The following is a 60,948-nucleotide window of genomic DNA, read 5'->3' on the forward strand; positions in this document are numbered from 1 at the left end:
TTGCTATATGTAAGGGTTTTCTTCCATTGATTCTCTTTTGCTATATGTAAGGGTTTTCTTCCATTGATTCTTTTTTTGCTATATGTAAGTGTTTTCTTCCATTGATTCTCTTTTGCTATATGTAAGGGTTTTCTTCCATTGATTCTCTTTTGCTATATGTAAGAGTTTTCTCCATTGATTCTCTTTTGATATACTGGATGTGAATATTTCATATTCTTTGATTCTCTTTATACGCAATTGCTATAAGAGTTTCTATCCTTCTAAGATCCACAACTGATGAGAATCTAAGGGGGATCCTTTCTTTCTGACCCCATTCATTTCAGATAAATGATTTTACTGATAAAGCTATAATTCTATTTTGTATCCTCGAAACTTGTTTCCGTGAGATATGTTTATGTTTAGAGTTTATCTTGTGATACCCTAATTCTGAATATGGACTGAGTTATGATATGATGACGGGTGGACGCGTTATAGTCCTCTATGTGCACGTGGGTAAAGACGACTCTAGAGAGTGTAAATCTAGAGGATTATGAGCCGAGGTATGGCTATGAATGGGCCGAGATATGGCTATGAATGAAAGCATCTATGCTTAATGAAGTCTATATATATAATTCTATATATAATTCTTGATATCAAGTTCTGTAAGTTTTCTCTATACGTTTGGAAAATATGTTGTGCTTATTCTTTCTTTCCATGTTTATAATGTGAGATGTCCTATCTACAAAATATCATGTTCTTATGAGCTTGACAATTCTACATCACTTGTTGTTTATACCCTACTGGGCTATTTGAGCTCATCCCTTTTTTTTTCCTTGTTTTATTGTTCCAACCCCCAGGTGAAGTATAGATGAAAGATGAGGAATGCTAGTGTTGAATCCAGAACTGTTCTAAAGGACAAATATGTTTTAAATATGTATCAACTATGTCTTGAATTAAGATGTAATAAGTTAGACCTAATTTCTGTAAACCCTCTAAACGTAGTTGTTGTATTTGAGATCTTGGGAATAATGAAAGTTTTTGAGAAAGATGATGTAATATTCTTCTACGCACTGAGTTGGTATTTCCAAAAAATCCGGGGCATTACATCAAATCCCTCCTTAAGCTCTTTCCGATCTAAGTTCTTAGTTCATCCTATTTGGTGCTCCATTCTGGCTTGAGTGTCGGAGGATCCCACCGGAGTCCAAACTGCAGGCCCTCTAATGAGCTCTCCGTGCTCACAGGTCATTCTAAGTAGCGAAGCTCATCCACCGTGTTTTCTTGGGGCTCGAGTCCGAATTTCAGCATCAACATGGGCCCACCACCCCCACACACTCCATATCAATCAAACATGGGACCCGTCTTATACAAGTGCACCTCATACCGTGCTGCTAGACCTGGCAAACGGGCGGGCCGGGCCGGATTTGACCCGGCCCGTACGGGTCCGGGTCAAAGTGACCCGGAAAATTCTACGGGTCATTGACATTGGACCCGCACCCGGCCCGTACGGGCCGGGTCGACTCGCGGGTCACCCGGATTTTTGACGTATTTTTTAAGAGTTTTTTTTTATTTAGGGATTTGCTAGCCACCTTCTCCTGGGCTATTTTTCGGCTTGTAGCCCCTCCTTTGCTGCAAAGATTGGGTGAAGTACGGTCTGGGGCAAAGGTGGCTAGCAATAAAGAGAATAAAGAGAAGTAATCATTAGGGATTTTTGAAAGATTCTCAGAATTTGTAAGTTTGAAATGAAAAGTTACCGCAAAAAGGTCAAAAGTAAAAAAATTACATATAAAATATGACAATTACCGAGAAAACTACGGAAAAAAGTATGACAATATGACAATTATAAGAAAAAAACCGTCTTTTGCACTTTTCTACGGGCACCCGCGGGTCCACCCGACCCGGCCCACTTTTGACAGGCCGGGTGGACCCGCGGGTCAATTTCTAACGGATCACCAATAGGTGACCCGGACCCGTAAATTTACGGGCGGGCCGGGTGGACCCGCGAGTCCGGGTCACTTTTTGCCAGGTCTACGTGCTGCTAGGTTTACAGAAAATCCACGATAGTTATTCTTGGATCCCATTTATCCACTGTTTACCAAATTATTCAAAACCAGGATCTCGGGACATGTTCTGCATATTAGCAAAGTTCCAAGGCCTTCACAGTAATTTACTAGAATAATACGAAAGATATTTCACTATGATTTCCCACACCCACAACCGATATCCTAACTGAAAACTACTTCCTAATCACCTAAAACCGACCTACAGCCACATTTTATTTTACTAAAACTTTTAAGATTCCTAAAATGCCCAGTGAAATATTTAAATACCGATAAGATCCTAACGAATCCCACTCTCTATAAATACCAACGAATCTCTTTTTCCTTCTTTTTACTCTTTCTAGAAGGGCTCTCTTTACGAGAGGCGATCTGTTTCGAAGTCTCTCGTTTTGCCTCGTCTCGTCCCTCATTTCAAACCCTAGAAAAATCTCAACGGTACGTTCCATGCTCGATCCTCAATTTCAGATAGTTGTACTATTTTTTCTTCTCGTTCTTCTTCGGATTTCATTATTTTATCTGCAATTCATTCAATAATCTACGTTCTATTCTTATTTTTTTGCCTTTTTCAGTCCTAGTGAGAAAGCTTCCCTTGATTTGATTTTCTAGGGTAGGTTGATTGGTCTCTGTGTAACATTTGATGAATTTCAAAATCTATTTATGCCTTTTGGTTTCGATCCCTGCATGCATCTGGTCTCTCGGTTTAATGATTTTTTGGTTGCTATTTTTATCCCCTTGTGTTTGTAAGCTCTTTTGGAATCACAGAGATGATATTGTGAGGTTATATTTTATGCTATTTTTTTGCATTCTAGTGATTATTTTTCCCCTCTTGAGGTTTCTGAAGGGATTCTCAATTTAAAATATGAATTTTTGGTGGAGACGATGTTTCTACCTTATGGCTCCAGTAATTATATATATTTTTTTCTTTTAAGATTTGGACTTTCAATTTAAAATTAGAAAATTTGGTGGGGCCACTGTTTTGAGTTTCTATGTTTGCGCTGCCCCCTTGCATCTGTTGTAGTAACACCTTTGGATTTTCTGAGGATTGGTGTTATTTTTTCACTTGTGGTTTTCTTTCACAGTTTCAGTCCTTGACGAAACTGACCTAGGTTTTTTTTTTTTTTCAAATTGGATAACCCATCTTTATTTCTCTCCTGAGCCTATTTTTTTTCCTCTATATTGTTTGTTAAGTGCATTTATGTTCTGAATGTTAGTGATTCTTTAGGAAGCACTTATTTTGCATTATCTCTCTGTTTACCTCTCTTTCTTGGGCTTTTCCGATTCATTTTATATCATGTAACTTTTGCATTTGTACGCCCGCCACGCCCCCGATGACGTAGAACACTGACCAACTACACTAATGATAGCGAAATTCGCACAAAGAAAAGCTAGGATGTTTGTGGAGGTTGACAAACACTCTACACGGCTTTGGAGGAAACTCCAATGTTTGGACGCAAAACACTCTTCGTGAAAACACACTTTTCAATTTTGTAAACTCAAAAAATTCAGTCTTCCATCCCCCTCCTTACAATGCATGATGGTAATAGGATTCTATTCTAGCAAAACATCAAAACAAGAAAGAATCCTTCACAATAAGGAAAGACAAAAACAATACAGAAACTAGCTAGCCTATAAAACTAAAGCTCAAAATCGTTTCGTGTAGTTGCCTTTGCCATCTTTTACATAACAGCAACATGCCTCTTCATGTGCACTTCCATAACAGCAGCTTTTCCAACATAAGAGGGATTTCAACTACTTGTTGCCAAATCTTGGTTCTAGTATTAGCAAGCACACTGTCATCCATGCGACATACTAATAATGAAAAAAGACTAATGAAGATGGAAGGCCATGTGAACATGTGGGAGCCATTAAATTGGAATTACTTGAGGGTCCTCTTTGGGTGATCTATCCACTACATATAATGGTCGATCAAATGACCATATGCTCCAACATCATTCGTCCCCTCCTGAAGGAAACTCGACCTCCAGTTTTCCTTCTCTTCGTTTGATGAATCGCCTTTCTATGCGTTAAGATCCTTGATATTGAAAACATTTGAAGTATTCAAGTGACCTGGCAATCTCAGGCAATAGGCTTTGTCATTGATTTTTTTTCAATAATCTCGCAAGGACCCATCTTTCTGGGGCTAAACTTGCTATGTTCTTTTGCCGGGTAGTGCTTCTTGGGAAAGAAGTGTGCCGACGTAATCACTGACATCAAATACCATCTCTTGTCGATGTAAATCAGCTGAACTTTTATATTTTGCATTGCTCTTTTCGATCTGAAGTTGTTCCTGCTCGCGTATTGATTTGATATGGTTAGCCATTTTCTCCGCTTTAGCATATCTTCCGCGGATTAGGGATAGGAGCAAGATCAAGCGCAATAGTCAGATTGATTCTATACACTACCTCGACTGGGGTACGGTGACTCGTGCGATTAAGCGGGCTATTATATGCAAACTCTGCCTAAGAAAGCACTAAATCCCAATGTTTTGGCTTGTCTCCTACTAAGCAACGTAGCAAGTTACTTAGACTTTGATTGACTATCTCGGTTTATTCATTTGTTTGGGGGTGATATGCACTACTGAAACACACCTTGGTACCCATGAGTTTACAAAGGGTCCTCCAAAAGTGTCATAAACTTGGGATCTCGATCTGAAGTGATAGATTTGGGTACAACATGGAGATGAACCACCTCTTTGAAACATAAATTCGTCATGTTGGATGCATCCACAGCCTTGTGGCACCCAATGAAATGTGCCATCTTAGGGAATCTATCAACCACGACCATGACAGAATCAACTCCCTTTGTGTATGAGGAAGTCCAAGAACGAAATCCATGATCACGTTTAACCATGGAGCAGTAGGCAGTGGGAGAGGAGTGTACAAAACTGCATTTGTGGTTCAACCTTTTAACTTTTGGCAAATATAACACCATTCAATGTATCCGGTGACATCCCGAAGCAGCATCGACCAAAAGAAATGTGAGAAAATCATAACATAGCTCTTATCGCGTCCAGAACAATCAAGGATAATAATCTTTTCACATTTCTACGTGAAAAATCATAGCATAGCTCTCATCAGGTCGAGGAATCGGGTACCGATATTTCACCACTATCTTATTAATGGCATGGGCCGTCTTTTTTTGGGCGTGAGCAATGCCAACATGACACAAGGACTCATAGTGTTTTGTGGGTTCTTGCAGTATGCAGGTTTGTTCGGCAAACTCGCACTCGTCGTATGGTCATTTTGGTGTTGTATATCACGCATAGGAGGCAGGCATGATGGAAGCTCTTCTGGCATAATATTAAAGAGCTAATAGCAGCTTCACCGCATCAGGAGGTGGCTGAGGCAAGGGCTCCTCCCTACCAATCAATGCACACACCACTCCTCTCTCCTCTATTTCCTCCATGAAGTTATTAGTGGAGAGCAAGTTGCTTATGTCCCCCATTGTGGGTCTGGTTGAGTTGCTCTCTAATGGGAACTAAAGTGATTTGCGCATTATCTTTAACAAAGGTATATGTATTTTTCGTCCCATCATAGGTAATACTACGATCAAATTGCCATGGTTTACCCAATAAAAGATGACAAGCATCCACGGCAACCACATCACACCAAATGTTTTCGGAATACCATTTTTCAATTTAAAAAGAAACCAAGCAACAAGTTGATATGGCTACCTCTTTACCTTTATTAAACCAAGAAAGCTTGTACGGCATGGGTTGTTCTGGCTTAAACTCTAACTTTGTCACCACTGCGCTTGAGATCATATTCTCACTGCTTCTATTGATGATAAACTTGAACATCTTTCTGTTGATAGTAGAAGTTGTGTGAAATATGTTGTTATGTAGCCAATCTTCATCAACATCTTGTTTGGGCACTGAGAGGGTCTTTCAAATCATCGAGGCCTCTCCTTTATCCCCATAGACAAGCTGATCCCTATTGGGCTCATCTTCTTCCTCATCATAAGTTGCATCACCAACGTCGTCGGAATTGGCATCTCTTATGTCCTCGTTCATCAATTGTCTGCCTTTCTCTGAATGTCAGATGGCATGAGATTCTGATGAGCGATGACCCTGTTCATTACATTGAAAACAACAAAGACCTGTTCTTACTGTTTGATCTCAATTTTTCGGGTCAATAATTGTTAAACTTGCCTATAGAATTAGTCATAGTACCTTGGGAAGGGCGTAGAGTTTGTTGTCCCCTCTCATTGTTCGTTGGCCGGGTTGTAGTCTTGTAGACCGAACGAGATCACCTCTCGGGGATGGTCGCAGCCTACCGTTCCACGATCCTCAAACTCTTGTTCCTCTCCTGGATAGTTGTTATTCAGCTGCAATGGCTTGTGGATAGGCTTCTGCCACCGTCCACATTGAATGCAGGGCAAGCATGTCTTGGATATTGTCGCAACCCGTCAATGTAGCGTGCAAGCTGTTGTTTATTGGTCTGCATCAAATCAGCCCATTGTAATGAGTTGATAAAATTTGTTAGTGTAATCCACCACAAAATGATTACCTTGTTTCAAATTTTAGAGGCCATGGTAGATCGTTTGCATGTAGTTTGAAAGGAGGAAAGTCTCCAGCATTTTTTTTTTTATCTTCTCCCTTTTGACAATTTTGGGTTTCCCCCTTGTTCACAGTTCACTTTGAGTTGTTCCCACTAGGAAGATGCTTGGCCTCATAATCTGATTGCAACTAATTTCACCTTCTGATAGTCGGGAACATCATTGAAAGCAAAGATCCTCTCCACGGTTTTCAACCAATTGATGAAATCTTCAGGTTGAACGCCGCTATAGAATTCAGGCAATTCAATCTTGAAGCCCATGTCCCATTGTTGATCATCTATGCACTCGTCTCCTTCTTGTGTCTGTAGTATTCTTCGCAGCACTTAACCGTGAAGTGGATTCTTGAAGACACCCTCTGATGCAGGGCAACTGATGCTGGGCCGTTGAGCAATAACACAAAATGGAAATCACACAAGGAGCAACTAAATCAACTTGTGGAGGTTTGAAAAACCCATAACATAATTTTGGAGAAGATACTCCAATATGACATGTGAAGAGCCAAGGATGTTCCAAAAATTTTCTTTATTCAAATCTTTTTCGTTCTTCGTGCCATTACATTATATAGATGATCAAAATCCAAAAAAAAAAAAAAAAAACCCTAAAAGCTAAAATAAATTTCTTGTAATAGGCAAGAAATGTTAAAAAGCTTGACAAAAATAACCCTAGCATAAAATTCCCGTAATAGATATACACCATGTCTGTAAATCGTCCATAGCTTTGTCAAATCATTGAAATCGCGTGATCTTGGGCTCGTTAGACAGGTAATCGAAAAACCTTTCTAATGGTATCAAAAAAAGCCAAACGAACTAGATTTGATGCTTAAAAGGAGGCTAAATAGGATGGCATGTCCTGAAGAAAACTCGACCTCGAGTTTAGCCATTGTCTTCCAAATCTAATCGTTTATCAAAGAAGACATCATAACAATGCCGTTGTGTAAACCTTCTCTTCTTCCTTCTGTTTCTCATCTTTTTGTGATCCATTACATGACGTTTAGCCATGAAAAGAGCTCTCGAAGGCCCCCTCAGATCCATAGGTATCTTCCTCATGGATGCGGGCTTCGTGTAGTGCTAATTGTGTGTGAAAGTCTTCCCTTGTTGTTGGAGGTGCTCGTTCCCCACGGCTAGATTAGGATGAGCGATTTTCGGTGCAAGACCCAATACAACTAGTTCTTCTCATTGATTTCCCATGGGAATAGCCAACAAACACTTCATGTTGATTTTACAACAGAAATAGTTGGGAACTATGGCTAATTTTGGTTGACAAAAAACTAATCACTCAGGTTGCAATACTACTGATGAAATCCTCCGTAGAAGGATCTGCATTTGACCAAACTTTGCAAGCTTAGCTTTGATACCAACTGATGCATTTGAGCAACAATGCAAATTGGAAATCACACAAGGAGCAACTAAATGAATTCCTTGGGGTTTGAACAACCCATACCACGGTTTTGGAGAAAAATGCTAATATGACACGTGAAGGAGCCAAGCTCCTTCAACCACATGAAAGAGTCAAAGGCTCTCTTCACAAGGGATGTTCCAAAAATTTACTTTATTCAAGTCTATTTTTTTCCTTCCTCGTGTCATTACCATATATAGATGACCTGAACTCAACTAAGCCTTTGTCCCAAACTAGTTGGGGTCGGCTAATGAATCCTTTAGAAATTTTTCATGAAGAAGATGAAAGTATCTACCCGGCTCAAATTGACTAAGTCTAATCCTGACACTAGTTGGGTAGTTGGGTTCGTCTACATGGATCATTTTCTTCAATTCTCTCCTATCCAAGGTCATGTTCTCTGTTATGTTCCTAGCCTTCAAGTCTTTCCTCACTGTTAACATCCACTTCAATCTCCCCTTCTTTATGTAGGATTGAACCAAGATAGTGAAAGATATCCCTCTTAGGTACCCTTCTTTATGTAGGTTTTGGTCACTTCAATCTCCCCTTGTCTACACATGTGTGTAGAAACCGTTTTTTCTCTCTCTCTCTCTCTCTCTCTCTATATATATATATATATATATATATAGAGAGAGAGAGAGAGAGAGAGAGAGAGAGAGAGAGATGACCAAAACCCCAAAAAAAGGAAACCCTAAAAGCTATAATAAAATTCTTGCAGTAGGAAAAAAAAGTTAGAAGCTAGACAAAAATGACCCTAGCATAAAATTCCTGTAATAGATATGTACTACATCCGTCAATCTTCCATAACTTCGTCAGATCACGTCCAAATCGCGTGATCTTGGGCTCGGTAGGTAGGTAATTGAAAAAACTCTTGCAGTAGGGAAAAAAAGTTAGAAGCTAGACAAAAATGACCCTAGCATAAAGTCCTTGTAATAGATATGTAGTGCATTCGTAAATCTTCCATAACTTTGTCAGATCACGTCCAAATCATGTGATCTTGGGCTCGGTAGGTAGGTTATTGAAAAGCCTCTTGCAGTAGGAAAAAAGTTAGAAACTAGACAAAAATGATCCTAGCATAAACTTCTCGTAATTCATATGTACTGCATTCATAAATCTTCCATTAACTTCATTAGATCACGTCCAAATTGTGTGATCTTGGGCTCGGTCAAAAAACTTTTCTAGTGGTACAAAAAAAATTAGGCTATAAATAAGATGACGAGAATAGAAGTTGAAGAATAAGGATTTCTTCCACACCACACACGCTTGGTAGTTTTGTTTGCACCACCCACCCACGTCCTCTTCTTTCATTGTCTGCCCAATTGCCTAGTCCCCACTGTTCTTTCCATTGATTTCAATGTGGGGGTTAGACTTCCAGTAACTTGTGGCATCCTCCTTGTGCAACAGAACAATAAATATTTGTCTGGTATGTTATTTGCAGTTTTATAGTCCACTGTGTTTCATAAGTTTTTTGTTCATCTTCTATTGTGTAATTATGATACTTTCCTTTCCTCGTTCTCTGATCTTCAACATTTTCATGTCGATGAATTATATCAAACAACATAGTTTTAGGGCTTCATTTTTAGCTGATGTAGTTGCTTTTATTCCTTGGTTGTATCCTTTTGTAGGAATTAATGATGTACACGAGGCTTCAAATGATGTATATGAGGCTTCAAATATGAATGACATGGAGGGAGACCCCAAAGACACGCAAGAAGCAGACAGTGATTCTAGCCATTCATTTATTGATGATTCAGAAGATGAACCATCGATATCCGAAAATGATGAAGAACCCGGCTTTGAGGTAAGCTACAGTTTGTTGGAATTACCTGTACTAATTACAATAAGATATTATCAGAATTTTATAAATTATTGGTTTCTTCTGCATTTCTTCTACCAAGTCCACCTTGACCCAGAATCACCATTCTTTCTCCTAGGTTAAGCGTTTTCTATGCATTATCGAAGAAATTTCAGGTTTCGATGCTGATTGGGTATGCAATGCTGATGGTATAATGCCTTCTTATGATTGCATGCCTAGTGTCACGTGGCCATTTCGTCTAGCGCTGTTCGCATGGCCTATGGCCCGTGACTTGGTCTATCAATGTAATATGTAAGACTCATGCCTATGTACATGTTGTAGTGAGGACGTAGTTGGTATTAAAATCCATCTCGTCTCGTCTCGTTGCGTCTTCAAAAGTTGTTGTTTATAGCACCTTTGGTCGCCACTGGTGGTTAAGGGGGTTGGTAGCTAAAGCTCTTTACCCTAAGATCTTGGTTGGCCATCGAGTGGTGCATTGCTAGTGCATATCCTAGCAGGGATTCCATTCTAGTCAACGGGTGATCGGGGACCCTTAGGAGTTGTAGACCTTTTGGCATGATCCTATTGTAACTTGTTTTGGAATCATCAATAAAGCTTAACATTTGCCTGCTGCTCGTGTGCCCTATTGCTTTGTGTGTGTTTGGAAACTTAGCACTCAATTTGTGTTTGTTTTGTAGGTTTGATTCTCATAACCTTGCTAGGCTTACTTGCTTGTTGTGAGGCAACGCAAGTGCCGCACGGACCTCAATCCCAAACCAAAGGTCCGTGACAGTTGGTATCAGAGCAGAAGTTCCTACCTACATTCAGAAATGGCGAAGAAGAATGCTACCCAAACACTTCCTCCGGAGTCTAGTTAGGTCCATGATGAGCAAGACCCAATACCGGTGCGAAGTACAAGAGAACGGATTGCTGGTGTTGAGGAAAGGGTGACAGCGGTAGAGCAACAACAGTTCAATCTTGCCGAATTGACAGAAGGCCTTGGTGTGGAGACCAAGGGCATGATAGAAGAGGTAGAAGAGCGAGTCCATGCTCTTGCTGAGTTATTGAATCAGGCCGCGATGGAGGATCTTCGAAAGCAAGTTGAGACCCTCACTGGCCAGGTGAATTCACTCATGAGGACCATCGGTAATGGCATAGGTGGTCACGGAGATGGACAGGGTAGCAGGGTTCGAGTGCCTGAACCACGATGCTACGCCGGTGCCCGTGATGCTAAGGAGTTACAAAACTTCTTGTTCGATATAGAACAATTTTTCCGTGCAACACATCTTGATGAGGAGGCCAAAGTCACTACGGCCAGCATGTACCTCAGTGATGATGCCAAATTGTGGTGGCGAACCCGTTATGAAGAGATTGAAGCGGGACGATGTATTATTGACAGTTGGGAAGACATGAAGCGAGAACTTAAGGCACAATTCATGCCTGAGAATGTGGAGTTTATTGCTCGAAAGAACTTACGACGCCTTCAACAAACCGGGTCGATTCGAGAATATGTAAAGAAATTTTCGACTCTCATGCTTGATTTAAAGAGCATGTCAGAGGAGGACAAGCTATTTCAATTTATGGAGGGACTAAAGCCTTGGTCTCAGACAGAGCTCCGAAGAAGAGGAGTTCAGAACCTTGCCACGGCAATGATCGAAGCAGAAAAGTTATTTGATCATGTGGGGGATGACGCAACAAACAGGAAGAAAGACTTCAACAACAAGCCATCTAGCAGCTTCAACAGGCCTCCCAGCAACATGAATACCTCTAGTCGGTCTTTTAGTAGCACAAGAGGAAGAATCCAGGGTTCAGGGGGCGATAGGAGAACCTATCACAGAGAGGGGTCCAGACAATACAATGAGGCGCCAACTTCTGCGTCACAGGGGCCGTGCTTCATATGCACCGGTCCACATTATACTCGGTTTTGCCCGAAAAAGGGGACTGTCAATGCTTTGCTAGGTTCAGCTTCCTCACCCCACGCTCAGAGCGAAGAGGAAGAAGATGAGGAGGAACCAAAGATGACAGCTCTAAGCCTGTGCAGTGCTATCAAGGGACAAGGTGCCAAGAAAATTCTTTCTAAAGGAGTCCCATCCAAAGGCTTGATGTACATTGAAGCATGCATCAATGGAAAGATGACTCGGGCTATGATCGATACAGGTGCTACACACAACTTTGTCTCAGAACAAGAGGCAAAACGTTTGGCGTTGAAGCTCGAAAAAGATGACTGGAAAATGAAGGCAGTAAACTCAGAGGCCCGCCCCGTCACTGGGAAAGCAAGGAGTGTACCAATCAAGATTGGGGCATGGTCTGGAACAACCAATCTCATGGCAGTACCCTTAGATGATTTTCATATCATCTTGGGGATAGAATTCTTGAACCAGGCCAAAGCAGTCCCAATGCCCTACTTAAACTCCTTATGTATGTTTGGAGAAAAAGCACCTTGTATGATTCCTGCCACTAGACAAGAGAGGAAAGACGTCGAACACTTAACGGCCCTTTCAGCTGAAGAAGGGTTTAAAGAAAGGGGAACCCACCTTCGTGGCAACCTTAAAAATGGGAGAGGCACTGTTGGGGGAGATCCTCATTCCCCCGAGCATCAAAGATGTTATAGAAGAATTTAAAGATGTCATGCCTGAGAAGCTACCCAAGAAGCTGCCGCCAAGGAGGGCAGTGGACCATAAAATTGAGCTAGAGCCTGGCAGCATACCCCTAGCCCGTGCCCCCTACAGAATGGCCCCTCCGGAGTTAGCAGAGCTTAGGAGACAACTCAACGAGCTACTAGAAGCAGGGTTTCTTAGGCCTTCAAAGGCCCCCTTTGGTGCCCCAGTTCTATTCCAAAAGAAGCATGATGGGAGCCTACGATTGTGTATTGACTACAGGGCCCTCAACAAGCTGACTGTGAAGAATAAGTATCCTATCCCCCTAATTGCTGACTTGTTTGACCAACTGGGAGGAGCCAGATACTTCTCCAAGCTGGATTTGCGATCAGGCTATTACCAAGTGCGAATTGCAGAAGGAGATGAGGTCAAGACAACCTGTGTAACAAGGTATGGTGCCTTTGAATTCTTGGTGATGCCATTTGGCCTTACTAATGCCCCTGCAACCTTTTGTACTTTGATGAATGGGTTGTTTCATGAGTTTCTAGATAAGTTTGTAGTGGTCTACCTCGATGACATTGTAGTATATAGCAACACTCTCGAAGAACACGGCGATCATTTAAAGAAGGTCCTTGGGGTACTCAGAAACAACCAACTCTATGTGAAGCTAGAGAAGTGCTCTTTTGCTCAGGAGCGTATTATGTTCTTGGGTCACGAAGTGGGTGGAGGAGAAATTCGCATGGACAATGAGAAGGTCCGTGCCATCCAAGAGTGGCAAATTCCAACCAAGGTGGGAGAACTTCAGTCATTCCTCGGGCTTGTTAACTACTATCGGCGGTTCATATCAGGATACTCAAATCGAGCGGCTCCCTTGACAGACTTGTTGAAGAAAGATCGCCCGTGGTCATGGTCCGAAAAATGTAATACTGCCTTTCAGAATCTCAAGGATGTTGTTATGGTGGAGCCAGTGCTACAGCTGCCAAACCATTCACTGCCATTTAAAGTTCAGACTGATGTCTCAGACTATGCTATTGGTGGTGTGCTTATGCAAGAAGGCCACCCGATTGCTTATGAGAGCCGCAAACTCAATGACAGTGAACGAAAGTACACCGTGCAAGAAAAGGAGATGACCGCAATAGTACACTGCTTGCGAGTTTGGAGACATTACCTTCTTGGCTCCAGGTTTGTTGTCAAGACCGATAATGTAGCCACAAGCTATTTCCAAACCCAGAGGAAGTTGTCACCAAAACAAGCTCTATGGCAAGATTTCCTTGCAGAATTTGACATGGTTCTAGAATACAAGCCGGGCCGATCGAACCATGTAGCCGATGCACTTAGTCGAAAGGCTGAGTTGGCCACCTTGAAATTGGATGAACATGCCTCCATGTGTCAAATAAAGAGCAACCTACAAGACCGTATCCGTGAAGGGCTTGAGAAAGATCCATTTGCCCAAACTATCATGCAGCTTGTGAAGGCGGGGAAATCACGGCGTTTTTGGGCCCAAAACGGTCTCCTATTGACCAAGCGGAGTCGAATATACATTCCGCGATCAGGTGACCTAAGGAAGGAACTTTTGAGAGAATGCCATGATACTCTGTGGGCAGGGCACCCTGGGATTCATCGCACTCTCGCCCTGGTCGAACGTAATTACTACTGGCCTCGAATGAGCGATGATGTGGAAGAGTATGTTCGGACGTGCCTCACTTGCCAACAAGATAAGGTGGAAAGGGACAAGCCCTTGGGACTCTTAGACCCGTTAGCAGTGCCGAAAGGACCTTGGGAGAGTATCTCCCTAGACTTTATTGTGAGCTTACCCAAAGTTGGGGAGTTTGGCTCCATCATAGTGGTCGTGGACAAGTTTTCAAAGTATGCAACCTTCATACCAGCGCCATTATATTGCAGTGCAGAGGAGGCAGCTAGACTATTCTTCCGCCATGTTGTGAAGTATTGGGGCGTTCCTCAGAATATTGTCAGTGACAGGGACCCAAGATTCACAGGCCGCCTGTGGACCGAAGTGTTTAAGTTGTTGGGCACAAAGTTAAACTTCTCCTCCAGCCTACACCCCCAAGCCGACGGACAGACAGAAAGGGTCAATGCCCTACTTGAAGAATACTTGAGGCACTTTGTCAGCGCCAACCAACGAAATTGGGTTCACCTGCTCGATGTAGCGCAGTTTTGCTACAACTTACAAAAGAGCTCTGCATCTAATCAAAGCCCCTTCGAGCTAGCGACTGGCCGGCAACCTTCCACCTCCCATTCCATCGCTGCTGGTTATATCGGCAATAGCCCCCCTGCTTATCATATGACAAAAGAGTGGCACACAAATGTAGACATCGCCAGAGCGTATTTGGAGAAAGCTTCAAGGAGGATGAAGAAGTGGGCGGATCAGGATATAAGACCAGATGACTTCAAAGTTGGTGACTTGGTGTTAGTCAAATTGAACTCAAGCCAGCTCAAGTTTACCCGCAAAGTGCATAAAGGCTTGGTTCGAAAATATGAAGGACCCCTTCCCATCCTTGAGCGTGTTGGTAACGTCTCCTTCCGGGTCCAACTCCCTTCATGGCTCAGAATCCATCCTGTCTTTCATGCCAGTTGTTTGAAGCCCTATCGAGCCGATAAGGAAGACAACACCAGAAACACATCAGTTCGAGAGGAACCGCACGCAACTTCCTTCACACCTGAAGTTGAGGGTATCATGGCTGAACGCACCAAGCCGCGAGGAACTTCTCGAAGACCGACACTAGAATACCTCATCAAGTGGAAAGGCCTACCAGACTCAGAAGCTCGCTGGGAACCAAGGGAAAAGCTCCACCTCACTGAAGATGAAATACGTACCTACACGGACGCAATGCCGACGAGGGCGTCGACATGATTAGGTGGGGGAGTGTCACGTGGCCATTTCGTCCAGCGCTGTTCGCATGGCCTATGGCCCGTGACTTGGTCTATCAATGTAATATGTAAGACTCATGCCTATGTACATGTTGTAGTGAGGACGTAGTTGGTATTAAAATCCATCTCGTCTCGTCTCGTTGCGTCTTCAAAAGTCGTTGTTTATAGCACCTTTGGTCGCCACTGGTGGTTAAGGGGGTTGGTAGCTAAAGCTCTTTACCCTGAGATCTTGGTTGGCCATCGAGTGGTGCATTGCTAGTGCATATCCTAGCAGGGATTCCATTCTAGTCAACGGGTGATCGGGGACCCTTAGGAGTTGTAGACCTTTTGGCATGATCCTATTGTAACTTGTTTTGGAATCATCAATAAAGCTTAACATTTGCCTACTCGTGTGCCCTATTGCTTTGTGTGTGTTTGGAAACTTAGCACTCCATTTGTGTTTGTTTTGTAGGTTTGATTCTCATAACCTTGCTAGGCTTACTTGCTTGTTGTGAGGCAATGAAAGTGCCGCACGGACCTCAATCCCAAACCAAAGGTCCGTGACACTAGTCTCGTGGAGCAGTAAGCAAAAACGGTGGCTAGATCAACTGCAGAAGCAGAATATAGATTAATGGTGGCTAGATCAACTGCAGAAGCAGAATATAGATTAATGGATTCTAGAATTATATGACTTTCATGGCTGTGACACTTGATGCGAGTGCCGGGGTTATAATCAAGATCATATATTCTTCGTTGTGATGGCCAACATGGAATCAAACTATCCCAAAATCCAGTTTTTACTTCCTCTGTTGAATTATATTGACGTTGATCCATCATTTTTTTATCATTTTATTTGTGAAAAAGTTGAAGATGGGGACTTGGGACTTTGGATTACATCCTACTAAAGATCAGGTTGCTGTCATTTTACAAAACAAAGTTTTAATTGACAATATATCTATGTTTCAAGAATATATATTAGTTTGAGGATTCATGGTTAGAGCTTTGGTTATTTATGTTTATGAGCCACTAAAGGTATATCTGTCTTCTCGTGTTGTCCCACTTACGACTTATTTTAAACAGGGCCTTCAACATATTATTTCGAATGTGGCTGCACGACTGAAATTTCTCCCTCTTCACATGCTTTTCTTTTTTCTTTTATTCTTCTTTTCTTTTTCTTACTATTTGTTGGGGAGTTGAATTGGATTACATAAAAGTACGAATTGACAGTACATTTTGAAAATGATTTGTTAAATTGGTATCAATGATCACGAAATCCTGCAACAGTCGCATACTATAGACATTTGAATGACCCTTCTAAACTATGCAATACTTCCTCATCCTAAGGAAATTGTTCGATGAACATATGCACTGGCTACACAAGTCTGGTTTACGATTTTGTTGTTCTTTGTGCAAACGTAGTCCATGTATGAGTGTTTCTGGTCAGAGTACTTTCAAGCATACTCACATTTGGATAATGCTTGATCATTTCCTGCTAGCATTTTGTTGGAATTTAATTTATGGGTGGGCTTTCTTTGTGCAGGCTCCTTTGACTGATGCAGAAATTGAAGAAATAATTGCTGAGTTTTTTGAAGTCGAGAGTAAGGTATTATTCTCCCTTTCCCTTTTGTAGTTATTCCTTTGATCTGTTGAGCAGTGAGTTTTTGTGTCTTTCCTTTTTCTACTGCCTCATTCTAATTTTTAGGCAGCAGAGGCTCAAGAAACACTCGAAAAGGAGTCACTTGCCCAAGTGGAGAGTGAAGTCAGAGCAGAGTTGGCACAAACCCTTCATGGAGATGATGTCAGTTTCTGTGTACCTCTTATTCCTCATGCTGGTGGTTCTGATTTATGCCTATATAAAAGCCATGTTACTTATGTTTTTTTTTTTAAAATTTTTTGTACAGCTGGAAATGGCAGTTTCAACTGAAATGAAAACATTCGTAGAAGAATGGGAAACAACACTTGATGATTTAGAGGCTGAGAGTGCCCTCTTGTTGGTGCGTTTGTTTCTCATGTTTCGAGATTTTTTTTTGTTTTATTTGAATTATATATATCACTTGCTGTAACTTTTTGACATCATTTTGTTTTATATTTGGATATGGATGTAGCTGATGTATCTTTTGGGCATTTCTGTGTTCCGAATGTTTCTTATACAAGTTGATGATTATATTTCTAGACAAGTACCCAAAGGTTCTGTAGCTAAGGCTTCCTTACATTTATTTTATGAGTGGTGAAATGATGTTATTTAGGAACCAATGACTAGGCTTTTATGTCATTGTTACGATGGACATGGCTTTTTTTATTGAAGTTTTATTGTAATAATTATTCACATTTTGGTATTCTAGATGTAGGGATGTCCACATCAATTTATGGCCCATTTCCTATGACACATTACCCAAGCCTATTACCCATCACTTATCCCTTTACACTTTATTATATCCTATTCATCACGACCCACTGTTTATTTTCATTTACCTCTCTTAAATACCCTTTCTTTTACCCTATTGGCGAGCCTTTGAGCCCACCACATAACCTAAATGAATCCCCTTATAAAACTTTAACACCTCCCCAAACCAAGAAGTTTTCATGAAATCAAAAAGGGAAGCCCCCTTCTTGTTGCAAGGCACACTTCTCTCTCTCCTCTCTTTTCACCCTTCAATTTCCTCACGTCTGTCCCCATCCTTCTCTCTTTTCACATCCTCTTCACTTCTCCTCTCCTCTCTGATCCCACCCTCTCTCCCATTGTTGGGTTCATAAGCTGCCTCTTTTTACCCCGCACCCCAAAGTTGGGTTCATAAGCCACCCCCTTCTACTCCTCTCACCCCTTCCCCTCGTACGGTCGTGTTCATAAGCTGCCCCCTTCTACTCCTCTCCTTTAACCTCCCCACGGTTGGGTTCATAGCTGCCCCCTTTTGCTACTATTCTCTCTCTCTCTCTCTCTCCCCTCACATTTTTATCCCCCCCCCGCAAATCCCTTACCCTCTCCTAACTTCTGGTCACCTACCCCTTCTCTTAAACCTCTTTGCCGCAAGCCCTACCCCTCCTGGCTTTAGCTGCAAACCAATCTCCCCTTTCCCTTTGCCGCAAACCTCTTCTACCCCTTCTCCCATCGCAAACCCAGCTTCTCATCCACCTCTCCACTAGCACCTTTACGCTCCTCTCTCAACTGCACCACGCCGGCCCTCTCCCACTCGTTCCCTTAGCAAAACCCCTTCCACCCTTCCCCTCTTTCTAGCCCCACCCCCTCCCTCCCCCCCACCACGACAATACCCACCCCCACTCTTAACCTTCCTCATCACCTCAGTTTCCTTCAACCGTTCTTTCCCTGAACTGCGGTCTCTAAACTGCCATAAAGCTCCACCCGATTGTCATCACCCCACAAGCCATTTCAAACCTGGGTTTTCCCCTACCCCAGCACCCTTAACTCACTCCTCTACTCTTTAGTCTCTCTAAACCAGTCCTAACAGTCTCTCAATGTCCTAGACCGGTCGTGAACGTTTTTTACCACCCAAGCCAGCACCTAAACCTTAATATAACAAACCTGTTCCCTATTCATCTCATACTTTCCAGAGCACTACTTCCGTGGTCGTCTTGCATCAACATGGTATTGGAACTGCATGCATAATGATCTCTCCATACCCGTCATGCATCATGGTGTTGGTGTCCTAAGGGGCACGATTGGGAGGTCAGATAGGTATTCTCAAGGCCGATTGAGGTGAAGGATTCAGGATTACATTGCTTGTTTTGTTGTTTTCTTTGTTGTTAGCCTATGACAATCTCAGTTGTGGCCTTGTTTCAAAAGGATTAAGGATTCATGATTATGTTGCTTGTTTTGTTGTTTTTCTTTGTTTTTGCGTCATTAAAAAAACTTGATCACGACTTGGCCTTGTCAACAAGTTGTATTGTTTTTCGCTGTTGATATGATGACATTAGTTCATTTCTTACTGTGAAAATTGCGAAAGTACTAAAATATTGAACAGGATAAATATTCTGTCATTTTCCGAAAGTCTAATTATTTCAAGTATAAAGTAATTATATGGCTGAGGAGTCACGTCCTTCTTTAAAATATTAACTATTGGTATCTATGTCACAAATATCGGCTTGAAATTGAAAATCATCATGAGGTTTTGATTAAACGATAAAAATACGGTTTCTCGAGATTTTAAATTTCCCATGAGAAATTGACTTCTCTCGCAATTTTCTCACGGATTATCATGATAAATTGAGGACTTGACTTTAGAAAAAAATATCTCGATCTTCTCATTCTCTCTAAAATCTATCGAAAATCCTAAAACCTTCTACCTAACCCTAATTTTGGGTTAAAAAAGTGTACATATTTTATATTTTATTGTAGATAGTGTATCATCCAAGACTCAACATATTATATATATATATATATATATATATATATTTTTTTTTTTTTTAAATTGACAAATATATTACAAGGGGACCAGTAGTCCTACTAGATTTACATAGTATGAATTGCCCAGGAGCATTCTCCTTGGCCCAAAAGAAAAACCCATTACCCCTTACATTTACACTACCCAATAGCCTCAAATGAATCGAATCCAGCAAAAAGTGCCATATTTGTGGGACCCCCATGTCAAGATCGTGACCTGCGACGTCACACCGATTTCTCCACTACAATTCGCTGGTAAATTCGATTTTCAAAAATCCTGCTCGAAGGCCCAGAGCTATTGTGCGCTCCTAACCGTGCATGATAACCAACCACTCAACATCATCATCCAATCTCCGGCGGCCTCCGCCTCGAACCACCACCCAACCCCGACGGTTCCCTATTAAAAATTTATCAAATCCTTCCACCATCCGTTCCAAAACCTACTTCCACTAACCCAAAAATCATCCCATCCAAAAGTATACTCCAAGCCCAAACCTTAATCCGTAACCCTAAAGACTATAATACTCCCCACCTCCTTCCCTAATCAACCTTGACCGGCTGGCCCTAACAACCCTAAAACTCCCCTCCTCCTCCTCCTTCAAACCTTAACCCTACAAGGTTCATTGCTCCTGTCCACAACCTCCCTCACCTCCTCCTTTTCCCCTGAATCCGAACACCCTTTTCCTTACATCCGGCCCCTTTCACAGCCTCCGACGACTCCTCCACTCACTTTCTCCATCATCCTTAACTAGATCCGGTCCTTTCACCATTAAATCCGGCCTTCTCGAGCCCAACTCCGGCCATTCCGCCCCTCCAGCCATCATTGGCTCCAGGTCTGGCACCCTACAGCCTTTCACGGCCACCGACAACTTTCACGGTTTTCCTCGGCTCCAGATCCAGACACGGCCTCCATTGCTTCAGATCCGGCCTCCACGGCTCCCAATCCAGTCTCCACGGCTCCAGATCCTGCCTCCACAGCCCTAGATCTAGCCACCGCGGAAAAGCCATGTTCCAGATCTGGCCTCCACGGATCTCGATTCGGCCTCCGCCGCTCATCTTTTGCCAACAATGTGAGAGACGGTAAAAAGATGGTCAGCAATAGGGAAAGAGAGGGAAACGAACGAGATAGAGGAAGAGAGAGAGGGAGAACGAGCGAGAGAGGAAGGGAGAGAGGGAGATGAGAAAGAGGAAGATGTGGGAGAGAGAGGGGATGAGAGAGAGGACGACGAGAGGAGAAACCGCCTCTCTCCCTAGGTCGACGCCCTAGGGAGGGAGCTTTTTTTTTTTTCGCCCTTTTTTTCGCCTCGCCTTTTTTTATCGCCCTTTTGGGCTTTTGATTATGTCTTTAAATAATTTTATTTTTACTCTTTTTCCCCATATAAACCTTAAAAAATAAAATAAAATTTAAAATATCCCGATATTTTCCCTTGCTGAGAAATTCCTGAGAACGATATTTGTGACATAGATTGATATCAAGGAAGGTGCATTATGGAACAATTCATATATTTCAATATAAGTTGTAAATTCCGTTCTTCGTCAGATTCAGACGAAACGATTCGTTCCAGTAAGAAAGTGAAACAAAACACTAACCGAAGCAGTGTCAGAATTTCGTTCCAACCCGGTGCATTGATGTCATTGTCGCCCGTTTCACCCTATTTTGGCCAAAACAAAGCGAAACACCCTGTTGTTTCATCTGAAAATGACTTTTTTTTTCAAAGTACACCCATGCTAGTTTTATTATTTTATTGCCATTTGAAGGGTATTTTTCGTCATTTTGCCTCCTAAACAAAAAAAAAATGTTTGTAAACCCATCTAATTCCCATTTTCTACACTTCTGCACTCTATCCTTTTCAATTCCTTATCTCATTTCTATTGTCATTGTAGTTGGTATATTAGCGATATTTTTGTATTTGTTCCACTTCCAAATAATGATTCTCAATATCCAAAAGGTACTAATTCTGATTCTACACAACTTGACGAAGGGAGGCTTGGAAGTGGAGGCCTCTCCTTCTCTTCAAAACAATATATATATACATACATACATATTTGAAAGTGGTACCTTGTATACAGTCGGTATATTAGCGATATTTTTGTATTTGTTCTACTTCCAAATAATAATTTTCAATATCCAAAAGCTTGTAATTCTGATTCTACACAACTTTACGAAGGGAGGCTTGGAAGTGAAGGCCTCTCCTTCTCTTCAAAACAATATATAATTCATACATACATATTTGAAAGAGGTACCTTGTATACCTTGGTAGCAATGATGAGAGGTACCGCCCCACTGAGTCTGATGAACTGGTTTATGACAATGCCTAGAAGAAAATGATTTGAGCGATGAGATGTAATTTGTAACATTCTTAGCATTTTGTATGATTAATTTTTCTTACAATCATTGATCTATTGCAATAAATTCAATATTCTAAGTAATAAAATATGTCTTTTTGTTAAGTTTGGTTGGTATAATGTCTTCTTATATTTTTCTAATAATCTTCCATTTTTTGAGTTTTTTTTTTTTTTAATTTTGAAAAATTTAAAAAAATTCTCTGCTTCTAGTGTCTTTTCCGAAATGAAACACTGAAATGACCGAAACACTAAACGCCCCTTTTCATTTACCAGAAGGAAGCATAAAATAAAACGATATTGACAACTTTGATTTCGATAGGCTAGCCCATTATTTAAGCATACTAAGCTGCTGACCTATTTTTCTCTTGAGGTTTGACTTTCCGTGGAGGGCCGGTGCACGCGATTGATAATGCCATTGATCTCTTTGCACACAGTCAATTCTAGTCTACCCAATAGGAAGAGATCCCAATCCAGAAGCATATTCATTGTTTAGGAGGGGTTGATTAGAGGTTCCTTGTTGGTTAGCAATGATTTTCCAATTGTTCTGGTGTTTGATTTTCCCTCTCGCATGACCATCTTGGCGTTGAGTTGTATTCTTCTTACTCTCGATAAATTTTGTCTTTACTGTTCAGTAAAAAATTATTCTTTCACTTGATTGAAATATCGCAGGATTGCTATTTAGTTTATGAATGTTGAGAATTTAGAAATCAAGTTCACATGTTTGAAATGATAGTGTGCATATCTAACATGCTTCTGCATACAGGAACAACTTGATGGGGCTGGTATTGAGCTCCCAAGTCTCTACAAATGGATTGAAAGTCAGGCACCTAACGGTTGCTGCACGGACGCATGGAGAAAAAGGGCTCACTGGGTAGGGTCTCAGATCACTACTGAAGTTACTGAATCAATTACAAATGCAGAAAAGTTTCTGCAATCTTGTCGGCCTGTGAGGAGGTATAGATGAGTTATTTCATTATGTATCTTCTAGAAATTTCTTATTAGTGTGTCATCCTTGTTGATATGTTTATTTGTTATGGGACCAGACAACATGGTAGGTTGTTGGAAGAAGGCGCTAGTGGGTTTCTTGGAAGAAAACTTTCCATTGAGGAAAATAAAGAGACCCTTGCAGAAAATTCAGAGAAGGATTGGAACTCATTCAATGAGCTTATTCAATCTAATAGAGCATCTGAGGATAATGCTTCATTTGGCAGCAAGCATTGGGCTTCTGTCTATTTGGCCAGTACGCCGCAACAAGCTGCAAACCTGGGGCTTAAGTTGCCTGGAGTAGACGAGGTAGCAAAACTCATTTAAAATGATATTTTATTACCTTTCCAAATTCTATTTCAGATTTTTTTTTGGTTCTAGAATGGCTACATTTTTTTGGTGATTGTAGCCCCAACTCTCTATTTGGGGCTTATTGTTTGTTTAAAAGACAATATTTCTGATTTTGGGTATGCTTGTAGTCATTTGTCTGCTGGTTTTCTTTTCGCTTCGCGGTTTTGATTATATTCCTAAAAGTATAATCTTTTCTCTTTTCTCCTCTACAAATTTCCGGCCACTTGTATCAGTTGCTTTGTTGTTAGGCCTGGCTGGTATTTCTTACATATATATAGCTTGTATCAATTTGGGTTGGCCATTAATTTGATTTTACTGCTAGTGGAAGTTCACAGTATGAGACATTTTTTGTCAGGTTGAGGAGATAAATGACACCGAGAGCAACTATGGAGATCCATTTTATGCAGATGCAATTGCAAATGAAAAAGAAATTGATCTCTCCGAAGAGCAAAAGAAAAACTTCAGGAAGGTATTTCAATGGCTAGTTGCATTAAACCCAATGGTTTAGTAATTCTCATTACTTCTTAAATTTTTCTTACAACATAGAGAAGTAATGGACGTATAGGACATAGAGAAGTAATGGACGTCTTGTTTTCATAACTGATGAGTGTATCATGGTCAAAGAGCTCTCATGTGAGTTAGCTTGAAGAAGGGCTTCTGATAATTTAATTTAGTGTCATGCATAATTTTAAACAATGTGACTTTTGGTTCTAGCATGGTCTGGCTGAAGACTTTTGTTGGTATGTGGTTGAAATGCCAGAATATCACTCTATTGTATTTGTCATAAAGTTTATGAACACAAGATTTTCCATTCCAACTTCCTGAGAAAACAAGGAATGATGGAAGTTACAGTCAATTTCTGGGATCTACTTCAGTTAATATTTACTTTAGAGATAAAAGACTTCTTCATTTTTCTTATGCGCACACACAAATACATGCATAACCTAAATGATGCGACTCTCATATCTGACACTGGTTTGGGGACTTTAGGCTGCAAATGTTTGACGGGGAAAAATATCCTATATTTATCACAAGATTCTACCCAACCGCAAGGCTCTCCCTTCCATTGCTTAAAAACTAAGATATAATATCAATTATTTATGAGAGGACAGATGACATGAGTACTTGAAATGTATTGGAAAAGCAAAATGAGTGGAACTCTAATCATAAGAATATGGAGCTATTTAATTCTTTGATTCTAAGCTGGTATTATTGTAAGGAAAGATAAAAAAAGTGAAACTTTTGTGGAGATCGGGATTACAATAGAGCGAAACTGCCCCAAATTTATGGAAGCAGCCAGGCTTAGCTATGACAGGCCTACAACATGGTAGAGCAATGGTCTATGTTTAACCATATGACCTGCAAAATAGCTAGTGTCCCTCTGGATATGTTGATCTGTTTCTCAACTTGGGCTTTAGATTGTTAATAAGATAAACTCATAGGCTATAATATGTATCTGGATGTGTGACTTACCTATGTACTGCAGGAAGAGCTCATGAGTTCAAGTATTGTGACACTCAGTAAAAATATGTACATTCTTTGTATGTTTTTTGTTTACTATCCGATAAACAGAATCAAGTAGAGTCCATTTTCAGATCCCGGGTTGCAGAGAGTAGAGATGTTTGTGTTCTGCACTTGAGTTATCAGGCTTTGAACTTTGTCTGTAAAGCAGTGCTAGTAAGCATGTCAAGTGTTCTGTTGATGTTTTTTTATTGATTTCTAGAACTTTTATATTATCTTTCTGTTCGAAGGTCAAAGAAGAGGATGATGCAAATATTGCAGAGAAGCTGCAACTTCAATTGAAGAGGCGAAGACGAAGAAAGAGAAAATCTCAGGTGGGGTACTATATATTTGTTTTTTCTGGGGTCCTATATATTTGTTTTTTCTATTTTTGGCCATCTAAGAATCTGTTGTGCACTTAAGCTCATATGTATTGGCCAATGGTATTTTCCATCATATTACTTTTCATTATTGTTTTGAAGAAAGTGAAAGTGAGTTGATATAACACTACAAATATAGTTAGCAGTGTGAAATCTAAGATAAGTGTTTGCTATAAAAATGAAGGTATGTTTGGATGTCATTTATGTTTTCTAGTTTCTCATGTTGTGTAAAAGATACCATCTGAATCATGTGATGTCCATCTGATGCTTCATGAATCAGGAGACTAATCAAAAAGAGGTTTCCTCAGTCGATCGGATTCGGGAAAGTGGAGTATGTGATTCCATGCCTTTGAATGAGAGTTCCCAGTCTGTTTTTGGCGAGAAAAGTTGTTCTGAAATGGGAGAAGGTGCACTTGTTGAGAATAACAATATTTCTGTTCAACATTTGATGGCTGATACAAATGGCAGCATTGAGACTTCTGATGTGCTCAATAAAGAGAAGAAAATGCTCAATGATACTTGTGCTTCTACTGAATCCTCTGAGCTTAGTGGGTCCAAACGTTCGCATGATGATGAGGATCTACAAAACGAAAATAAAAGGAGTCGGACTGTTATTATAGATAGTGATGATGAGCTGCATGTGGTGGAGGAAAATTCTGCTTCTGAAGTTATTGAGATTGTTGCATCAAGTCCAGCCAGTTCTTGTCTACGTGTGAGTGCAGATTCCAAAGATTTTCATTGTTCTGTTTGTTCTGAAGTATTGAGAGCTTCTGAAGTGCACCGGCATCCACTTTTTGAAGTCATCATCTGTGAAAATTGCAAGTGCCTGATGGAAGAAAAGATGCAACAAAAGGTATGGATCACTGTAGTTTTTTGATGCCTCGTCAATTTCTTAGCAGGCCTTTATAATCATTTAGAAATTATATGTGCATCACTTGATCATTTCATGTTCATATATTTAGGCAATTGATATCTATTTTGATAGTTGCACTCCTTTTTTTTATTGAAAACATATCTGATTGGCTGGTGATAGCTTTTCAGGAATCATAATCTCCTCTAACAGCCAATTAAATATTGTAAAACAAAAAGAGTAGTGCCACTATTAAACCAAGGGAGTGTGGACTGTTAAATAGCATCTCCCTATATCTCAACAGAAAGTAATATTTAGTTGCTTATTGACCTCCCTGAGTTGACTTCTTTGCCTACTGAGTCAATCATAAGCTCGTTTGACTCATAGGGACAATAATTGACTCACCCAATTTGGCCTGTTTTTGCCTTGGCGATTTCTTGACGAGACAGTTTTTTTAGACATTGACAAAAACAATCAGATTAACCCTCTACCAGCCGTTTACAAACATAGATGGTACAAGGGAATATTATAGGACAATGAGAACTTTTTTACATGAATTAGGCATTGAAACTTCTACATTTCATAAAGTTATGGTTATTTTGTTTAGAGAACGTATTGTACTCACTCATTTAGGACATATGGGGTTGATGTAATATTGAATACTTAATCCTACATTGTTTCTTATCTCTAGCATGTGACCTTTATTAATTGTATCATGCATCATGAGTGTATGGTACCCGCCTATTCTAGGACAAATTGCTTTTTACAATTTGTCTTTTGTTTTCTGAATTGGTGACATGGAAAAAAAATTTGAACGGCCTTAAATGCAGTATTATTTGGCAATTAGTCAAGTAACGGATGCATTGAGCTTCTATGGTACAAATTTAAATTGCATTTCCCTCTTTAATGTTTCATGTGATACCATTTATTATATCTGGCACTGCAGGATCCTGATTGCTCGGAATGTTACTGTGGATGGTGTGGACAGTGCAATGACCTAATAAGTTGTAAATCATGTAAGAAGTTGTTCTGTGCCATATGCATAAAGAAGAACTTTGGTGAAGAACTCTTGTCAGAAATTCAAGGCTCTGGTTGGCACTGTTGTTGCTGTTCACCAAATCTATTGCAAAACTTTATTCAGGAATATAATAAAGCTCTCCAAGTCGGAGACAAGGTGGCTTTAAGCTCCGATAGTGATTCAGAGTTTTCTGATGCTGACGTTGATGTTCGAATCAGGTAATCCCATAAACATGGTTGATGCAGGTGTGGGAACTTGGTGGCAATAAATTTCCTACGCACGTGCGCGAGCGCACGCGTTTTCTTTTTTCTATTTGTTGATACTGAAATATAATTCTCATTTACATGGATATTGCAAAATCTATGGCACTAATTTTCTAAAATGAATAGAAACTGATCTGGGCTTTGTATTTTCATTTGAAGCAAACAACTTGATTTTATTTAATTTTGCAAGAATTTATTCCAAGGTTTTTGAACATGTTCAGCTGAACTATGCTTTCTGATTCCAGCAATAAGAAAAGACGGAAAAGGAGAATTAGAAGAATTCTCGATGATGCTGAACTTGGAGAAGAGACAAAGCGGAAAATTGCTATCGAAAAGGTTTCCCTTTTGTAGGAATACATCCTTGAAAAGGTCTATTTTGGACACATTATTGATTATGATTCTGTTTCTGATAGGCACGTCAAGCACATCTCAAGTCGTTGCAAGTACAGTTTGCTGGAAAATCATGGGGTAACAAAACTGCAAGTTATAATGGAAATGCAACAGAAGGTGCCAGTCTTGAAGTGCTGGGAGATGTGGTAAAAGGTTATATAGTGAATGTTGTCAGGGAGGAAGATGAAGAACCAGTGAGGATTCCTCCTAGTATCTCTGCCAAATTGAAACCACATCAGGTATCTTTTTTTCTAATCTTGTGATGCTTTAAATACCAAAAAAATCACGATCCGATGTATCTATTTGGTGATTGCGACTCATTCTATTTGTTTTGTTACACCTTGCTGAAAAACCAATGTGTTTCAGGCAATATTGCATCTGTGTCGGTGATAATTAAATCCTTCTTCATTATGTTGTTTTTCCAATAATTCCATGCCATTTATTCATCTAAATTTGAATTTGCTTCTGATTTATGTTTTAATATGGATTCTTTGAACAGAAATGGATCATATTGGTATTATTTTCAATAGCTTAATGGTTTCTGTGTGGTCACTGCAGATTGCAGGGATACGATTTATGTGGGAAAACATCATACAATCTGTCAGAAAGGTGAAGTCCGGGGATAGAGGTCTTGGATGCATTCTAGCTCACACTATGGGGCTTGGGAAAACTTTTCAGGTTTGCTGTTTTTGAGCTTTCATTCATGTTTCCTTTTCATCTTTTAATGTTATAGATCGTTCTTTCTGCTAAAAAATTGTTTGCTGAATGCATTAAATTTATGCAGCTTTGGATTTTCTTTCAACGTATGATTCCCAGTTCAATTTTACGCTTGTTGTTGTATCTTCCACATTTAACAGCCTGAAACCTCTCTAATTAAAACTAGATGATAGATTGATTGGTTTTACATTTGTTGCAATGCATGTACCTGCTCAAATTTATCGGTCAAGAACTCGTCCAAGACAGACCTGGATTGACTCCAACGAGTCAATGATTGACAATATGTTTTTATTGACTTGAGTGTTGGTTGAATGAGTTTTTTTATTGACTCGGCAGAGGCCCAAAACTGAGTTGATTTGATTGAGTAAGTGAATGTTTAACACGAGCTTCTAAATATTGAACGCTAATTCCTATTTTAAATCAAACACCTATGTTAATTGTATCAACTCCCAAGGGGTATTTGGTAGTGAAGTCCTTTGCATCAATTATGGTTAGGTATGATCATCGTTCCCCACTTGCAAGCTATGATGAGACAGATACTAGCACATATGGTAATGGAGATACAAATCGGCGAACTAATAGTAAATTTATAATGTAATCTATGGTATTATTCATATGTTCAAGGTTATATAATATCATAAAATTGAACTGCATTTTACTTGGGAGATGGAACTGTATTATAATAGTAAATTTATAATATAATCTCTGATATTATTCATATGTTCAAGATTATGATTTCAAATATGTGACACTGATAAGCAAAAAAACATTATAGTTAATTTGAAGAGGGTGACACGTATGATACCATTCGAAAAAAGGTGACATGCATGATGTATCAAACATCATTGTTATTTTGTCCAACAGAAATATCCATTAAGTATCTTAGTACGAGTTTCTATAATGTTGCCTGTCTGACACTTTTTTTTTTTTTTTGAAAATTAATCCTGTCTGACACTGTAACTTGGGCCTACACAAGTATTAGAGTTTCATAGCTTGCAAGGATATGGCATGTTCCGTACCACCATGGATGGAAGCATTTTTTTGGATGACAGTGGGGTCGAAGCTCAATGCTTTTGTGATTCTTAAGAAAAAGAATTTGCGTTGCTAATATGTGCTTCCTTTGTAATGACGAGCATATCTTTATTTATTGCAATGTCATTCGTAACATTTGGTTGTGATTATCTCACTCTCCAGTTTTTATTGTATCTACTCAAATTCAATGATGGCTATATTTGTGTGCATTTTGGGAATATGGGAAGAATAGTGGGAAGTTGTTCCATATGCGATGGTCGGTCTGTTTGGGTGGAGAAGTATGGGAACGTTTATTGATGAGAGATACCCAATTGGTTTAATCGTAATGGAGATAGAAATTCCATTTTTCCTTGGCTGTGTATGAAATGAGAATTCTGATCATATCAACAGGTGATATATTTCTGAATTAGTGAATAGTGTGTTTGAATGGTCCTCCGATTATAAGGATTGACCCAAGATGGGAGCTCCTATGAAAATTGAGGGCAGCTAATGCTAGTAGGTCATCTAGGAATTAAAGAAGGGAAGTTGAAAATCCTTCTCCAACCTTGTAGGGATGCTAGACTCAGTATAGAATGGAAGTTAGGGCACTGCTTACTTGCTTAGCTATTAAGGAGGAGCTATACAAAGTGACATGAGTGCAAGCAAAGATGCATTAGTTGTCTCAAGAACATTGGCGCTTCTCCTCCAATGGAGTCCTTAAAGATGAACTTCGACGGGTTGAGCTTTGGTGGCCTAGGTCCTACATTCATAGGAGAAATTATTACGTACCACAAGGGAGTGGTGAGGTTAGTGTATTTAGGACCTATTGGAGTGAGGAACACAGTGGGAGAGGAAATATTGGAAGGAGACTCCCTAGATGTAGACAAGTGGATCCAACCAAGCAGAGGGAAAATCCTTTGGAGGATTACTGATATGGAGGTGCAATAATTGTGCATAGGTTGCAAATTTCATTCGTTCACGTAAAAAGGGAGGGTAATTCGACAAGATATAGTGATATACTCGTCAATACTTATAGAGAAAGGTGGGCTGTGAGTATATATGACTATTTTAGTGGGCTCTTGGTATATGACCAATTATGTTCGCCTTTTTTTCTAATGAATGCTTATGTTTCAACATTAAAGAAAAAAATAATAATAATTGAAGAAATGACTGAAATGGTAATTGCCCTTGGAAATCTCCAAATTCTGTTATTTGACAAAACTAGATAAACATAAACTTCCTCTAATGTAGGTTTCAGGTTTCAGTATGCGTTTCAGTCTTGATGAAAATGGAAATATGTCGGTTTCAGAGGGGAAATTGGGTGGAAACCCTGTAAAATTTTGGAAACGTATGGAAACATATGCAAATGATGGACATATAAGATGAAACTTCATGAAGTGATAGAATAAGTACAAATATACAATCAATAATCATCACATATGCAAAAAAAAAAAAAAACCACTCATTATGGTTTAACAACATCGAACACCTAGTGACATGTGATGTCGCGCATGTCTGATAATTCGGCACATACTACATACAACATTTCACATGTAATTTATATAAATATTTATCCATAATACATGGACCACATTTCACATGCAATTCATATAAATATAATTATGTAACACATACTAGTATACTACTAATACACTTAACAGTTTTGATTTAGTTGTGCATTTTGGTTTCGGAATGTGTTTTGGTAGGGATGAATATAGAAGCATTTCAGTCGTTATGTCGGTTTCGATGGAAAATTAAGTATGCCTCTAATAAGGGAAATAACTCTAATTCTAAATGCCATATAAACGTGTTAGTCTTTTAAGTTCCTTCTCAAGACTCACCCATAGTCTAGCCCTTCACCAAACAGGAGTTAAAATATTCATCAAGTCCTTACTTTGCAGCTGCTGATTGTATTATGTATTGGACAATTGCAAAATGATTTCATACTCGTGTTGGTGTCCTAGGTGAAGTTTGTTGGATGTTTTCTTGCATTTGTTTGAAGGAACATCTTGTATGTATGCTTCAACCTTCTAAGTTGAGGGTTTTGATGTTCCTTATATACATAGATGGCTCATGAAGCATCTTCCAAATACGTTGAACTTATAGGTGGAGGCTGATGGATACATTTAATTTATTGACTCCACTGTCCTATGAAGTTTTTAGGCGCTCCACTGCTCCACATTCTGTCCAAGGATCTACATTTTTTCAATTTTGATGGAGACCTGAGTTTGCTGTTTTCATTTATGCCAGTGAATGTTTCTTGGAGTTGTTCGCAAGATTAGTTAGTCGCATATTTTGCTGTACTTGCTTATATCATTTCTTCTTGTGATGCACATATTTTCATATTGTTATTTAGTCTAATTCTGTGGAGCATTTGTTTATTTGGCCTACAATAACGCAATTTGTATGTCTTATCTGTATGTATTTAATCTTTTTGAATATGTAATGAGCTTGAGTTCTTGTACAAGTTTTTAGGTGCAGTAATTTTAATACAATTTTGTAATGAGCTTGAGTTCTTGTACCATTATCTATAGTCGTCGAAGGATGGGATATTTTATTTATTCGAATTGCTATCTCTATAATTTGTGCGACAATTTTAATACAATTTTGTATGTCCATTACTCTCTAAGGTAGCTGTTAAATGCTGTTTGGCTTGACTTCAAATTGTGCATGCAGGTTATAGCATTTTTGTACGCAGCTATGAGGATTGTTGACTTAGGATTAAGAACAGCACTTATAGTTACACCTGTAAATGTACTGCACAACTGGAGGCAAGAATTTATGAAGTGGAGACCTCTGGAGTTAAGGCCTCTCCGTGTCTTTATGCTGGAAGATGTTTCCAGGTTTGCATACTTTTCCAACTTAGATTCTTGTTTCTCCATATGGTGTCTTCCAATATCCTCTTGAGATTGTTGGTTTGGTATTTATATAATTATATTTCTTTCCTGATCATCATATTCTCATTGGTTTCATGGTCTCGAGAGCGATTCAATTTAAGCAGGAACAGCATTCACTCCTCAAATCTTTTTATATTTATATGTTTTTTCCACTGAGTCCATGGTCGTGCTAACAATGGATTTCACTTGACTTTAGCATTAATGATTACGTTTAGGATTTTTTTTATGGGCCAGATTGGCTTTTACTCAGAGCCTGTTAATTAGAATCGAAATGGTGATAAGAGTCTGACATAGTCATATGTTTCTCATTGAGCTTGAAATAGATTTAGCATGAAAGGATCATTATGTTGAGTTATATAGCCGCAAATACGGTTATTCCACCAAGAAATCTTACTTGAGACACACGGATGGAAACTTTTATCTTATTATTAATGTGCTTTGCTTTTCAATGATATTCATTCAAGGAGCTGAGCCGTTGCCCTAGTGGTGATGCTCTCAACCGTGTAGTGTTAAGGTCGTGAGTTCAAACTTCATCTTTGCATATAACAAAAAAAAGTGTTTAATTTAGGCTACTGATATCCTGACATGGTCACGACCATGCCTTGATAATGGGGCCAATTCACCTTGTTTTACACATTTTAATTGGCTGCTGAGAGCTTTTTGGGAATTGGTATGTTCCTTCTTTAGAACCTCTACCTCTTTCGCCTTGTTCCAGTTGGATACTCGGCGGGATAAGCAGCAATGATTACTTGGTTGAGCCTGTTGGTATTATACAACCTTTGGCTAATAAAGGATCAATCTACCAGAAGAAGGGAGGCAGAGTAGATTTTTCTCGTGTCTTGACGACAGCTCATCCGTTCGGTCTTATCACAGTTTCTCAGAAGTAGTGTATGAAGGTTTTCTACACTTGTCAGGCTGGGTGGGGGTGGGGTGAATGAAAAATCAGGAGCAAGTCCTGAGGGAGTAAAGAGCCACCAGCAAACGAAGGAAGTGTTGGCGACCCCAAGGGAGCTGCAATGTGTTGGGTTGCAGCAAGCGGAGGATGGAGGAGTAGCGGATATGAGTAGCCATAATAAATTTCAAATATGACTTTTAATCTTGTGCACCCTTTTTTGATGAACTGGATCATTGAGCCAGGGAAGTGGCTACTACCTTTCAAAAGACTATTTTAGTGGCTTATGTTATTAAACAAATGCTTCAAATTTAAAAATTGGTCACTATAGTCAGCCAATTGGCCAGAATTGAAATTTAAACTAACAGGTCGAATCAACAAGGTGGGCCAACAATACAACCAAATAACCTTGGAATGAACTGCATCATTGAACCTGATTTGAAACCGAGCTAATCATACAACTCAACTGAACTATTCAAAATTGAGTTGGTGCTCTCAAAGCACTAGCACATTTGCACAAGTAGATGCCTGTCAAGATGCAACTCTGATGAATATAAGTATTTGGTCTGTTTTGCTAGTCTTGTAAATAACTACAATATTTCTCTTTATCTTGCTTCAAGGTGGTTGTATATTCAGTTGTTTTTATTATAATTTTAGTTATTAACCATTGTATGTTGCAAAAATGTGCTGACATGATTTTTTCTCAGGGACAGAAGGGCTGAATTGCTTGCAAAATGGAGACGTAAGGGTGGTGTACTGTTGATCGGGTATGCTGCTTTCCGAAACTTATCCCTCGGAAAGAATGTAAAGGACAAGAATATGGCTGTAGAGATCTCCCATGCCCTGCAGGTGCTATGTTTGACTCAGCAGGAATTTCCATCTTTTTTTTAATTTATAAAATGAGATGGCTTGCGTTTCGAAATTTCCTTTTGTTCTTACCTAGATTAGTTTTTCTTTCCCATTTTTTCAGGTATTCGTTTAATCTTTGTATAAAAGGTCTTCCATTTTTATTTATTTTCTTTTCCCGTCATGCATTTCTATATCCAATTTTCAATTTGGTTCAGTTATGTGGTTGCAACCTGATGCAACAACTTTGCTAATTCAAATAGCCGATGCCACTTCATGCAAGCAAGGGCTGTAAACTGAATTTACAGTCACAAACCTCTTAAGAACGCCCAGAAACTTTATAGGGTCTTGCTGGAATATTTTATTTTTAAATTTCAGATATCAGCAGATTAACTGCTTACCAAAAATTCAGAACATACAACTTCAGGACCTAGACTTTTCTTTATTGGGAGAAACTCTGAAGAGTACAACCTTCCGAAAAGCTCACAAGTGAGGTTAATCTCTGATTTATAGGAAATTCAAAATTGAAAAACTTCTACTGTATGCTGAAGACTTCAAAGGAAAGAACTCTGAAATTTATGGAGTTTATGAGAATGTTCAGAACATTGAAATCAGGGCAATAATTAGAGTCTCAATCATCTTATACCTCAGATCATGCTCTGGAAAGTCCAGACAGAAGCAGGGCAGAAAGTTTTAATTGCTGAAAGTTTTTTGGTGGAAATTTCAGATCCTGGAAAGCTTACTGCAAATAAATCTGATCCCATGGGATATCACGATTCTTGGTATCTTCAAACATGATTCTTGGTATCTTCAAATCAGCCTCAAACAAAGAAGAAATAAAAAGGAAGCAACAACACACGGACTGAAGAGGAAAAATCAGCAAGAAAAAAATAACATGAGCTGAAGGTTATCTAGAAATTGGAATGAGGGTGACATACTATCAAGAAAAATAATAACTTAAGAATAAATTAAATTGAAATTCAAGGACCAACAAAAGAATTTAAGATTTCTTTTGTTGGCAAGATGGGGTTAGTCAGTGATGGGGATCCTGACTTAGGCGCCATAGTGTACCAATGGCTGAGGGGACATAGAGACAGGCAGATGACTTTGATCTGAATGGATGGCCAGATTCTTTGATTCGGATGTTCCAGATTGACAATCCTACGACACATGTTCCAGATCGACAATCCGACGACACAGATGATCAACATATGTTGCAGACATATTATAGATGCCTGATGGGCCCACATATATTTTTAGAGATGATTCAGATTTCATGAAGTGCCGTTTGGATTTCATATGTTCTTTAGAGTTTTTCTTTTAATTATAGAGTTTTAAATGAGTCTTTTATGTGTTTTTAAATTATAGGGGGTAACATGGTCTTTTTCCATCAAAATAGCTTAAGTTCTTTGAATTATGACTGTTTTAAACAGGCCTCACTTATGTATTACGAAAATTTAAGTGGGAGCAAGTAAATTTCTTTGGGATTTTTATTTGTTTGATATAAATACTTTATGTTATGTTTGGAAGAGGAAACACCATATTGATTTGCCCTTTGATGTTGAGAGTTTCTTGGAGAAAAGGCTTCTTCCTCACTGTCTTCTTCTTTAGCAAAAATCCACATGCGATGGTCGGCCCAAAGTGGGACCACATGTGCCATGTGTTTGCCAAGTGGGCCACACGTACGGGGGAGTGTTAAAGTATAAAAGATAAATAACGCCTTTCTCCAACAGCTTAAGCTTTTGGAGAAGTTGGTTAGTTAATACATATGAACCGAGATTATAAAGGTAAGGGTGTTGTTTCCAGGGATTCTCAAAATAGTGGAGGACCCATCTGTTTTCAATGTAAGGGATGGAGACACTATATGTAAATGCATGTGCCCCATTTGGTGTGGTAAGGTATATGCTTACACACCCAATTAGAGGGCTAAGCATTTTAGAAGTATTCATAGTATTTGGTTATAAACATCTTTTACACCAAAATGTAACTCAGACAATTATTTCTCCTACTTAAATGGGTTCTGGCTATATACATTTTCTACTTTTCCATCTCAAGTTTTTACATATAACACTTTCCCTTATGGGAATCAATTATATTACCTTATATTATGCTAGACTTTGTTGTTGTTCCTTATGTTTCTTTTGCTAGAAATAATCGAACATAGCAAACCCCAAAGGGTTCTGTCATTCATCTGCAAGTCGATCTAAATGGACACTTGTCCAACAAGTCAACCCCATTCTTACCCTGTTGTTTAAGGTTCTTTCAATAGAGCTGAAAACACGGCCATAACCGTTATGTCATCGAAATTACCAGACCTAGTTGCTGGTAGCTGGTGGGTGATGTCTGCGTCCTCAACAAACTCCAATAAGATAATATTAATGCCCATAAATGAAGCATAGGGATTAACTTTGGAACTTTCATCCTCTTTTTAATTACATGTTGTGCGTTAATGATATGTTTTCAGTCTTCTTTAAAATCTACAAAAGCTGAGTTTGTGGATCTGGTTAGTAGTTGTTATTGTTTTGGGAAATTCGACACCATGTTTATGTGTTCATGGCTTAAAGGTTGCACTTATTTGATATAGATTAGACTTCTTTTGTCAGAATGGACCTGATGTACTAGTTTGTGATGAGGCTCATATGATCAAGAACACAAGGGCAGACACCACTCAGGCCTTGAAACAAATAAAGTGCCAAAGAAGAATCGCATTGACGGGATCACCTTTACAAAACAACCTTATGGAATATTATTGTGTGAGAATCTCGTGTCCTGTGAACTGATCCTATTATTTAGATTGCTATATCAAATTTCTATTTGAACATAATGATTACTCTTGTGTATTCTTTGTATGGGCCAGATGGTTGATTTTGTAAGAGAAGGGTTTCTTGGAAGCAGCCATGAATTTAGGAACAGGCATGGGTTCTCCACTTTTTTTTGTTCAAGCACGGTTTTCTAGGTTGATTTTAGATTTTTTTGCATGTTTTGTTTCCTTCTGACTGTGTTGTCGTAATGCAGGTTTCAAAATCCTATAGAGAATGGACAGCATGCTAATGCAACTTCAGTTGATGTAAAAATTATGAACCAAAGGTCACATATCCTTTATGAACAATTAAAAGGATTTGTTCAAAGAATGGACATGAATGTGGTGAAAAAGGACTTACCTCCTAAAATCGTCTTCGTAATTACTGTAAAACTTTCACCATTGCAAAGGAAGCTATACAAAAAATTCTTAGATGTGCATGGATTCACAAATGACAAGCTTTCTAGTGAGAAAGCTATGAGGAGGAGTTGCTTTTTTGCTGGATATCAGGCATTGGCTCAGGTATAATCCTTGATTAGGTCATTATCATGTCATGGAAGTTGTAGATGTTTGATGGAGTCTGGTGTGATGCACTGTTTGATCATTTAATCGAATTTTCCCTTCTCTACTAGATATGGAACCATCCCGGTATCCTGCAAATGGCCAAAGAACACAGGGACACCCAAAGACGTGAGGACAATGTTGACAATTTTCTTCTTGATGACAGTTCCAGTGATGATAACATGGACCGTGAGATAATGAATGGAGGTATTGACATTGTTTCTGATGGGCGTCTGCTTTGCTTTTTATATCTCATAATTTTATGCATGAATATTTTGTGCCATGAAGCATATCTTGTCCTATTCTTGTGTCGGTTATTTGTTTTTGATGGAGGAGTTTAAAGCTAATCTTAACCTCGCTTCTTCAGCAAGGTTAATTACAGGAGTGTCTAAATTCAATCGAGTTTTCTAGTTTTTTCTTAACGACTTTTAAAAAGAAAGCTAGAAGAGTAAATCAACATTGATGAAGTGAAGCATAACTTATTATATGTTAAAAGCTAACAACTAAAATAAACTTCTAGGGAATGAATCATGAGAGCCAGTTCTCTCTCTGACTAAGGGGAGCTAATGATGGAATCACATAAAATACCCTGATTAGTTAACTAATCAGAGGTAATATAGTGAAGAGAAAAATATATGGGAAATGATATTTCCACCTCCATTTTCCAGTATTACCACCACCTTTTACCTTGTTTCGCGTGAATGCTTCAAGACTTTGGGCAACTACTCATCAGCAACCGTCTATTCCTGTTTATTTCATTTTGTTGCTTTATTTTATTGTAAGAAACTTTGACTCCAACTGCATTTTTTCCTCGAATCGCAAGAAAGGATAAAGGTTACCCGAGAGAATGTAGTTGTTATTAGCAATTTTCTCAGACAATGCTTGTCATGTTTCTTCTATATCTATGATTCCACCTTTATCACTCAGATAATGCTTGTAATGTTTCTTGTACATCCATGATTTTAGTTATTTTATAATATGGCATGGCATATTAATATTTTCCTTGCTTTGAACAGAGAAGACCAAGAGCAGGAATGGTTTAGCACATAAGAGAGCTGATAATGGATTCTTAAATGAGGTATAGCCAACTTATTGTACTTACTAGTGGTCTAGACTATCATTCGTAATAGTGATAAGTTTTACATATTTCTTTAACTGTCCCTGAAGGTAGAGGAATTTTGTCGATAGTTCTTCACTTGAGGCATATTTTCAAAAAATATGTTTAACATGATAGTTATTTTGCTTGAGATCATCAATTGTTAAACAGACCGTCTAATGGCCCTTCACGTCATCTTTTCCCAGGAAATTGGCTGGTGGAAGGATCTTCTTCATGAAAAAATTTATAAAGAAGTCAATTATAGTGGTAAAATGGTTTTGTTGCTTGATATTCTGTCTATGAGTTCTGATGTGGGCGATAAGGCACTGGTTTTTAGCCAAAGCTTGACAACTCTGGATCTCATTGAGTTTTTTCTATCAAAATTACCACGACAAGGTAGAGAAGGCAAATGTTGGAAACAAGGAAAGGATTGGTATAGGTGCGTATAAATCATCTTTCTGCTTATGGCACAAAATAATTTTTTTACTTTCATTTAAGCAAGGATAATGGATGTAGAATGCCTTAAATTAACAATCAAATGTGGGGCTCTAAAAAGCTTTGCTGATGTGATGTTTCCTCGTTAGTCTCTGGCAGTTCATGTTCTCTTTTCAGTTCACTTTTTGCTTACCATTCAGCATATGCCGTAAGCATTATGCATTCCTAGAATTTCAAGATTTCTGTTGCATTAGTATTTGTTATGTTTGTTTCTAGTTTTGTGAAAAATGAAACATGATGTCCATGCCATTGAATATAATCTTGATTGAATGTGATGCAGAAGGAGAACCATAATGATCGGCCTAATCAAGAGGCTTCTAAAAAAAGCACTTCATGAGATGATTTTAATGGCAATTTCCCCCTTTCTTTTATTGATTGAGACAGAAAAATGTCCTAGTAAGTAGAAAAACAGAAAGATAACAACCAATTTATTCGACATTAAAGTCTCCATTCACCAGAAATTTGAGTTCATTTGAAAGCTCTACCCTGAAGCTTAAAACGATACCGATATTTAAACTAGCAACATTGAGGTATCAAACTCACAGTTGCTGTTATTGTGAGAAGAGAGGAAGGAAGAAGAGTGAGGGAGAAGGTGGAGTCTCCTTGAAGGGAGCTCCAATATGATATTAATATATATATATATATATATACACACACACACACACACACACATTGTTTTGAAAATCTTACTATTTACGATTTGATTTATGATTCTTAGGCAAAACGATTTGAATCCCATGATTGAATCTTAATTTGTATGGATCTTATGATTTTTAATTGAATCCTATGATTCGATCATAAATCGTACGATTCATATGATTCATTCGATTTATCCAAATTAAGTTTTGTGTAAAAGAAAATATAATTTTCTTTCAAAAGACCTCATTTCTTTTCGACATTACAAGAAGTGTTTGAAATTCCTCTCATTAGAAGGAAGAAGACAAAGGAGGGGGAGGAGTTCAAACAAATTGAACCAGTCAAGCACAAAGCATTTGCTTGAGAACATTACTCTCATCGAGGTGGGAGACTACCATAATGAGGACAACATTGACTCCCGTCTTTTATGATTGATATTTGTCATTTGATGTTTGGGACTTTGAGAGTTGATGTGATCTTGTGTCATTTTTAAAGATGATTATCCAAGACGCATGGGTTTGGATGAGAATTAGATGATTAGTATGTGTCAAGTTTGTCAACAAACAATTCGTATTACAATATTGGATGCTAATCATGGTAGTTTGTTTCGATTTGAATTAATTAATTTGGATGAAAAATGAATAATTGGCTATCTTTATTCTTTAATTTGTTTATATATATATATATATATATATATATATATATATATATATATATATATATATATGAGGAAAGTGTTGGTGAGCTTAAGCTCACCAAACTTATGGTGAGCTTAAGCGCCCAATCACATTGGGGCCTACTTTGTTAGGATGATCCAAAGCATTCATATATATATATATATATATATATATATATATATATATATATATATATATATATATATATATATATATATAGAGAGAGAGAGAGAGAGAGAGAGAGAGAGAGAGAGAGGAATATGTTTGTGCGCTTGAGCGTTGGAACCAAATGGTGCGCTTGAGTGCACCATTCACATGGGTCCCACAATTTCTGTGAGGATCCAAACCATTCATTTGCAAGGCCCTATCATAGATAGGGTGTGTACCAAAAATCAGCTCCATTGAATCATCCTAACCCCTCCAAAAGTGGAGGGCAAAAATGGGCAGATTTGTGGTCTGTCCATTTTGACCTCCACAAATGGATGGGTTAGGATGATCCTATGGAGCTGATTTTTTGTACACACCCTAGCTATGTAAGGCCCTTTCTAGTGAATGGTTTGGATCATCCTAACAATGTGGGCCTCATTGGTTTGAGAGCTCAAGCTCACCGTAAGGTTCCAAAGCTCAAGCTCACAATCCTTTTCCTCATATATATATATGTAAAATAAAAATTATAAACAAATTAAAGAATAAAGATAGCTGATTATTCATTTTTCATCCAAATTAATTAATTCAAATAGAAACAAACTACCATGATTAGCATTCAATATTGTAATACGAATTGTTTGTTGACAAATAATGTATGTCCATTTTGACCTCCACAAATGGATGGGTTAGGATGATCCTATGGAGCTGATTTTTGGTACACACCCCATCTATGTAAGGGCCTTTCAAATGAATGCTTTGGATCATCCTAACAAGGTAGGCCCCAATGTGATTGGGGGCTTAAGCTCACCATAAGTTTGGTGAGCTTAAGCTCACCAACACTTTCCTCATACATGGGAAAAGTGTTTGAGCTAGAGCGCATATAAGCTTGTATGAGCTAGAGCTGGAAAACGAGGGGGGGTTGGGCTACATTGTTTGAGTGATCCGAAGCATTCATTTGATAGGCCCTCATATAGATAGGGTGTGCCCAAAGAATCAGCTCCCTGGGATCATCCTAACCCTTCAAACTGTGGAGGCAAAATATGGATAAATTTGTGAAGGTTTTATACATGTCCATTTTTACCTCCACAAATCGTAGGGTTGGGATGATCCTATGGAGATGAATTTTTGGGCACACCCTATCTATATAGGGCCTATCAAATGAATGCTTTGGACCATCCAAATAATATAGGTCGTTTACCCCACGACCCTCCCAATCGTCAGATCCTGAAAACCACACGGAGAAGAGAACGTGACAGAACAATGAAGATCCTTAGTCAATTGACTAACAAAAAGTACGTTAATAGGGAAACAAGGAACACATAAGACATACGATAAAGAAAGGCCAGGGGAAAGAGAGGCGACCCCAACTTTAGAGACAGGAGAAGCGCTCCCATCAGCTAAGGTAACAAAAGTAACAGATGAACACGAACGAAAGGCAGAAAGAATACCAGAGACAATTCATATGATGGGAGGCACTTGAATTAATAAGCCACAGCCGAGAGGAACAGACCGAACAAGAGGGATCATCACTACCCGGCTGAGCGAAGGTGGCACTACAAGCATGTGGAATACAGGCAACGGATGTCGCAACAGAAGCCACCCCCGCTGTTCGAGGGGGGCACAACTTAGGATGAAGATCATAACAAAAGTCAACGGAGTGGCCATCCTTGGCACAATGAGTACAATGGTGAAAGCCACAGCTACCAGAGTAGCAGTCCCCCCCGGAACTTGAATTACCGCTAGAGTGACCACCAAAGGAACGATGAGTTTGGCCGGAGTGGCCATCCTTGGCACAATGAGTGCAATGGTGAAAGCCACAGCTACCAGAGTAGCAGTCCCCCCCGGAACCAGAATTATCGCTAGAGTGACCACCAAAGGAACGATGAGTTTGGCCAGACTGAGAATGAACACCCGTAGGAGTTGAACGCGAGGAAAGAGCCACAACGGAGGTGCCTCAGCTGGAGAACAATAACTAACCACCAACAAAGAAGCACACTAAAGGGGTGCACAACCAATGGCGACGAAGTACCACTTGGAGAAAGCAACCGTAAAACACGTCCCCAATAGAACAAGAATCACAACAACCTGAAAAGGAAAGAAACCAACAACCGAACCAACGGGGCGATATAAAACTAGCCCACCACAACAACGATCAACAGGGCGGGGATCACAACGACGCTGATCAATCAACCAACAGGGCGCACAACAAAGGGGCGCACACCAACCAATCATCCAGCAGGAGAGATAGCTTCAGCAACGACAAATCGACAACCACAACATGATCATACAACAACAAGGCAAACAACCACAGTGCCACACAACATCACACGGCTCAAATAAAACATGAAGAGGTATCCATGACAACAAGTATAGCAAGCCACAACAACAAGGCGTATAGTAACACAAACTACTACAACCACAACGAATGCGCAGATCTACGTAAAGCAACTACACACCATGTAGAAGCACCAACAACATCATGCGGCTCCGCAACAGCAACACATACGACTCGCAAAGTGAGTCTACCAACAACACAGAGCATGTAAGGACCAACCAACAAAGCGAACCATTAACAAAGAGGGCACAACTACATCAGCCCGGAGTCACCAACAACACAATATTCCATCCTTGGAACTGGCTTAATGCCTTCAACTTGCAGCTGAAAGAATAATTTCAAGGCACCACACGCCTCTCAGACATTTCATCAAACAGTTGGCGGGCAATTTTCATATCAACACGATCTCCATAAAAGGCAACTATTACAGAGAAGGAGATGACAAAGAATAGGATGGAGTGGAGGGAAGGGAGTGCTCAAACCATAAAGAAAGGGGTTATGGGGAACGGGAAAGAACCCAACAAGGGTCCTAAGTTTAGGGATTTATGAATGTAGAAAAACAAGAAAGGATTTGGATTTTGGGGAAAGGGTGGGATGGATTGACGAAGGGGATATGGGAATTTGGGAATTTACAAAAGGGTTGTGGGTGTGGGATAAGGGATTAGGGTTTGGGTGGATAGTCCAAAGAATGGAGGCTTTTGGGAGTAGGGCTATTGGGGGTGTGGGATTTGGAAAAGGATCTAGGGTTATTGGGTGTGGGATTTGGACAGGGGTGTTACGGCGGGTTGAAGTGTGGAGTCACAACAGCGTGGAGGGTGGGAATGTATTAGGGTTAGAGAGAGAGAGAGAGAGAGAGAGAGAGAGAGAGAGAGATGAGAGGGAGAGATTTGCGAGAGAGGGTGTCTCTTCCTTTCTTTCCTCCTTTTTCCTTTTTTCTTTTTTTGTTGTTATTGTTGGATCAGATTTGCTCTGATACCATGCTATTGTGAGAAGAGAAGGAAGAAGAAGAGTGAGGGAGAAGGTGGAGTCTCGCTGAAGGGAGCTCCAATATAATATTATATAACTATAAGAACTAGGGTTACAAGTAAAAGACCAAAAATACCCTTTAACATCTCTAACAGTTGCAAATTAACATTCTATGACTAAATGAGAAACTCATTGTTAGCATATATTTTCATGTTAAAACAACTACAATAATAATAATGAGTCTTGATGTTCTATATGCTATTTTGGATTTTTCATATTAATATGAATATCAAACTTATTTCGCTAAAATAGTCACAAATGGTCCAAACCATTTGGACACTATTTCACATGATAGCCGTTGCACATGATAGACGCCGTTACGAATGCCCACCTAAACTATAGTACAAACCATTTGGTCACCATTACACATGATAGCTGTTGCACATGATAGACGCCGTTACGAATGCCACCTAAACTATAGTACAAACCGTTTGGTCACCATTACACATGATAGCCGTAGTGGCAGTTATTGATGGGGGAAGGGAGAACCTCCAAAGGAAAAGAGAACACATTGGAGTGTAGTGATATGTTGTTAGGTGTATATAAAGAGTACCGATTTATGTTAGTTTTATTTATGATCTTTATTTGTTTCGCCCTCATTAAGGGTATTATCATCATTGTAGAATGTTGTCGATGTTAATATAAGGCAAAAGAGGTCTCTTGACTCCTTAAGCATTTTACATGTCTCTCCTAGTTTCCTTCACTTCTTCCCATCATCAATGCTCTATCCAAGCAGCATGGTATCCCCAGAGCCAAGTTCCTTGATTGCTTTTCTTTTTCATGCTTCACCCTACACTGATCACAGTTGATGTCTGTTGTCAACCCTTATTTTGTGGCTTTTTGCAAGGGTTTTTCTTCCTTAATAATTTTATTTTCCCCTACAAAGATTTGCAATCAGCTTCTCAATTGAATACTCCTAGCTCACATTATCACTTCTCATCTCCTTAAGCGTTTCAATCTGCTCCTCGCACTATTCATGCCACCTTTAGTCATCCTACCTGGAAGGTGACCATTAATGAGGAGATGAAAACTCTTCAACATGACAACAAATGGGATTTTGTTCTTCTCCCTCCTGGAAAGAAATCTGTTGGATATAGATGAGTCTTTGCTGTCAAGCATTGCTCTAGTGGTAATGTGAGAGGTACAAGGCACGCCTCATTGCTCAGGGTTTCACTCAGAAATATGGTCTTGAGTACATTGCTACTTTTCCCCTGTGGCTTATTTGGCATTGATTAGGGTTCTAACTTTCGATCATTGGCAATCAGAATTGGCTTCTTCACTAAATTGATGTGAAGAATGTCTTCTTGCAAGGATTTATGCTTTTGGGGAAGGGAACATGTATTGCCTTTGTAAGTCTATATATGGTCTTAAGTAGTCGCCGCAAGTATGTTTCCACAGTTTCAACAGAGTGATACATGACACGGGCTTTCATCAATGTCACTTAGCTCATATTGTTTTCATTCACTCGGGCACCTCTCTGGCTGGGCTATTCTTCTGGCTACTTCTTTCATTACCTTTGTGAAAGGATAGCTTGGTTGTATTTTTGAGGTTAAGGATTTGGGCAACATGAAGTTCTTTCTTGATCTCAAGGTTGCTTTATCTAGATAGGGAATCTTTCTTTCTTGAGCTCTTGAACAACACTGGAGTGCTGGGGGTGCAAACCCTCTCATTCCCCCATGGATCTAAAGCACTCCCTCCATGCTAGTGAGGGTGATCTTTCTGGTCCTTGGGCTGAGTACCAACGTATCGTGAGCTATCTGATCAACCTGACAATTACTCGACCGGATATAATCATTGCTGTTAGCGTGGCTAGCCAGTTTATGCATGCTTCTCATTCTCCACATCTAATTGTCATTTACCACATCCTTCACTACATCAAGTCCGACCCTAGCAATGGACTTGTGTATCATCAATATAGTTATTTGGATATCAGTGGTTACAGTGATCTCGGGCCAGATCTTCTACAGGTATCGCTCTACTCCTGGATATTGTGCCTTTGTAGGGGAGAATCTTGTTTCATAAAAGAGCAATAAACAACATGTTTTTTTTCTTGATTTGCTCACTTTTGTGCTGAAGTGGAATATAGGGTTTCATCTCTGAGGGCATGTGAGCATTTGTGTCTTCGTTCCCTGGTTCTTGAGTTAAGATTCTTTACTGGTGGACCCATGCCGCTTTGTTGCGACATGCGGCAATAAAATAGATACCCGCATTGCCTCTGATCATTCTTGAGCAATGCAACTTATTTAAGTTGATGTGCACCTTGTTAAGGAGAAGCTCAAGGATGGGCCTCTAGTGATTCTTTGTGTTCTCTTGTCACAATTTTTATGAAGGACGTAGGACCTCACTTCTTGTGTCAAGTTGGGCATGTCCTGTTGTCAGCATGGTTAGCCAGTTTATGCATGCTTCTCGTTATCCACTTCTAGTTGTCATTTATCACGTCCTTCCGCTACATCAAGTCCAACCCTGGCAGTGGACTCGTGAATTGTTGATCTGGTTATCTGGATATCAGTGGTTATAGTGATGCAGACTACAGTGATGCATAGATTTTGTACAAGTCATCGCTCTACTCCTGGATATTGTGCCTTCATAGGGGCGAATCTTGATGTGCAATTTGTTGAGAAGAAGTTCCGTGATGGGTGTCTAGTGATTCCTTAGGTTCTCTCGTTACAATTTTTATGAAGGATGTAGGGCCTACACTTCTTCAAGATACTTGTGTCAAGTTGTGCATGTTGGATTTATTGTCTCCAGTAATGTATGTTAGTGTCATCTATGTTCTTTATTTGTTTGACACTTTGACCCTTGTTAAGGGTATTATGGTCATTGTAATATGTTGTCTATGTTAATATAAGGCAAAGGAGGTCCCATCTCCTTTAGCATTTCTCACTTCTCTTCTTTTCCATCTTTTCCCTCTCTCTCTCCTTCGTTTCTTGTCATCATCAATCTACATGCATCCAAGGAGTGGGCTAAGTGCAAAAGACTGATTTAGATGTCAAATTCTTCTTTTCCATCTCTTCCCTCTCTCTCTCCTCCGTTTCTTGTCATCATCAATCTCCATGCATCCAAGGAGTGGGCTAAGTGCAAAAGATTGATTTGGATGTCAAATGATGCCCACGACCATATATCCCTCAAGTCAACTCTTGTGGTGACCATGACCCCTTCAAGGGAAGAAATTGTTCCTTCTTCGATTCTTAGACTATCATTTCTTAGTGGCACTTGGATCCCAGAGTCAAAATACATATCCTGGATTTAAAATATCTTGAGAGCCACCTCCTTAATGGCACTATTATAAAATTCATTGAAGTTCTTAGGAAGAACGAATTTAAGTTCCCTTGTCTAAAACTCTGTCTCTGTCTCTGTGTCTCTCTCTCTCTCTCTCAAAGAAGTCCTCCCAATTTTGATCTTTACATTTGTGTTGTAAGGATAGTTTAGGAACGACATGGAAATTCCTTGATTGCTATGATTTGTGGACACATACACGAGTGTTGCGTGTCGACAGGGACACGGAGTGTCGGACACGGCAAACCCCCAAAAGTTAGAAACAGAGACACGGCCAAACTAGAAACGGGGACACAGAAAAACCAATAGGATACAATGAATATAATATTGGAATTAGAGTTTGTTTAGGGTTTTAGGTTTAGGAGGGGATATAACAGCAAATATTAGTTAAAGAAAACCTAAATTAAGAGTTTATAATATAGAAGAGTTAATGATAAAAGAGGTAAACACAATATTCAATAATAAAACAGAATGATAAAAGAGGTAAACACAATATTCAATAATAAAACAGAATCTCACACTTGACACGGTACAAAATTGCGTCAACATGGCTATATTATGTACGACACTTCTAGCAGTACATTTACAAGTGTCGAAAGGAGTGTCGACACTTGTGGACACGGGTGTCGTGTCGAACACAACACGACACGCATGTCAGCGATAAATTCAAAGTGTCGGTCTTATCAAAGTGTAGATTTCTTGTTATGATCAAGCAACCAATCCTTCTCATCTCAAGTGAACAATTACATAATGGATAAAATATTTCAGTCACCATTTTGTTTTAGTCATGGATTGAAATGTTTCGTTGTTCCGACTGTTCTAGTATTCTATTTCAAAAAAGACGTTACAAGACTTGAAATTTTTTAAAAACAGAAATGATTTAGAAAAATAGTCTATGTTTGGATGCACGTAGTTGGCTTCTAGAGTAGTGATGAATTAGAACTAAGGTAGTCAATAGGTGTAATAGTGGTGAAGTAGTCTCCTCGTGGAGTAGTGGTAAATAGTGTTTAATTGCCAACCGAACTAGTTTCCTAGTGCGAAGTGCCATTACCTAAATAAGGGGGCGGTACGGGTACCATTACCAATATAGATAGATAGAAGAAAGAGAAAGAGAGAAAGTGCTAAATCCCAAGATTCTACTGGCAAAAAACCGTATTTTTTTAAGTTGATGGGGGACTAAAGGCAACATACAACTAGCCCTCCCCGGACCCCGCAATGGCGGGAGCTTCGTGCACTGGGCCACCCTTTTTTATGGGAGACAAGGCATGCCACATGGGCAGACAAGGGAGAGACGAGGCAAGTAACCTCCTAGTAGTTTGAATCAAATCATGCAACCAAACACCACTAATAGATAACATGGCACCCCAAAACCATTCAAAACACATAGTAAATCCCAAAAATTTTGCAACCAAACAGAGCCATAAGAAACCATTTCGTCTATCAAATTCAACAAATAAACACACAATTTACTACTTAAAACATATACGAAACGTATGCAGGCAGGAATTAGCTCTTGATGAGTCTACTTAATATCACAATTCAGTTAAAAATATGTTAAAAAGGACCAAAAATAAGGTTCCTCCTTAGAATTACAATTTTTATGCAGGCAAATAGGTTCCCCCCCTCCCCCCAGGTGTAGAATGCAATCGATGTCATATTTAGGCCTTGAATTCTATCCCCTGTAAGTTTTTATGCTCCCTAATTTTACAATATGAGCCCAAAGGGCCTTCATCTTTAATGCATGCCCGGTATATCCTAGGGGTATTGTCGTAATATGAAAACTGCATAGGTTTAGAAAACTTAGAAAATCTCATATGTATGCAAAAGAGGGTTTTTTGATGTGCTTTAATGTGAATCTATGGAATTGATAGCTAAGGTCTGAATTTTAGAGCTATTAGATTCCCCCATCCATCATTTTCTCTATCGAGATAGTTTACCTCTTTTTCTAGGAAATTTTTCTGACAATCTTTTGATGTGCTAGTTGTGTTTCTCATTCTCTGTTTGTAGTCTTATTGTATGTTATTTTGTTATTGAGTTATTAACCTGAAATGCTAAACATTGTAATTTTCCATAATTTGTTGGACTAAAAGCTTGATAGCTAAGGTCTGAATTTTAGAGCTATTAGATTCCCCCATCCATCATTTTCTCTATCGAGATATTTTACCTCTTTTTCTAAGAAATTTTTCTGACAATCTTTTGATGTGCTAGTTGTGTTTCTCATTCTCTGTTTGTAGTCTTATTGTATATTATTTTGTTATTGAGTTATTAACCTGAAATGCTAAACATTGTAATTTTCCATAATTTGTTGGACTAAAAGCTTGATCTTTCTATAACACTTGGATTTTTGGTTTTCATGAACTCAAGTCAAATCCATTTGGAGCAAAATAGATATTATTATTTGTAGTCTTAGGTCAGATTAATAATTGACCGAAACTTTTGCATGCTTTAGCCATGTTGTCAATCAATTAGTTTTGGTAGATCATGTAGATCAGGCACATCTTGGCAGGTTAGCAGGCCAATTCACTAGGAAATGATATTGTTAGGTGAGCTTTGACCTCTGGTGTGCAATATTTGGGAGCAAACTACCATTTATGCATTACTTTTAAATAAGACCACTGTTTAAAAACTCCCCGAATCAATCATGAACTCCTTCAAGTTCACTCTGTCTTACCTTGGCCGTGTTTCGTGGGAGCTTGGTCCTACCAATTCGAACAATTATTAACTCCTTTGAGTCAACTTTGTTTTACCTTGGCCTTTTTCTCGTCCAAATCCGAATTTTTAAACACTGAATAGGACTACTGTTTGAAGAAAAAAAGGAATTTTTTATCAACTTGAGGCGCCTTTTTTGGGCCCCATATCTCAAAAGGTAATGGCTATTTACATAACAGGCTAGATGGAAGTACAGAGGGGTCTGAAAGGCAAAGGCTTGTTGAAAGATTTAATGAGCCCGCAAATAAGAGGGTAAAATGTGTTTTGATATCAACTCGTGCCGGATCGCTGGGTATCAACCTTCACGCTGCTAACCGTGTAATTCTTGTGGACGGATCATGGAATCCTACTCACGATCTTCAGGCTATATATCGGGTTTGGAGGTATTGTGACCCCAACAATGCTTTGTATTTTCTTACAGAAACACATTTAATTTTTGTTAAATGTCTTTAATTTTTTTTTTCTCATTCTTGTAGATATGGTCAAAATAAGCCAGTTTATGCATATCGTTTGATGGCACATGGAACCATGGAAGAAAAAATATATAAACGACAGGTAAAGACAATGCACAAATAAAGATGCATGAAGTATTTAATCTCTTCTTGAGGGAGCTACATGTTATAGTCATTTACATCCGTCTTCTTTCAAAACCTTTTCTTCATCAATAAAAAATGAAAGGGAAGAAAGTGATTGCTGTGACTGAGTTCTGAACAGAATGTTACTAAGAGTTTTCTGAACAGGTGACAAAGGAGGGCCTTGCCGCAAGGGTGGTCGATAGACAACAAGTACACAGAACTATGTCTAAAGAAGAGGTACTGCATCTCTTTGACTTTGGTGACGATGAGAATGCGGATGCTGTGCCTGAGAAGGACCAAGAGAGCCCATTGCCATCCAGTCAAGATATGATTGATGAAGTTGTAGGTTGTTCCAAGCAAAAACTCTTGCCTCTATCTCAGGGGAGCTGCTCTTCTGACAAGTTCATGGAGAATTTACTTAGCAGACATTATCCGCGGTATAATTACTGAACTTCTTATCCATTTTATACTATTTTTCTGCTATTTGCATAAGTAAATATGTTATCTTTTTATACGTCTTTTGTGTAGTGTATTTTGCCGTATTTCATGAATCCTTGCTTATTTTGGATAACTTTTTGTATTCTGTATCATTTTGGGAAATTACATGCTTGCTCACATTTATTTATGCTTTTGTGTTTTGACTATACCTTTGTGGTAGTTATTTAAACATTTTCTATCATGAACAAATAATGCCTTATAAGCTACCTGAATGGGGATGAGTGCTATCTAGACAAATGGCCAACTCCCCCTTGTGAGTTGAACCGAGTCAGGACTTTTTTACTCTGGCTAGAATTCCCTTACTTATTTTCCTAACTCAAGCTAAAAGTCAAACTGTTCTTGTTTTATTAAGAATTATTTCTAGAAAAACACTATCACACAGTGGGAGGTTGTCTTGCTGTTATGCTGCAGTCATGGGTATGAATCTCTCATCTGAGTCGTGTCAAGCTGTCAAAATTTGTAATTACTTAGACATGCTTTCCCTTGTATTGTGTTATCATGTATATGTGCGAGTTTATGCATATATGTGTGTGTCTCCTTGTGACTGCGTGGTACTCTTTAGGCACCCTGGGTTCCATGGGTATTATTAACCATACTTACCCGAAACTTCCTAGTTGGACGGGAAGCTCGATTCGGAAGCTAAATTCTTCTCGCTTTCCAAATTTAGGGGAAGCATGCTTTCCACACGCTTCCTATGCATTTCCTTTTAATTAAGTGTACGCTTCCTATTCAGGTGAATATTTTTTCTTAAAAGAGTGTTTTCTCCTTTTGATAATGTCGAATGAGCGTATTTAAAAAAATTGTGTATTTAAAACTTAAAAATTCATCTTAAGTTTCAAATGAAATGTATATGAATATTTTTTCAGAAACTTAACATTAAATCTAAATTAATAGACATTTTCAAAAAAAAAAAAAATCTACATTAATAATACATATGGAAGTATAAATCCCTATAACTTATAATTCTAATCAGTCACGAAGTCTTCTTTATTACTTGTAATCCTTACCAGCATTAACCCCTCCTCCGTAACCTGTTATAGCCCTACTCTTCCTATACACTTCTTGTTCGCTTCCATTGAGGCTTCTTACATTCTTCATGTTGACTTCCGATGATGCTTCCGACACGTTTCCTCTTTATTTTTTAGAGCTTTTCGCTTCTCGCATTTTCTATGTTCTAAACCCCTCGCTTCCCCGTGATTGTTTTGTGTTGTTTCCTTTTTTCTTTCTCTATTCCGTGCCTATTGTCCTTTGGGCTTGACTATCTCGGTCTGCCTTTTTTTTAATGAAATTGCTATCATTCAAAAAAAAAAAAAACCCTCGCTTCCCACTTCTGCTTCCCGCATCTCTTCTTGCAATTTTTCCCACTTCTTCAACTATGCTATAAACTATTACGTACTTTGGCTTGGTGTAATTTTGTCTTTTTGTTGCAACTTTCAGGGGCAGGAGTTCAATTCAAGAATGTAACTGTCAAATAATAATAAATAGGTCTTTTTGTGTGCTTTACATACTCATAGGGTTGGACCAAGGTGCATTTACATGCCCTAAATGTTTAGATGTCTGATGAACTTGAGAAAGTTTCACCTTTCCTTCTTAACACTGGTTGAAATGCATGGGCCAAATCTTGAATTACATAGAAATTTAACCTGGGACCAGAGTGATATGCCCGAGGTTAGTGCGAGGGTCAAATCTTGATTCACTTAGAAATTTAACTTGAGGACCAGAGTAATATGCCCAATGTTAAAAGTATTTCGGGGATTTGTGGATAAGCCCATGATAAGGTTCGGTGGTGCAGTGCAAAAATTTTATCAATACATTTTTTTAAAGATGCATCATGAGCCATGGCCCACCAAATGGTCTGTGACCCTTGAGTACCATTAGAATTTTTTTATATTTTAGTTAGGCATTAAAGGGTATTGGTTTATATTAAAGGGGCTTAAGTGACGCGTAATTGTGTCTTTTTACCTAACATTATGTAAAGAGGAGACAACAAAACCCATGAATTTTAGAGTTTTGGGCCTTTTTTTTTTCTTTGTTGAGAGATATAAAGACTTCTCTAGGTTCTCTTATTTTCTACCCTAGTGCTATTCTTCAGATAGTTTTAGGGATTGTTTAATGCTAGAATTGTTTATGTGATAGATCATTTAAATTTTTAATTGTTTGGATCCATTCTGTTAGAACTGAAGAAGGTAAAGGAGAATGAGAGAAGATGAGAGTGAGTAAGGGAATAGCCCCCCCTCACTTATGTATATATAGATAAAGAGAAAGAGTGCTATTAAAAAAAACAGAGAAAGAGAAAAATTACAAAGACCAAAGTGCCCTTAGGCACATATACACTTCTAACACTCCCCTCAAGCTGGAATGTATATATCATTCATTTCTAGCTTGGTACAAATATCATTTAGCTTTGCTTTACTCAAGGACTTAGTAAATACATCAGCTAGCTAATCCACTGATCCACTGATCGAGTGAAAGTAGTGCATATCTCCCCCTTTTGGATTAATTGATGTATGAAATGACAATCCACCTCTATGTGCTTGGTTCTCTCATGAAAAATAGGGTTGTTAGCAATGTGGATAACCTCCTTATTGGCGCAATATAGCTGAGCTGGGGATGAGGGAAAGAAACCAATCTCAAATAGGAGAGAGCGCAACCAGACAAGTTCTCCACTTGTAGGTGACATGAATATTCTGCTTCTGCACTTGACTTGGCTACCACGTCTTGCCTCTTACTTCTCCACGACACTAAGTTACCTCCAAGTGGTGGACTTCCTATCTGCTGGTGACCCTACCCAGTCTGCATCACAAATCCTTCCAACTTTTCATGCCCATGCTTCTTGAACAGCTGGCCTTTCCCTGGTGTGCTTTTCAAGTAGCGAAGAATCTGAATCACGGTTGTCTGGTGGGAGGTACGTGGTGCGCTTATGAACTGGCTAACTACCCCCATGGCATATGAGATATATGGGCGAGTGACTATGATATATATATATATATATATATATATATATATATATATATATATATATATATATATATATATATATATAAGCTTTCTAGGTAGCCGTCTGTACCTGTCAGGGTTATCTAACAAGTAGCCTTCTCTCGAAGCAGCTTTGTATTTGGGTCCATGGGAAAAGCAGCTGGTTTCATATCCAAACAACCTGTCTCATTCAACAGATCTAGTACATACTTCCTCTGTGAAAGGGAGACACTACTACCAGAGTAAGCTATCTCAATCTCCAAAAAATATCTTAAACGCCCAAGGTCTTTCGTGGAAAATTCTTTTTGTAGGAAGGCCTTCAACCTCTGTATGCCAGCTGTGTGTCACTCCTTGTTATGATAATGTCATCTACATAGATTGTGAGAAGTACATGCCCACCATTAGATCGATGATTAAATAGTGAGTGGTCAACCGCACATTGATTCATGCCAAATCGCATAATAGTTTCATTGAATCTCCCAGACTATGCTTTAGGAGATTGTTTAAACCTATATAATGATTTGTGAAGCCCGCACACTGAAGAGGACATCTCCCCTTGAGCAACATACCCAAGAGGTTGCTCCATACACACCGCCTCAGTCAAGTCTCCATGGAGAAAGGCATTCTTGACATCAAGCTGAAATAAGGGCCAGCTTCGGTTGACGGCAAGAGAGATCAACACTCGCATAGAGGGGATTTTGGCAACTGGGGAGAAGATCTCTGTGTAGTCAACCCCAAATGTCTGTGTATAGCCCTTGGCAACCAAGTGTGCCTTAAGGCACTCAACTGTCCCATTCGTCAAGTATTTGATGGCAAAGGCCCAACGACAGACCACGGGCTGAGCACCATGAGGTAGAGGAACCAAATCCCAAGTATGAGTGGCATGATGGGCGGCCATCTCAACGTCCATAGCAGCGCGTCAAGCTGGGTAGGCAAGAGCCTCGCGCACATATTGTGGCAACGAAACAGAAGACAAGGAAGACACATAGCTATGAAACAAAGGGGTGAGATCATAAGAAATAACAGAGGAAATAGGATGTGCAGTCGTACGGGAGCAAGTATGTGATGTTATAAGAGAATCTACAGTACCATCAGGAGACATCACAAGAGGGAAGAAGAGGTACCTGAGATAAAGAGGCCGGGATCTCCGGTTGAGAAGACGCTCCCTCGGCCGTAGGGTGATGGATATCTTGTCTTGGACGCCGCTGATAGACCTACAAAGGAGCTGAAGTCACGTGCAATGGAGCATAAGGGGACTCTACGGTATCAGGTAAAACATGAAGAGGGAGAGGGACCTGAGAGTCGGGCATAATGTTACTGCTCTCGGCGGGAGCAGTAAAGGAGGAGACAAACTCAAAGAATGTGACATCGGCGGAAACATATAGGCGTCGCAGGCAAGGGTTATAACATCATTAACCCTTCTGGGTGCGAGAGTATCCCAGAAAGGCATGTCGCTCCGCCCGAGGATCTAATTTATCCGGGCTTGGTTAGAGGTTGTGAACAAAACAAACACAACCAGAGACCCGTGGAATGATGGGAAATGGATCTCTCTGAGGATGTAAGATCGAGAAAGGGGAGGAACCATCTAAAACTGAAGATGAGAGCCGATTAGCCTGGAAACAACCTGTAAGGATGGCATCACTCCAATAGGGTTTAATGACCTGCATTTGAAAGAGAAGAGTACGGGCCATATTACGAAAGTATCACAGTTTCTTCTCAGCTGCACCATTTTTCTGTGAGGTGTAGGCACAAGAGGACTGATGAAGGATGCCATGGGTGGATAAGAAATCGTGAAAGTCAGAAGAGAAATACTCCCTAGCATTATCAGTCCGCAAACATTTTAAAAGTACAATCATATTGGGTAGTAATCTCAGCATGAAATGCGCGAAAAGCATGAAAGACCTCTGAGTGGTCTTTAAGTAAAAATAACCAAGTCATACGAGAGAAATCATCTACAAAAATGATAAAATATCTATATCTAGAAAGTGATATAGTCCGTAAGGGACCCCATACATCAGAATGCACGAAATGAAAAGGACGCGAGACTCTAGTAACAACTCTAGAGGGAAAAGACACACGGCGATGCTTTCTTGGTTCACAAGACTCGTAGTTAAAAGACTGAACCGGAGAAGAAATAGCAAATGATTGTCGAAGCTTCTGGATGAAGGGGTGGCCGAGACGGCAATGCCACAAATACGGATCAACTGAGCTATGCAAAATAGTGCGAGGAGGGATAACAGTCGAGACGATAGAGTCCATCCACCTCATGGGCCAAACTAATCATCCTCCCAGTTGAGAGATCCCGAAATACACAATAAGAATGAAAAAATGGGACAGAGCAGTGAAGATTCTTAGTGATATGGCTAACAAAAATTAAATTGAAAGGAGACTTAGGGACAAAGAACCGAGGACGAAGTAAATGCCAGAACGTGAAGAAATAACACCAATATGGGAGATGGGAGAGGTGGTCCCATCATCAAGAGTGATAGACTGGGTTGCAGAGTGAAAAGGCTTAGAGGAACTAAGAAAAGAAGAAATACATGTTATGTGATTGGATGCCCCAGAATCAATGATCCAGGCGCTGGAGGTAGTGAGAAGAGAGGCAGGTGAACTACCTTGCTAAGCAAAACCTTCAGTAGATGGTCAGCTGCTGGCACGCATGTGCTGAACCTCCACAGAGTTGGCCCTGGAGACATTGAAAGTATCACCGGGTGCTGTTGCTGTGCTGGCAGCAGATGATGATGTTGGTGCATCATGAATACTGGCGGTAGTGATATGAGTAGAACGGTGGGGACGGATCTCGGGATGCAAGGCATAGCAAGTATCCACATGATGTTCAGCCACCTGGCATTGAGTACAATTAAGGGTGGCCACACCCACCAGTAACACGACCACCACCAAAATCGCGGCCACCTCCGCGGCGTCGACGACCCCTACCACGGCCAAAGGGACCACCACCACGACCAGAACGGTCACCACTATCATATGCGGCGAGCGCAAAACCATCAACAGAGACGGCATGAGAGGAATCACCCAGTGGACACTGCTGGGCACGAGATTAAACCTCCGTGAGGGCGGGAATGGAGCCAAAGACAATGACTTGCTGTCAAAGGTGCAGAAAGTCAGGGCCTAAGGTGTTAAGGAAGTGGACAATGCGGCGTTGCTCCCGTTGCTGAGCGAGAACGGTCAGATCAGCTGTGAGGGGCATGAAGACCTCTGGTTGCTGACATAGGGAAACAAACCGACTGTAGAATGCAGCTAGAGGAGTATCGCCACGCTGGAGACGCATCCACATCGAGCAAGTGGCACAAATGCGAGTGAAATTATCAACCCTAGAATAAAGGACAGCCGTATGCTCCCGGATTTCCTTGGATATCTTCAGGCACATCACCGTGCCAACGATAAGAAGGGCCATGCACTGCCAGAGAAGAGTGTGGATCAAGGCATCATCGTGCCGCCATCGAGCAAAGGAAGGATCCGTGGAAGATGGAGGATCACGCTCAATGAAATCGACCTTACCTCGAGCCAGAATGTAGGTCTCCAAGAGGTAATTGGACCCGTCGAGTTTTTACGAGGTCATCTGTGGGTAAGAATGCTCCGCAGAAGGAGAGTAACTCGAAGGAGCCACAAGTGGAGGAGTCGAGCTAACAGGAGGATCCATAAAGACCAAGAGAGAAGAAGACTCTCAACCACAATGGTGGATGATAAACAAGAGAGGGGCGACAAACAAAGATCACACTACTGGCACGGCCATGATACCGTGGCTCTGATGGAGAGACATAACAGAAAGAGATATACGAGCACTAGCAAAAATGAGAATGGAGGCTAGGAGACAAAATCGGAGCTGCGGAAACGAAGGAAAAGTACATCAAAAAGAGGATTTAAGCCATGAAGGAGAGAAAGATGGAAAAAGAAGAAGTGGAAAACCTCTTAGATTAGAGTTTCAAGTGGGGAAGCACGATAGGGTGAGAAAAAAGGGTTTCGAGGTAGAAAAGAGAGAGGAAGTAGGGGTTTAGGGGCTAATGATGGGTTTAGGAGATGTTAGGGTTTGGGTGGTGTGGGGGGTCAAGGAAGAAGAAGTACGGAGGGGGTTGCAATGGTGGTCCCTAGGGGATCAAAATCCTAGGGCTCTGATACCATGTTAGAAGATAAGAAAGGAAAGGAGAATGAGAGAAGAGTGAGTTAGGGAATAGCTCCCCCTCACTTATGTATTTATAGATAAAGAGAGAGTACAAACACCAAAGTGCCCTTTGGCACATATACACTTCTAATGCATTACAACAACTTCTTGGACTGATTTAGCATGTAAAAACCTTCCCCGTATTGCATCAATTGTGATGAGAGCCTAGTTTGGGCTGAAATTTTTTAAGAATAAATTCCATATGGCCGCAACAAGAGTTCGGGTTAGAGGGGGTTGTCAAAATCCTCCTCTAACCCAAACTCTTCTTGCGGTGTTTTTAAATTCCATATGGATTGCTACAAGATTTAAAACTGTGGTGATAGTAATCACACATAAAAAGATCAGGTGTTGAACCCTTTGATCACCCTCCACATGTTGAGTTGGATGTGAGGGAGGGGAACCCTAGAGTTTCCCAATTCATAAAGAGGGGCCTGGGGATTTTGATATGAAGGTTGATATCTGGTGGGAATGTTGCCTTGTTTCCTACATATTTGAGTTGTGGTGGGAAACCCAAAATAGGAAAGTGGGTCTCTTTTAGGTTTATCTGGAAAACCTAGCTATAAAGGACTCCCTCACATGACCAATGTGGTGGCTATGCGTGAGAGAAAAGGCTATTCTCTTAGTGGGCTTCATAGAGAGAGAGAGAGTCTTTTTGGGGTTTTTTCTCGGATTCCTCTTGGGGTTTCTAATGGGTTGTTTCTCGTGTTTCTCTTGTGTACGGTCTTGGTTGAGAGGATGGTGAGAAAGGTTGCAGTTTGCGGGTTTGCAAGTAAATCCCTTTGTAATCCTTGTAATTTTGTTTTCTGATAGTGGAAGATCATGTTCTTGCCCATGGATGTAGCATTTGGCTGTGCCATGTAAAATCTCAGTGTGCATTTTGTGGTTTGTGTTTATTTCTACTTACCCGTTTATTTGCGGATCAGATTTTGGGTGGCGAATTTTCTCAACAAGTGGTATCAAAGCTCTGGTTGTAAGTTGCAGTTAGCCCAAACCATCCAAGAACAACAATGGACTTGAGTCTTGACCATCTTGGTCATTGGGCTTCGCCTTTTTCTTTAATAAAATTTTTACCATTCAGAAAAAAAAAGCATCCAAGAACATGGACCCTCCCTGTTAACTACAATTGCCACTACTTGAGGCTACAAAAATATCTACAAATAAGTTACAAGCGAATTAGGGAAACAAATTCAACTCTATAATGAAGACCCTCCTGTTAACGAAGACTAGTGTGCATCAGTTTTTTTATTTTATTATTTTTATAGTGCCGCTGGATCCAATCATAAATACTGTAGGAAGGCTGCTAGAAGATTTCTCCCAAAGAAAAAATTAAAAAAAGGCCACAGCATTCGACTGATTTCCAACAGGATTCTGGTGACCCTCACGCTCAAATACAGATGAAAATCTAAGAGCGGTGCCGGGGGGGTGTGCGCTGTAAAATACTTTCACATAAAAGATATACCATATTCTTAAACCCTAAAACGTGAGTTTTATATGCTGCAAGCATACATACGAATCCAACTCCTAAAATTCACTTAAGGGTGTGTCAGGTTTCTATGTAAAAAGGGGATTCATCGAGACCATGGCTATGGGATGAACCCCGCCATGTCCCATGCAAATCTATATTGGAACATGTTGACATGTGATTTGACACCGTCCCACCAAGAATCCGCACAACACAGGTTCCAGCAATTAATCTTGGACTCATTTTCCTAGGCCCTTTGTCCAACAAGAAACATGTCCCATTCAACCAATACCATGTGGTCGCCTCATGATGTTCTACAAGATCAATGGTCTTGATTTCACACACATGCCTCCCTATGCTCTCTTTACGATGCAAAAATGCCTTTTACCATTGATCACAAGGTCTTCTCACTCAAATCCCTATTCAGTTTCCCAAATGAAACACATGGCATCATCTTCTTTTTTATTCAACAAATCCATATGCAGTTTCCTAAATGAAACACGTGACATCTATACAGATTTCATACCAATTTTAATGAACTGTTTTGATCTCATACTGCATTTTTTTTTGGATTGTCTACAAGACATTCTGTTGTTGATAGAGCTTGTTATATGTTCTGAATGATTCGAGTACAACTTTGCATATGATGTGAGAAGATTCAATTGTAAACCATTGTTCTCTTATGCTGTACGCAGTTGGATTGCAAATTACCACGAACACGAGACTCTTCTACAAGAGAATGAAGAAGAGCGGCTATCGAAAGAGGAACAAGACTTGGCCTGGGAAGTATTCCAGCGATCATTAGAGTGGGAAGAAGTACAAAGAGTTTCTTTGGACGAATCCACATCTGAACGAAAACCTGTAACAACGGTAGCACCCATAATGGAGAACAGCTTGAGACTAACCAAGAACAGTTTGAGGAATCGCTCGGTTCAGCGTAAGTGCACGAATCTTGCACATGTGTTAACACTGAGAAGCCAGAGGACCAAACCAGGGTGCAGCACCATCTGTGGAGAATGCGCACTCGAAATCAGCTGGGAAAACAGGGATGGGAAACCCAGATGAGGACGTATCTGTTCATATATTTAAGTTTGTATTTTGTAGGGACTGTAAATTCTACACAATAAAATCACAAACGGGCATTGGTTATACGAGCTTTATAACAACTTGATTCTTTTCTTCTTCCACACAGCCGTCCGCTCCACCCGCTACAACGCCTTTGTTTCTTCCCTTATTTGTGGAGAAAAGGCTTTCTATCGTGTACTATAAGTTTATAACTTCGTGCTGTTTAGGAAATAGAATATGCATTCCTAAAAACAGTATATACAATTGGGCCAGAGAGGGGGTTTGAGATGGTGGTGAGTGAGGAGAGCGTGGTTGGGTTGGAAAACAGTGAAAAATATTTCCTATTTA

The 60,948-nt window shown here is 39.7% G+C and overlaps 1 protein-coding gene across 2 annotated transcripts; it reads left to right on the forward strand.

The window, feature by feature from the left end:
- The first annotated feature begins 2,349 nt into the window (after positions 1–2,349).
- On the forward strand, positions 2,350–60,722 carry LOC143861944 (protein CHROMATIN REMODELING 20-like). 2 transcript variants are annotated; one of them, XM_077372912.1, is made up of 26 exons: positions 2,350–2,471; positions 9,611–9,786; positions 16,786–16,848; positions 16,948–17,043; positions 17,147–17,239; positions 22,751–22,941; positions 23,031–23,280; positions 23,678–23,791; positions 25,074–25,157; positions 25,483–26,055; positions 26,999–27,288; positions 27,579–27,669; positions 27,747–27,962; positions 28,282–28,401; positions 32,128–32,294; positions 33,948–34,089; positions 36,690–36,839; positions 36,944–36,999; positions 37,102–37,408; positions 37,519–37,654; positions 38,464–38,525; positions 38,750–38,982; positions 50,024–50,227; positions 50,321–50,399; positions 50,585–50,856; positions 60,231–60,722. In XM_077372912.1, exons 2-26 carry the CDS (start codon positions 9,661–9,663, stop codon positions 60,598–60,600), a joined length of 4,485 nt encoding a protein of 1,494 aa, XP_077229027.1. In that variant the 5' UTR covers positions 2,350–2,471; positions 9,611–9,660; the 3' UTR covers positions 60,601–60,722. The 2 variants fall into 2 exon arrangements, with proteins under 2 accessions (XP_077229027.1, XP_077229028.1); XM_077372913.1 differs by having other exon boundaries at positions 16,955–17,043.
- Positions 60,723–60,948: the final 226 nt, after the last annotated feature.

This window comes from Tasmannia lanceolata, unplaced genomic scaffold, assembly GCF_043159265.1.
Source record: "Tasmannia lanceolata isolate RefF3 unplaced genomic scaffold, GAP_Taslan_0.1 ptg000037l, whole genome shotgun sequence".
NCBI classification, from domain to species: Eukaryota; Viridiplantae; Streptophyta; class Magnoliopsida; order Canellales; family Winteraceae; genus Tasmannia; species Tasmannia lanceolata.

Excerpts from the sequence above, each read along its gene's own strand:
- LOC143861944 (XM_077372912.1), top strand. The coding sequence starts at position 9,661 with ATGAATGACATGGAGGGAGACCCCAAAGACACGCAAGAAGCAGACAGT. Across the intron at positions 22,942-23,030 it reads TCTTGTCGGCCTGTGAGGAG|ACAACATGGTAGGTTGTTGG; the intron begins GTATAGATGAGT and ends TTATGGGACCAG. Across the intron at positions 37,655-38,463 it reads CCGTGAGATAATGAATGGAG|AGAAGACCAAGAGCAGGAAT; the intron begins GTATTGACATTG and ends TGCTTTGAACAG.